Consider the following 71265-nt stretch of genomic DNA (forward strand, 5'->3'; position numbering starts at 1 on the left):
AAATAAGGACCCAGTGTGGAAAACTACTAGTCAGGACGAGGGCAGCTGGTGATTCATGGACTGAGTGTCTTGCTTAGCTCGAAGGTTATCCTGTGGGACTTGTTTGAAGCTAGGAGCCTCTAAGTTTAAAATGAACAGACGTACTCTTGAGTTCATTAGGAGGTGGAAAATAATCAGCCAGGAGATGATACCTACTAAAAAGATGAATACCCCCAACATTTATTGACACATTACCAGACAAAAAAGATTTTAAAGGTAGCCTTAATCCTGTGCTTGACCAAAGGAGCCCTGCTGGCAGAGTTGGTTACTTGTTGGACTGCTAACCACCAGGTCAGGAGTTCAAACCTACCAACCAGTCTGCAGGAGAAAGTTGAGGTTATCTAAGCCAGTGAGGATTTCCAGTCTCAGAAACCCAAAGGGGCGGTTCTAGTCTATTCTATAGGGTCAGTGAGTTGTGGCTGACTCAATGGCAGTGAGTGACAGTGCCCTTGACCTGTACTGCTGGAGAAATAGATGCTTAGAGAGCTTATGTGACTTATCAGAAGTCCTACAAGTCAGTGGTGGCAGAGCTGAGATTCCATTTGGTGTCTCTTGGTTCCAACTGTGTGTGTGTGTGTGTGTGCGCGCGCGCGCGTGCACGTGCACGTGTGTGTGCACATGATTCCGCTCTCTGAGGAACAATAATATAATTCTCTTTCTCCTTCACCACACCTGACCTTACATGGCATCTCTTTAAGGCTCAGATTAGCATAGGCTATCTCCAAATTTGGTAAGTTAAAAAATGAAGTCCTCCAGCCTGGTGGGGCACTGGTTCAGCTCTTAGGTGCTGGCTGCAAGGCTTGCTCGGTGGGAGAAAGGCCTGGAGCTCTGCTTCCATAAAGACTACAGCCTGGAAGACCCTACGGGGCAGTTCTACTCTGTGACACACCGGGTCACCATGAGCTGCAGCTGCCTCGATGACACCTGCCCACAGCAGCAGGAAGCAGGCTGCTCCCTAGGAAATCACGCAGACAGGCAGGGCTGGGGAGGGGGCTCAGTCCGTCCCCTGTGGAGAGAAAGAAGGCTGCTGAGCCGCTGTCTGTGAAGCAAGCAGTTTATTTGACATTCCTCGAAGAATTTACAGCTCCGCCACTTCATGATAAGAAGGAAAGTAGAAAGAATCCAGTGTAAGCTGGGCGCACGCAAAGCCTCGGGCAGGAAACGAGCCCCTGGGAAGTGCTGGCAACATGTACAGAAGCCTTCCACAGGACGGGGAGCGTCTGGGGGCAGTCCGTGTGGGCTTCACGCCACTTGCACTGCACGCAGCCATGTAAGGGAGGCCCTGGTGACCACGGCTGGGCAGTCCTTCAGCACGTTCGGACTCGGTGGGCTGAGATGGAGCCACGGCTGGGTCATCATATGCTTTGGAAATACCATTTCTGGGTAAAAAAAAAAGAGTAAGGATTTGGAGTCCTTGGCTTATGGGTTTTCTTTCGCAAAACAGGAGAGTGCATTTTTTAGGGGGTTGTTTTTTCTGGCTTTTAAACATGGCAGGTCATGCCCAGGAGATTAGTTTTGGGAAAAAATGGTGTCAAGTTTTCCTTATGATTTTTTTGGTGATAACCCCCATCACAGCAAGGACATTTAAGGAGCGGCAAGCACAGGTCTCTTTGCTCTCTTGCCATCTTGGAGTCTGGGTAGACACCGACGCAAGATCATTGGGTTCCTTCTAATGGGCTGAGTGTCACAGCCGGCTTGACAGGTGTGGCAGGAGGCCCGCTCTGGTAAAGAGAGCTAACCATTCTGCAGCCACTTCTCCAGGCTGTAACGAGTCTCTTCTTTTCCACCTTAACACTTTAAACAGCTAGGACAAATCCTTCTCTCTTTACCTCCTCTGCCCTTCCCCGTGTCGTCATCATCTTTAAATAACCACACAGGAGCCAATAGATGACAAAGGATTCAAGCCACACAGGCCAGTTGGTGAAATTTGTAAGTGTTTTGAATCCAAAAATAAACACATCTGAGGTCAGACCCTCAAGTGAGGACGCAGCCAGCACTCTCTCAGATCCTCAGAACAACCCACTGAAGGGAAAAAGAGTGAACCTCTTCTCCCTTGGTGGGGACTATCATTTCCCTTATAAGAATTCACTGACCAAGAAAAAATCTACCTGGGCCTCACACCTGTGCTAATAACAATCAGTTTTGGGGGTGGGGAGATACTAGAATAGGAAAGATGGAGGGGAAATGAAAAACTTGACCAGGGAGTTTTCCTGCAGTCTAGGGAAATACCTTCTTTGAGAGGAGCAAGGATGTAGAACACCGTGGCTGTTAGCTGCTATTGCGTCGGTTTTGCAACTCATAGTCACACTGAGGACAACACGGTTCCCGTCATGTGCCGTCCTCCCAACTGTGATTACGGGTGAGCTTATTGTTGCAGCCACGGTGTCAGGCCATTTCCTGAGGGTCTTTCTATTTTTCGCTGCCCTTCTACTTTACCAAACATGATGTCCTTCTCTAGGGACTGGTCTTTCCGGATAACATGTCAAAGGATATGAATAGAACTAAAACCGTTGGGCCCATTCCTAACTACTTTTACCAATGGAATTCTTTGGCATCGCAGACTTGGGAGAAGAGTCTGCACTGCTCTAGGATTGGAGGTGGGTGGGTGGGTGGGGATACAGTATGGTGATTGGAGATGTGGGTGAAAAGAGAGGTCAAGGCCAAGGCTTTGCCTGGATGACCCCATCCTCTGCTGGCCAGACTTCAAGAGTTCGTTAATGTTCTGCTAGTTGGTGGCCTGCTTTCCTGTTTCAGGGCTTTCAACTTGCCAGGCATCTTACCACCTTTCATGGAGAGAGGTTCGCTGACTGTTTCTGCTGAGTAAAGGCGTAACGAAGAAAGGAAAGTATACTCTATAGTGTAGCTTCCAGGGAGTGGATTCGTGACATCAGTATCTAGCCAGTAGCTAGATAGCCTTTGAATATTTAACCTTTCTCTTCAAGTAACAAATTCCCTGTCATCATCTAAGAAGATGTACTTAAGTAGGATGTTCCCCCTTAACTTACATGCCAAACTGAGGCAAAACAACGCAAATGCGGAAAGGTCCAACTTCCAATGCCTTTTTAACAGGACTTTCAGGCAGAAATTAAGTTGGCACTGATGGGCCCAGGTTATGTTATGACTTGCCTCTCAATAGGTACGCTTCATCCCGTGCTGGAGAAAGATCAACTGCATGGACACTGTGCATGGCGCCTTGAGCTGGGGGCAAGACACAGAGCTGAAGGTAAGACAGGCTCTTCTTTATTGGCATATAGTTTTCTAGAGCAAAGAAGCCAGCTAAACCACAACTTGGAAACAGAAAAACCCACCCTGTACCTTTCTGTGTTCCAAATAATCGACTGTAGAAGTTATAAATGGGCTTGCTCAACTGGGATGAAGGGTCGAAAGGGGGTTTCTGGTTTGGAAGAGACACTAGAGTTTGGGGAGGTCCCAGACCTTTTGCAGGAGTCAAGGTGGAGCAGCTTCACTTCAAGGATGGCACAGGTAAGTCTACTCCCTAAATGGACCAGCCATAATGGGTCGTCCAACGTGGGGAGGGGTGAGTGCTTAGTGGGCCACAAAGTGCCCTGCTGCTAATTTCTTGTTTGCTTTTCTTATGGGCCCGAGTGTATTCCTTCATGTCCCCGTGTGCTCAAGGACATGGGATTGCATGAGAGAGTGAAGTTCGAGAGTCCTGGTCCAGTCGTTCCACACAAAGATCTCTTCCCAGCGCCCAGCCCACCTTGCAGCCAGAGGCCCTTTATTTCCCAGGCCAGGACCACCTTCCCCACAAGGACAAGGAAGAAACCCAGGCCACGCGGAGGCAATTCTGTGTGTCTCCATGGAAAAGGATACCCACTGGCACAAAAATGTTTGAGTAAAAACCCTTTAATAACAAAATAACATTCACAATGTAGCTACTTCAGTTGTCTGGAAAACTCCGCTTACACTTGATTCAACATATCACTTTCCACAAATTAAAAAAAATGACATAAAATGGCAATAACAAAATATACCTCGAATTTCAGAATGCAAGTCTTCTTGGCAAATCTAGTGAGCTAGACCCATGCATTGCTTGTAAAGAACAGGGCTGGGCACGGGCATGGTTCAGACACTCGTCTGAGTTCTTTGGATTGAAAATGCATTTGAACTTCGTAGACATCACAATATCAGCATCAAGAGGAACGTTTTGTGGATTTGTGAGTGTGAGCAGAACTTTCCTGAAACAAATAATCGATGCGGTTTATTGCGGAAGAACATATAAAGCTTTCTGGAAGATTAAACAAGATTACAATCATTAACTGTCTTACAAAAGCCGACTGAAACCTCTTGTCTCCATTCCCATCTTTGGCAGATAAATAAGGGGGCAGGAAAAAGGGGGACACAATGGCTATATTACAAAACGTTTTGGATCACAGTCTACTGTTAAGGCCTAAACAAAAAATATATTTCTTTGTGTTATTACTGAAAGCACATTCCCGGATATGCTCACGGACTGGTGGCACAGGTGTTCTGTGTTGGCGAATGTCACTGTTTCGCCCAGCAGACTGCTTGCTGCTTTTCCACCACGGTCCTAAGCTGCACTCTCCTATGCAAACCGAGTGCTTTGGCAGTTGCTTTGGCTTTATGTCATGCGCATTGGCTTGGGGACTAGGTATGTCACTTGAGAGTGGGTCTCAAGAACCCAAATAGAAGAAAAAACAAAGTTTGTCAAATCCACTAGAACTGAAAAAGATTGGGGAGGGGGGCGATCTAGAGGCCTCATCAGGGGTGTAGCAAGGATAAGGGGTGCCTGGGGTGAGTTCTAAGTGGCTCCCCTCAATTTCAAGATAAATAGATGTTGATAGCCAGATTTCAGCAGCAAGGCCTCCCCACCCCCACCCCCCCTTGTCTAGCTAATTTGTCTGGGCCTTTTCTACTGGAAGTGTCTCTGGATGGTGGGCACCCCCTTGGATTTCCACTCAAGAACAAGTGCTCACCTCGGCCCCTTTCATGCCCAGTCTCTGTGTCTACCGTGTTTGATAAAGATCAGTGGGCTGTACCAGATAAACAGAAATTGGCCAGGGGCACCCCTCACACCTGCCACACCTTAGATATACCTCTGGGCTTTAGGTTATTGGGGAGTTTAAATCAAGATGGTTTCCTGAAACTGAGTTTCAAATATCACCATCGCCTCCACCCCCTACAGGTCAGATGTTACATTTTGGGTGGGAAAGAGGATATTCAGAGTCATCCCTGACTCCGGAGGAAGAAGCCAGACACAGTTGCTTGTAAAGCTTGGGAGGATCGGCGGCCATGTGTTTTCACCCGGGTCACTGAGGCAGTTGGTGGGGTTGTCCAGAGGAATGGACAAGCAAGTCAGCGAGTCCCTGACCTTGGTGTCATGTTCTTTTCTCCTGGGAACGGAACCAACCACATAAGACAAGAAGAAACCATGCCTAGAGAGAATGGCCAACCCCCAAGAAAAACTCCAGGGGTGAAATCATCTCCATCCATCCAACCATGCCGATCTGAGTTCATGAACATAAAGCCAAAGGAATGCCTTCGCATGGACATTTAGAATGACCAGTTGAGTCATTTCCCAATGCTCACTTTCAACCCCCACCCCCACCCCGATGACAGAGACACACCTGGGTGATGACCCCAATTTGTGGAATGCAAGGTGGCTAACTCAAAAGCTGGAATGGGCTTCCTCGGAATAAAATTTGAACCCAATTTCCACCTGACTCGTGTTTGAAATCCCAACAAATATCAAGGTATCTTCGAGGTGAGACATCTCCCAATGAAACCAATATTCCCGCTGTCTGAGGCTGAACTGTGTGCATTTTCACAGTTTAATGTACACACAACCGTTTCACAACTGCTAACAAACAATAGGCACCCATGCATAAAAAAAGCCCATTAAAACCAAAGGGGGTGGGGGAGGAGATCTAGTACGAAAGGAAAAAAAATGCTGCTATTAAGAACCACAATGCATCACACTGCTAAATCGTTAGCCTCATGCATAAAATTATAGCACTGATTGGCAGTTGCTAATTATAATACTACACTGTTAACACAGAACAATTAATTGTTCAGACCAAGTAGCACAAATGTAGAAAATAATAGTTTCTTTTCCTTTTCCAACAGAGCAAATGAACACAGATTGTTTCTTCAGCAAAGTATGAAACTGTAAACGTTGGGTTCATTCTGCAACTTTCCCCAACTTTCCCCAGAATAAATAAAATCCAAAGGTGGGGGGGGGACAAACATACAGATTTTAAGCGCACCTTTTTTTCCTTTTTTTTTCTATTACAAAAGCACAACCTAAAACGTATAAAGCTTTTTTTTCCTTTTTTTTCTTTTTTTAAATCACAGTTACCAAAAGAAACGGTGAATAATTTATTACATACGCTATAATAACATTACTCTAAACACTATTATCTATGAGGTATATCTGAGAAAATTCGGTAAGGAATTGCGCGGCCTGCGTTGCCAACATGCCCAGGTTCGTGTTAAAGCTTTGGAACCGTGGAGAAGTAGAAAAGGGAGAGGAAGGAGCAGGGAGGCAGGAGGGAGACTTCGAGAAAGAACCTTTGGTATATCAGTACAAATCTTGTTCTTTGCAGGGTTGCGTTGCAAAGCACCACAGTACAATCAGCCCACCAAGTTACTGTTTGGAGGCCCAGTTGAAGCTGAGGTATTCACAGGAAGGATTAAGAAAAAGCACAGAGAAGTCCAGACTGGCTAAATCGTTGCTTTGGTTCAAGCAAGGCACTCGTCCCGTGGTTACGTCACACTTTGCAAGTGAAGCATGAGGCAGAGGGGAGGGAGGGATGGGGTGGGGTGGGAGGGGGAGGGCTGCTGAGGAAGGGGCCTGCCAATCGGGGGGTGTTTTCTGTGTTCAATCATCACCACTCTTGCCAGGCCCCCCCTTGGAGGGGCTTGGTGGTAGAAAGCCTGGGTGAAGGTGGTATCTGCTTACTGGGGCGCACTCATTGCTAACGCCTTGGGCCAACTGGGTCATAGCTCCCAGGCCTGGTGAGAATTCCATTTCCAGTGGGAATTTGGGGAAGAAATCCAAAGGTATTAAACTTCCCTAGGGGGCAGGGGAGGTCATTGGTCTCTTCCTTTCTGAGCAACTTTGTCTAAGGGTCCCTTGAAACATTAAAAAATATCTCAATCATGCGAAAGACAAACTTGTCGTACTTGGTAAAGGGCCACCCAGACTAGAGGTGGATTTCTGCCGGTCTAGCAAAGCTGGGAATGACTCATTCCTTGGCTGTGAAACCACTTTGATGAATGGATCTAAAAGGTGGCTTCATCAGGTCACGGTAACCAAAGAAGACCCTTCAAGAAGTTCAGTTCGCCTCATAAAGCTTTTAAAAAAGAAGAAGAATGTTGGATCCTCCACGGACACACTCCCTTTTCTGTCATCTGGGTGTCATTCTTCCTTTAGGAGCATGAAAACCTTCCGCATCCACTCTTAGGCTGAAACTTCTCTCCTAACAGGCCTGCCTAGTACTGCAATGAAAGTGCCTACAAGCAAAAAGGAAAAGTGGAGGGGCTTCAAGCCCCCGTATGAGTAAGTGGTCATTAAATTCCCTCACCCTGGCCAATGTTCACCTCGAAAATATGCGTTGAAAGTTAGGCTCCACGGGGCAAGAATTAACTCTCTCCTCTCCCTGAATGAAGAGCTTATTTATACCACACTTTGTAGGGCAGAGGCTCAAAGTGATGGCATGGTTTGGATCAATGGTATGCTCCAGGACCAAAAAACCCTTCATGAGCCCTAATTGTTCAAGGCTGGACACCTTGATGAAGCAACTAGACTATGGATCTTTGCGTTGATACGAACTAGACAGATTCCAAAAGCTGCCTGCAGCCACTTTGCAGGGTGAAGATGTTCAGTGGCAACCCCCAGTCCAGGCTCATTGCTAAAGACCCTTCCTATTGCCCACGGTGCGGCCTGTCTGGAGCAGAGGTAGCGCTAGGCGGTGAGTGTGATACCATGGCAGGGACTTTGCTTACCTAGAAAGTTTCCTGACTTTGAGGACTCTTACTGCTCCAGGCTTTGGGGCGTTAGACTCCCTGATGCTACAGTTTCTTCCAGGTCTACAAGTCAATGGGTAAGAGCTTCTGCCTTCCAGCCATTGGACATCTACCACGTGAACCCCAAAGCAGGGACCAGAGGTCAAGACTATACGAGACCACTCCCACCAATTTGGAATTGGAACATAAGGAATTGAATTACAGCAGCATCTGATCTTGCATCCTGAACGTGGGGGAGCGATGATAGCAGACACAGGGCAGAAACACAGAAAAGATCCCCTTCCGCTTAGCAGGCACCTTCCCCTAGATGGTAATTTCCTTGGGGTGTCTGACGGGGGCTGTATATACCATACGCCAGAGCGAGGAGTTCCAATCGGAAAAGAGCATGAGGAAAATGCAGACCGCACAGAGAAAGAAATCTTTGGTATCTTTGGTATCATCAACACGATTAAAATTACAAATGGAAAAAGTCAGTGAGGTAGCCTTCTTTGGTTCTCACTAGAAATAGAAAGTTTTTCCTTTTTTCTGCTTTTTTTCCCCTTTCCTTTTTTTATTTTTGGTGTGTTTTTTGTTTGCTTTTGGTTCTGTTGGGTTTTGTTTGTTTGTTTCGTCGGTTCACACACACAGAGTTCATTCTTGGAAGCAGTTAGTGTAAGGGTTTCCCTCTTTTGGCTCGTCGGTCTGTCTCCAGCCTGTGTACAGAGACCCCGAAGTCCAGGCTGGTCAGACGGGATCCTGGCTTGCATGATGTGGGTGCACGGTTGCAGGTTGAAAAGTCCTTGCCTGTCCACCCGATTTCTGCTCTGTGGTTCGGACGGCAAACAAACTGTACTGCTCTCTGTTTTCATACACACACACACACACACACACACACACACACACACACACACACTAAAGGGTGCACCTCCCACAGGTGCAGAATAAGTTAAATAAATAAGTTACCATCGCGGAAGGCTCTCAGGACCCCCAGGCATGGAGAGGGGACAGTCGCCTGGTACCAAGTGAGGCTGTGAACTTAAATTAAATAATTTAACAACTGTCATTTAAATGACCTAAAAAGTTCATCAGAGAAGGAAAAACACATCTCAAACTCTTCTTTTACATTTTTGTAACCAGCATCTCTCCCCTGTCTGTAACAGAATGCGTCCACTTTATAAAGCAAGCCACCCTTCACGAGTATCCTAAAAGGGACTAATTGTGCATCTTGGATGCGCCATGGGGTGGGGGTAGGGGGAAGGGGTGGGCAAAGGGAGGTTGTCTTGATTTTGATAAATAAGGTCAAAGAGTACAATCAAACTAAGGGAAGATCATTAAATAATTCCCCAACTCCTATCCATGTGTGCCCTAGAAGCTAATTTAAATAAATTAATTACATTAATGGTACTTAGCTTCTTGGGTCATAACCCAAGAAGACAAAAAAAAAAAAACTCTTCTGAGTGAGTGTCAGGGGTGTTCTCACCCTTTTTGGACTGGCAAAGTGGACGACCTCTTTCAATTGCCTGAATGGAAACACAGAAGGGAGTCATAACCTGTGAAACCTTCTCAAGTTCAAGACTACTGGGATGGGGCCAGCACGGGGTGGAGGGGTGGGGGGAACAAACCACCACTCTCAGCACCATTCCCACAATGCACATCACCACTGTCTTAACCCTTTAGAAACCATAGCCCACATCCCCATTGGTTTGCGATTTATTTAGCAATTTCTTTCTTTTTTTTTCTATTTTTTTTCTTGGTTCCTTTTCAGGTCTTTGGATTTAGCTCTAGTTACAAGAGATCCAGAATAAAGCTATTAAACCGAACTCATTAAGCGCTCTGTTTTATTCTTTGCACAAATGATTAAACAATATCCCAGGTTCTTTGAAAGCTGAGTTTATCTTGGATGTGCCCCAATGAAAGGAATTCCAAGTGTATGCAGGGAAGATGCTGGGATACTTGTATTTTTCCTTTGCTGTACTTTGGACTTTCAATGACAATTAATAATGAAAACAATATGCTCTGTAGAAGGACCACATATGTGTGACATGATCATTTAGAACGCATCTATTGTAACAGGTTACAGTTCATATCTATCGGGCATGTCTGTCCATACTTGTATGTACACAGTCAAGACAGACACATTTAGGTGGTGTTGGTTGCTGTGGGGACATCTATAAGAATGCACGTCTAAATATGTATCTGAATCTGTATACATCTAAGTCGACAGACTGTCTATGCTTTAGGAAAATGTATCTACCAGGTTTACAGGGACGGATGTGAGATGTCTCATGCGAAGGATGGAGTTGAATGGAAGACTTTCATGGAATGTACAAACCTCTGGCCTGTTTGTTTTCAACACATTTTCTCCACTCAAAATGATTATTTGGTTAATTTCAATCACCCCAACACAAAAGGCTATAAGGAAAGTTTGCGTTCAAGATTGAACTTGCCTCTGACTTTCAAAAGTAGTATTGCTCTCTGAGAACAAGGAGCATTTAAGATCTCTATAGGATTCATAAAATAGACCCATCAGCCTCAAGTGGATGCCATCTACCTAGGCAACGTCATTTATTACTTTAATCTTCATCCTGGTATTGTATAAGCATCCTAAATGTCCAGGTTCTGGAACATTCTGAATCAGATCCATTTGAAAAGTCGCATTTCCCTTCCTCCCCAGATGGGAGAGAGACCAATCACTGATGGAAAATAGGATGGAGACTCCATGTTTAAAGTAGGCGTTATTAACTTATGAGAATTATGCAACAAACTGGGATACCCCTTCCTCCACCAATAAGGGCTCAGTTGCCTTATTTTTCCACTAGAATTTCCTGCTGTTTCAGGGATGGCTTGGTCTACCTGAAGGGTACACAAAGATTAACCTAGCCAGTCTTGCTGATAAATATCAGAAAGTTCTAGACATACCAGTTCAATCTTTGCTAGTCTACCAACTCCCAACCACTCTTCCAGGGAGGCTAACGAGTCGCAATCACACAGCAGTAGCAGCAACAACCACAAAGAGGCCACTCTGACCTGTTAGAAATCTTAGGGGCGATGTTCAAACCTCAAGCCCGTGTCTGGGGCTTTGCCACATGCTATCATCTCTTTCCCTTAACCTTTGAATGTGCCCTCTGATCTCCAACAGCACTGGGACCCTGCCTGTGCTTATATTCAAAACAAGCAAACAAACAAACAACAATGAAATGATACAGCCCTTTGACGATCCACATCACCACAAGGTTTGCTCTTGTACCACTCTGCTAATGGTAACCACCAGACAAGCCTAGAAATCCACCGATGTTTTAGTCAATGGGAGTATTCCCTGCCGCTGTACTCAGGTGAAGGTTACCTGTTTTAAATCTGTTCAACTTAAGTAACTTTCCTAATTTTGATTTTGTTGTACTTTGAAACAAAAAAATGAGTTTCAATTTCCCAAGCCGACAGTGGCCAAGAGCTGGAAGGACAAGATGAGCGGCAGATAGGCTCCTATCCGATCCCTGTCAGAGCAAGCCAGCATCACTCCCTGTCCTCTATGGCTCCGTCTTGTCTGCACTTTTGCATGGGACAACTAGGACATTCTGTTGTCTTCTGGAAAGGCCTTTAAATGTTAGTGTTGTTTTCATGGCTGCTATTTTACTTAAAAAAACAAATGTATTGGTTCTATTTTATTTGTGGATTTCTGGGATGAAAGAATTGCATTCCCAGTACAAAAATCATATTGAAAACAAGCCTATTTACCTAAGGGAGTAAAGGGGAGAAGAAGAGCCTTCATTTAACAGCTGACAAGCATGTGAGGTTCGGTTCCCTCCAGAATATGAAATTTGGTAGTGACTTGTCCCTTCACATCATCCCTTTCCTCGTTGATGGTGGAGGTATGCCTAGCGTTTTTCTTGGATTAAAAAAACAAAAGGATCTTAAACACTAGCCAAGTCTATGCAGTCATTTTCTCTGAATTCTGATGCTAAACTAAAATGAAAAGGCTTGAGCAAACCCACTGGATCAAATTCCACGATCTTTCACTCTGGCAAATTTTTTCTTTCAATTTTTAAAAGTTTATTTTAATTTTGCTAGGCTTAAGAAGTCTGATCCCTGCTTATATAGATACATACATGTATTTATATATGTATGTAGATCCTTTTTTAAAAACAAAAACAAAGCCAAGCAAGCACTTTTCTTTGGCATGACATTATCTGGTAGGAGAGGGGTCTCCTTTACATCCGACCAGCTCTCTCTGGACCTCAGGAGTAAGGAGGGTGTGCATCACTGTACCTGCTTGGGCCAAGGTTGAAATGCCAGGTCACAAAGGCAGCCTCTTTGGGCTGAGTGATCTTCAGAGGATGTCAGAGACCCACATGCTGAGATGAGCGTGTCCGTCCGAGAATCACAAACGGAGCTCAGCGGGCTCGCTTTTTCAATCCAACCCGAGAAGCACCATCCTTTCCATTGGCCTCGAGCCATAAAGACACCTAAGAAATGCCCACTGGGAACTGACAGTGGGGGGGGGAGGGTCACTTCCCTGATTAGAAATGCTCTTGCTTAGGTTTGGGGACACAGGTTACCTAGACCTAAGCTCAAGCAAGGGAGAAGGGGCACAAAGGAAAAGTCCAGGAATGACAAAGAGATGGAAATCCACATCCCCTTATTGGGCCACAAGCTCCTCAAAGGGAGACCCACGTGGTGGGAGTGAGGAGGAGGTACAACAGCCAGACAACGGGGCTCTCTAGGAAGGGGTGCTCAGGAGCTCCAACACTCTCCCTAAACCCTGCGTGGCGTTTTCTCCCCAGTGGCACCAGCTGTGGTGTAAGATATGGTAAGTGCCACCCTGAGGAAACCTGATCGACCCATTGCAACCGGAGCTGGACTTCCCCTTTGTGGATTGACTCACCGAGGGGTGGGATCTGGACCACACTGGTGGGACAGACTATGAACTCGCCTCAACTCCAGTAGGTGGTAGGAAGCCAGTGGGACTGCTGAGCCTCCCCAGCAGTTGCTGGAGATGACTCCCTCACTGCCAGGGATCCAACTCTGGGTTGGGTCAAAGGGACAGAGGACTCCAAATACAAATACAACTCCTTTGATCCATGGGTCCATTTATCAGCAAGTAAGATGTTGACATGTCTGAACTTGACTTTCGACCTTTCCCAGTCATTTGCACAGAGAAGTGAACGCTCCAAATCCTTCCCAGCGGTGAAGTGATCCCGGAATGAGATGGGGAGTGAGCAGAAACACTTGACAAAAACATGGCATGGGCCTGGACAGCAATCGTTTGGAGTTATTACCAATGTCAAGATGAATCTCTATAGGTACTCATATATTATATCTCTCTCTTTCTTTAGAAATGCGACTTTACAGCGGAATTTTAAAAAGCGAATAGAAAAGTAGAAATGGGTGATGGTTTTTTACATGTCTTCCCCCCCTCCCTAAATGAAGCCCTATTAGGGTGTAGAAATCACATGATGATGAGGCTGTAAATTCCTCTACAAATTCTTTGGTTCGGTGGCTAGGGGAGGATGGGCCACTAAGACCCCCTACCCCAGACCTTCACTCCCCTTCCCTCTCCTGATGGTAAGACTCTGAACATAGAAGGAACCAAGTCTAAGGGTTAGGCAAAACAAAACCAACAACACTCAAGTGGCAATATTATTCCCACACTCGGCTGAGCAGCGGGAAGACAATTATTCCGTATCCTGACATCTCCAACTTGGAGCCCATGGATCTTGGAGAGAGATTCCACGTGGGGCGGAAAGCCATAACACAGAATTAAAGGGAAACAATACAATCAAATAAATGACCCTTTTCCTTGTGTGGCTCAGGGAAACAAAATTGATTACCTTCACACAGATCAATGGCCCTATTAGTATGTTAGCCAGGCAAGAGGCGATCATGAACTTGAACAAAAGGAAGGAGTGAGAAATCCTCATCTTTGGTATTGTAGCTGTTGAGGTTTCCGTTGCTCTGTTCCGTGTTCTTTTGAGAAAACAGCATAGGCACAAATTAAAAACCATCTTCAATTTTCAGAGTACCGCATGAGTTGTCAGGCGAAGGAACAGCCACGAGGCTTTCCCTAATCTTGTCTCAACCCTTTTCTCTCTTTAAAATCTGCTTCCAAAAAATGTCCCAAGAGGCCTGTTTGAACACAGCGCGGCGCGTCTCACGGGTTTGGTTTTTGTTTTCTTCGCTGGATTATTATTTATGTTGCTTTGTTTTGTGTCTCCGGCGTGCTTCCGTCTTGGTGGTGATGTTCCGGTTTTCCTTATCATTTCTTTCTTTCATTTGCATGGGACAGTTTGGTTTGTTGCAGAAGTAGGTGCAGAAAAAGTTTCTTTGGTTTCAATTAAGTAATTCATAAAAAAGAGTCAGTCTCAAGTGTCTGTAAAGCAACATTGCAGCTTTTTGGCTTGCTTAGAACACCCCCCCGGGGGGGGGGGGTCTGCCTGGGGCCGTTCACTGGTAAATATGCACATCGGGACCGTTGTGATCTCCCAGCGTCCTGTGGGTTCTTCCATTCACTGGGGGGAGTGGGGAGGAGGAAGCCAGGAACCAGAGCTGGCGGCAAGGCCCCTCTCTGGCTGACAATGGCGAACTTCCGGCAGGCCTCCGGCGAGCCAAATGCAAGGGCTGGATGCCTTTTGGAGTTGCCGAGTTTTGGGTTTTGTTTCTGATTTCTAAAAGTAATCACAGTATTTTTTAGGCTAGAAAATGGCAAGTAAGAAGTGTCTTTGGTAGGCAGGAAGTATCCTGCGTCTTTGGTGTGCTGTGTTTTCTCCGGGTTGACTCTGCACTGCCACCAGGATGCCTCCACTGGGGACAGGATTGAGGACGAGGTGGCCGGTCGTCACACGTACGGTGAGTAACACGTACGGTGGCTTTTTTGATAATTTTTTTTCTGGCTACAAAACACTGAAAACATCCCTAGCTATTGGATGGAGGAGCGACCACCCAGATGGTTAGAAGGGTGAAGATGCCCCATAAGGTGGGGGGGCTCATGCACAGGAGGAAGAATCAGACGAAGATGATGATGATGATGAGTAACTGAGAAGGGTATAGAAGGATCTAAAAAAATCTAGATCTTTGACAATGCTGCACTGGCTCCGTGTACCGTAGCAGCTGAGTCGGCCTCCTGAGTTGTGCGTCTGCATGATGTACAAACACGGGATTTGTAGCAAGCTGCAAAAAAATGTGCTTGAAGCCATATTCCCCACGATTCCCTATATGACTTCGCAATCCGGCAGCGGCACCCTGGAAATGCAGGTGTGGGGACCCCAGAGCCGTTGTCGCTTCTCTTTGTCTTCCTTGTGCTTGATACATTACGCTCAAGTGAACTGATCCGGTGGTTTTTGTTGTGTTTTGTTTAATTTTTTTTTTTTTTTTGGTGGCAGATCCAAGACCACATGAGATATCCAGGAGGTAAGGAAAAGGACGTTGTAAGCTGGATCAACCGAAAAGCTCTCCAAACAATTCAATGAAAAGATGCCTGAGTTGGAAGAACGGGTCCTTGGGTTTGGGGTAAGGGTGCATGTGTGTGTGTAGGGGGGGTGGTTCTTTTCAGCTTCCATTTAAAAAATTTTGTGCTCAGTAATTATCATTTGATAGTTGTGTGTGGTGATGGCTGTGGGCGTTGGTGGGTTGGAGTATGATGGTGCTAAGCACTGGGAAAGCAAATGAAGCCGTCCTTGTTGCCAGAGTCTTCTCTACCGTACAGCATCTCGGGGGCCTCCAACTCAGAATCCATACACGGGCCAAGTCTTCACTGTCACTCCTGGGAATTCTCATGGCAAGAGGTTGACCAGACTCAGACTGGGACTGCTGACCTGGTAAGCAATCCTGAGTTTGGCTGACACCAGACTGGATGTAGCTCCTTACAAGAAAGGCCCCATTTGGCTTTCTAGAATGCTCAGCATGCTCCGAGGACAGTGTCTGGTTCAGAGGTTACTTTTCAGCCTGCACTTGGACTCCATGGCCATGGAAACCAACAACCAAGGAAGAACACCTGGCCTATGATTACAGATCGAAGAGAAGTTTCTTGGTAAGAGAATTGTGCTTTCAAATCACCAGTGAAGGGCCCCAGCTAAGAATCCGGTGTTGTGGTTTCCTCTTGGTATCTGTTGTCCTCACTCGGAGGTGGCTTGTGCCCGACGAGAGTCCTCCCATCATGCTTTGGTACAAGTGCTGGAGGTGGCCGAGGAGCCGCCTGTGCTCAGGTCATCTTGCCACTTCTCCAGGCTGCGGCGCCGGGCGTTCATGAAGAAGTTGCTGACGGTGGTGAGCTCCAGGCCTAGCTGCTGGGAAATGGTGATCTGCATCTCTTTGGACGGGCGCTTGTTCTCCTTGAAGATGGCAAAGAGGGTTCGGCGCTGGAGGTCGGTGAAGACCAGGCGGGATTTCTTCTGGGAATTGTTCCGGTCTTTGTTTGGTTCTTGCTCTTTGCGTTTGCATGCTTGAAGGGAGAGAGAAGAAAGAAGTGTCAGTGTCGAGGGTGAGAACCGACACCCGAGACAGGGACCCATGGGCAACATTGACAGAGGCATCCCAGGGGAAGGAGACCGTTAGGCTTTATGGTGCAAATTGGCCAGGTGTCAATACCTGGCAACTCCCCAGTGCGTCTCTTGGTGATGGAGGGCATCTGATGGTGCAGGGAGGGAGGGAGGGGGGAAGGGGCCTGTTGGACAGCATCTGCTTGTGAACCACTACAGTTGTCAAGATTCTTTGTCTCTGAAATAAGGTGCTGTGAAGGGAAACGGGACCCCAGGTGCCCAAGGAGACATCTGGTTAGGCACCTCCTCTTTCCAGTCATCCTCTAGAATTGTTTACCGTTGAGCTGAAATGAGACCAGTTTGCGTAAACCAAACTGGAGGACAGAGTAGAGTCAGAGTAGAGTCACCTTAAAAGGTTTTCAAAGCTGTCATCTTTCAGGAAGCAGACTGCCTCCTCTGTCTTCTGTGGAGCAGCTGGTGGGTTCAAACTGCCCACCTGTGGGTTAGCAGCTAAGTGCTTAACTGACTGGGCCACACAGGCTTCTTTTGAAAGAACCTACTTTTTCAAAATCAAAGCTTCTACCCATGTGACCCTCACAAAAGGGACCCGCCAACAGAATGAAACTTGAAGTAAGTGACAGAGTGATGGTGTCATCTGAACCCAAACCTTCCTCTTGGGGTAGGGGAAAGGGGTGGGGGTGGGGGGAGAGAAAAACTATGAAAGGGATGCTTGAAACCCGTTGCCCTTGAGTGGACGCCAACTCATAGTGACCCGATAAGAGAGTAGAACTGGCCCATGGGGTTCCCACGGCTGCACATCTACTGCCATGTCTTTCTCCCATGGAGTGGCTGGAGGGGGAGGGGGTTCAAACTGCTGGCGTTTCAGCTCCCAACCCAGTGCTTAATGCATTGCCCCATCAGGGTTCAGATCACTCTGGAGCCTCTCTTCCATCATGTTGTGTTTGTGAACCCACACACCCATACAAAGGTTCTTTGCCGTAGGGCCAGTTCATCTCCGCAACCCTACGGGACAGAGCTAGCTGCCCCCCAGAGTTTCTCAGGCTGTGACCTTTAGGGAAGGAGCGTGGCATCCCTTGCTCCCATGGACTGACTGTTGGGTGGGAGTGGCTGACCTTTCTGTTTGCAGCTGAGCACCTGAACCATGGTACCAACAGGGCTCCTCCTACCTAGATTGGTGGGGGGGGGGGGCGAAGGGGGGCTTCCAAAGAAAGGCCCATGACCCATTTCCATGATCTTTTCAATCAATTTCTTCATAAGCCTTTTAGAACCCCCCTCCCCCAACCCCCTACGTCCGCTGCATGGAGAGGATGCTGACTCGTTGGCAGAGCAGAACCGCTCCCCGCAGAAGCGTCCCCCAGCCTGTCAATCTGCGCACAAGCCTCTTCCATCGTCTTTCTCCTCAGGGAGTGATGGTGGGTTCAGACTGCCCACCTTTCTGTGAGCAGCTCCGTGCTCAATCCCCTGTGCTGCCAAGCATCTTCCTATACGCACCTGCCCACATAGCTACAGGGAAAATGATACAGGGGAAATGAAAGACAACGTAACACTCACCCATCTGCAGGGAGGAGTGGGCCAGTGCATCTGCCTTCCCGATATCTTGCCAAAGCGACCCATGCCATTCCGGCAATGAAGGTGGCGAATATATGGCAAGGCCCCAAACCCATAAAGCAGGGCAGCAGCTACGTAACCTGCCCATGTGCGCCATGCTTCCTCAGCGACCTGGAGCTGAGGAAGACAAGAGCCAGGGGAGAGCTTTGACACGTGCCCAAACAATGTTCTAGAAACTGGCACATGGCTGTGAACATCGCCATTTCCCAGGCCACAAACGGTGCGAATGGGGGTGGTGTGGCTACAGCATTGCACTTGACCCCTTTAAATCACTTGTAGAAGCAGCACGCATTTGCTTTCGAAGGCTCGGGACACAGAGGAGCACTCTCACGGAGGCCGCTGGGCGGCTGTGTTTCGTTTCGGTGCAGTGGGAGATTCGCTCTCAACATTTGGCCACCAAGGTTCAGGTTCACGCGGGGGTGGGCTTATTCCGAACAGAATGCCTGTCCACGTGTCTGTGATCGGTGACGGCTCGAGGTAAGTGTGCTCAGTCATACTCTTGACTCAGTCTTGCCAGAGGGTCTTCCATTAAAATAAAAAGGTGGGGGCATATTCTTTGTAATCACGGGAAAACACTATTTGGGGGTCAGGGCTAGTATGACATTTTCAGCAAGACTCAAGTGGCCCTCTTCCCAAAGCGCCGAAGCTCTGCACTAGGTCTCCAGCAGGAACGCCGCCCCGCGTGGCAGGGGGCTTCTCAGCTGGCTCACGCATTTCCAGGAAGCTGGAGAAGACCTCAGAGATGAGGCCACGGTGAAGCAGGGGGCTCAGAAGGTTTCAGGGATTTTATATAGTGACTGGGTTTTGTTCTTCCGAAGGGATCCTCTTGGTAGATTATCTCAAAGGACGCAGGACAATCTGGGGGGGGGGGGGGCGTTATTAGAAAGCAGTTTCCAGGAAACCCTGTTGCTGAGGAAAAGGCTGGGCAAGTTGGGCAAAGGGATCTTTCTTTCCCCCATCATGACACAGCACCTGCCCGGTCCTCCAGGTGAGCAGGGCCTGTGCTCTGAGAAGTTCACTGGGAGACCTTCCCCCATCCTCCCCCCAACCAGACCTTGGCCTGTCAGATTCCTTTTTGTTCTCTAAACTCAAAGGACATGGAAAGGGCCCATGAGATGTGCCCCCAAAGCTGCCCCTCTGATGTGGTGCCCATCAGGGAGGGCAGAATTCGGGCGGGGTGGGTGGGTGGGGGAGTGGCTTAGAGAAGGTATAGACCTCCCTGAAGAACAGGTTGAGAAGCGTTAGGCTCACGTGGCGGTCTTTCTGTTTTATAAAGGTTTCTATGATTTTGCAGCAGGACCTTTGGACCCGCCTTGGGATGCATCCATCTCTGGGAAAATGCTGAGTTGCAGGAGTGTGGCGGTGATGTGACAGCCCCATGCTGGCGGCCTCTGTGGCCCCTCAGAGTCTGCTCAGACTCTCTGAGATCACTTGGCTCGGTCCCTTTGCCTCCTTCCTCTGTGAGGAAAGCAGGGAGGTGGGGGTGGTGTGGTGTTGATGGTGGTTTTGTTGTTGGTGGTGGTGGTGGTGGTGTGGTGCTGATGGTGATGGTGGTGGTGGCTGGTGGGGGTGGTGGTGGTGGTTGGTGATGGTGGTGGTTGATGGTGGTGGTAGCTGGTGGTGGTGGTTGATGGTGGTGCGGTGGTGTTGTGTGGTGGTTAGGTGGGGTGTATGGGTCGACAGCCCTCATGGTCTTTCTTGACCACCCTTCCTCTCATGGAGGCCTGGGGGCAACCTGGTCTGAGAGCTCAGTTCTATCTCAAAGGTCATAAACAAACCATACGGTGACCCACAATGGGATGGCCCGGGCTCCAGTGCCCCGTGCTTTCTCCGCCATCTCCCCCCTTTCTTTTTGGTAGGAATAAGCTGACCCAGGTGAGTGTTGGCTCTCCCCTATGGACTAAGGCCTGAGGCTAGCAGATACGCAAAGACACAGGGGGTTGTGATGAATAATACAGGTGGCAATCAATTACTGCCCGAGAAATGGAGGTTTCCCTGGGGACATGTGTTTCAAACCCCTGGGCTCCGCAGATGAACTGACATCAGGGAAGCTCTGGTCCAAGCCCAGGTCCCCTCTGAGGTCCTGTGGGCTGACTTGTCTTTGCTCCACTCCTGCATGTTTCACCCTCAAAGGGTCAGACTCGGGACAGGGAAATGCATCAGTCCATCTAAGATGAAGCTGGATGGAGTCGAGCAAGGCAGTATGAGGATGGCTCAGGGCGGGGCAATGTTTTACATGGTTGTATGTATGGGTGCGGCGATTCAGGGTCAGTTTGGTTCATCGGCTGCCTACCTACCTACTTTCCTACCTATTTACTGACTTAACTCCTATCTATCTACCTATCAATCATTCTATTATCTACCTACCTACCTACCTACCTACCTACCTACCTACAGACCTATCTATCATTCTATCGATTCTATTTATCATTCTATCTATATATCAATCATTGTATCAATCATTGAATCTATCATGCTATCTATCATCTATGTATCTATCTCATTCTATATATCCATCGCTCACCTATCTATCTACCCCTGGTGGCACAATATGGAAGTACTCATTTGCTAAGGGAAAAGTTGGCAATTTGAAGCCACTCAGATGCTCTTCTGGAAGGGGAAAAACTCAGAAAGAAAAACAAAAAAACCCCCCCAAAAAACTCATTGCCATTGAGTCTATTCCAACTCATAGCAACCCTGAAGGCAAAGTAGAACTGCCCCTGTGGGTTTCTGACCCTGCGGCCTTCACGAGAGCAGACAACCTCACCTTTCTCCCACAGTGTGGCGGGCCAGTGCAAACGGTGGGCCTGGTACTCAGCAGCTCTATGCACAGCCCACACCGTGCCGCCAGGAGGAGACTGGGCTGTAGGTTCCTGTATAAATGACCAGCCGGAAATCCCCACAGGACAGTTCTACTTTGTCACATAGGATCAGATGATTTGAAATTGAACCACTGGCACCTAACAACAACATCCACCCACCCACTCACCCATCCACCCACCCATCCATCCATCCACCCACCTATCTACCATCTATCCACCCATCCATCCATTCATCCACCCATCCATCCATCCACCCACCTATCTACCATCTATCCACCCATCCATCCATCACCCACCTATCTCCCATCTATCCATCCATTCACCCATCCATCCATCCACCCACCTATCTACCATCTATCTACTCATCCATCCACTCACTCATCCATCCACCCACCCACCTATCTACCATCTATCCAGTTAGACAGCTGTCTAGCTTTTGAGGAGTGACCTCTCAGTCATTGATTGTCCCTAACCAGGAGAAGAATATTCTCCACATTTGATCCTCTCTCCATGCCTCCTCAGACTCGAGGTTTCTTTATAAAAACCAACGCCAAGCCTACTGTCATCATGTCAATTCTGACACATAGTGACCTGATATAGGCCCTTTATGGGTGCACACAGCCTCTTCTCGGCCAAGGAGTTGCTGGTGGTTGAACTATCAACCTTGCTATCAGAAGCCCGATGCCTAACCCATGGCACCAGTAAGCTCCTTGCCCTCTAGTCAAGAAAGTCTAATTTGCCTGAGAAGTTCATCAGCCACAACCTTTGCCCCTGGGGAAGCTTCCAGGAGCATCTGTGTCCTCAGACGGCTGACTCCTGGGCTAGGGCTCTGTCCAGCATGATGACACGGGCGTGTGGTCAGAGTCTCTCTGCACCTGCTCTGCAGATCTCTGGCTGGGACGTGGAGACGTTGGAGGCAAAGTTTATAAGGCTAGTGGTGATTCATTAGTCAAGGCGAGGTGAGAAAGGGGGCAGCACAGAGTAACAGACAGGGTACCAGAGATCAGAGAGAAAAAGGAGGAGGCCACGACAGCTGCAGCAGGTTACTCGACAGAGAGGTCTGGCCTTACCCCCACCAATTCCCCTTCTAGAGTCAAGCCTTCTCATGTTTGCATGCATCTGAGCCAGTGGAGAGACGAGCCAGAGAGAGGGTGGCAGGTCCAGAGAGTACCTCCTGCCAGCAGCTGGCCCTTTGCGCTGCCCGGGGAGGCCACAACTGGACCGGGGCTGGAGGGACCTCATGTGTGTGTTGTTTGCTGTGAGTGGTTCAGTCTAGCAGGGGACTGAGTGTCCTTGCAGCGTGATGAAAAAAACATCAAGACACCGTCAGCATCATCAGCAGGCTCAGGGTGTGAGGGTGTGGGGAGCAGGCCTTCCAGGGGTCTCAGAAGCCGCACCAAGATGGGTCTTTTTCTGCTTACATGGAAGAGTGGTCCTTCCTGAGGATTTCCTCTGCCCACACAGAGCATCTCTGGCTGGCATTGTGTTTGCTGTGGAGCCAGGAGTCCAGGGACGTGGCCTGCCACCTTCTCACGGGCCCTAGGGCTGGCCTTGGGACTTGTTTTGGCCCTCTGCCAAAGGGCCTCTCTAGACCCACAGGCTTGTGGTTTGGGAGAAGGGTTGAAAAGAAAGCCGGATCCAGGTGGCAGGGCTCCACGAGGTGCAGATGGCTGGGGGCGGCGTGGAGAGTGCAGGGACAGCAGGTAGGAGTGCGGGAAGGAGAAGGAGTGGAAAGGGCAGATAGGTTTCGGGAAGACAGGGCTGGGCCAGCAAGCTCATGAAAAAGAAATAGCCAGTGAGAGTTGAGAGGACACGGAGATGGAGATGGGAGTTTGGTTCATGCGTGAGAGGCACTGGGGCAGCAGCTGGCAGCAGCCACCGCTCCCGTGCCAGAGGGTGAACTCCAGGGCTCCTGTGGGGTGTCTTTAACCTCGGACTCCTCCCTGTTGCCTCATGGCCCTGGGGCGGGGGGCAGGCTCGGACTTTCGGTGTGGAAGAAGACAGCTTGGACAGCAAGCCCACAGGTGGTCTGACTGAGGCTACCGGCCTCCTTTCCTCTGTCCTCCTCAGGATCTTCCAGACTCAGACTGGAAGAGAGGTCTGAAAATCCACTTTCCAAGCCCAGCCAGTGTGACACCTGCGGTCTGATCGACCCTGATCATGAAGGTGGCACCGGGCTGGCCAGCATGTGTGGGGGCCACCAGGATGGCCAGTAACAACCACATGTGCCCCTCCACCTCTAGGGGAGACCCGAAAAAAGCCAAACTCACTGCCATCGAGTCGATGCCCACGTGTAGGCACCCTATAGCACAGGGGAGAGCTGCTTCTTGGTATTTCTGAGACTGTCACTCTTTACAGGAGTCGAAAGCCTCGCCTTGCTCCCGTGGAGCTGCTGGTGGTTTCAAACTGTCGACATTGTGGATCATAGCCCAACATGTAAGGACTAAGCCATCAAGGCTCCTCTTCCTAGGGGAAGGGCCCCACTTCGTAGGATGAGAAAGGGGCTCCTCACAGGCACAGAGGAAGGAAGGAATGAGAGAACTGAAGCTTCTGAGGTGCAGGTGCCCCCAAAGGAATAAGCCAGCCCCCCAGAGATGGGCAGACGGCTGCAGAAGTGGCTCCTCTGATCCCCTCCCCAACGCCCCCTTCCTGCCACGTGACTCCACAGCTCCCCACAGCAAGAGGTGCCAATTCACCTGCTGGGGTCTAGGCTAGCCTTGGGGCTCAAGTAATAATATGAGGGTGCTGAACCCAGGCCTCAAGAAGCTTCGAGGTGCCCTCCCCAGTGCCTTGTGCAGTCCAGGCTGGACTATGGGAGGACGTGGTCCATCCCGACTCCAGCCAGCTCAGAGCTGGCTGCAAATGCACTTGAGAGCCCGGGCGAGATCCGCCGAACTCAGCCTGGGTCAGCAGAACTGCCCAGCCAGCCCACAGACTCCTAAGCAAAAATAAATGGATACTGTTTTAGGCCCCTGGTTTTGTGGTTCTTCGTTATGCAATATCCTTGTGGTGATAAATCATTAACTGGCCGAGAAGCCAAGAATGGTTTTCCTGTCCCTGCCTAGAGGGCGGGGGAATTTAGGGAAGGAAGCAGGAGTTGGCAATTGTATCGACCTGGCTTCAAAGTCCACCAGAACCACGTACAAGCTGCGCGGCCTTGAGCCTCCGTTTTCTCATCTGTAAAATGGGGATACAAATGCCCACCATCCCAGGGTGTCCAGAGGCTAACCGGGCCATTGGGCGCATAGTAAGCCCTCCGTAGGAGCCCTGGTGACATCCTGGGTTACATGTTGGGCTTTGATTCTCAAGATCAGCAGTTTGAAACCACCAGCTGCTCCTTGGGAGGAAGATGAGGCTTCCTACTCCCATAAAGAGTTACAGGACAGGTCTACTCTGTCTTTTAGGGTTGCTCTGAGTGGGAATTGACTCGATGGCAGTGAGTTTGGTCTGGGCTTGCGAGGACCCCCATGGATGTGAATATCCATTCCTCGCTCAGGAGAAAAGGATTCCTAACTAGGAAGGGCTTTCCAAGCCTCCCAACGCAGCTGCACATGAACTCGCACAGAGTGCTGACGGCAAATAAGAGGTTAAAGATTTTGGCTTTCCTTGTCCAGTGGTCTTGTGGTCAATTCCCAGCCTCGTGGAGGAGGGAACGCTGTGCCGTGCTTTTACATATGTGTCAGAGTTCCTAATAGGTTTGGGACCACCGGCGTTTTCAAGCATCACTAATTTATGTCCGAATACATCCTACATATGATGGGTATTGTTAGCCCGTCATAAATAATGCAGGGGCGCTCTCTCCTCCTGGCCTGCAGTAAATACTTTCCCTGAATAGTTCAATGTGATCTTGCCAGGGCATCGGGCGGGGGTGGGGCAGGGCATCTTCCAAGGCGAGCATTTGTCAGGACAAACACTTAACCTCCAAGTGGATGGTTGGAAACAGCAGCGGCTTCATTTTTCAGCTGCAGGGGCCAGAGCTGCCCATCTGACAAGGGCTCCCACAAGCCGGGGAGAGGGGGCAAGTGACCCTCGCCAGCAAGGAGGAGGAGGAGGACACAGCGGCTGGGGTTGTGTTGAGAAAGTCAACACAGGCAGAGTCAGTGCATATTGAGACCCTTCTCCTTGTTCCCTGAGAAGCAAATGGAGTTTCTGAGCTATGGGAAGGGAAATGAATCGAACACATGGTGTCAGCTTTGGTGCAGATAGGAGACTTGGTGGCGTAGCGGTTACAACTTGGGCTGTGATCTGAAAGGTTATAAACTATCTGCTCCTCTGCAGAAAGATGGGCCTTACAGTCTTGGAGGAAACTATGGGGTCTCCCCTCTAGGGTTGCTATGAGCAGGCATCGGCTCCATAGCAGTGAGCGAGTCGGGTGCTGATGGAGTCAGGTGCCAATGGGAGGAGACTGAGTCTCCCGGCAGCATCAACAATTTTGCGCTCAGCTGTGAACTGGAAGGTTGCAGGTTTGAATCCATTCAATGGAGCCTCGAAAGGAAAGCTGGCAATCTGCTCCTGAAGGAGCAGTCTCTGGAAGCCCCCTGCAGCCAAGTTCTGCTTTGGTCACATGGAGTCAGCATGAGCGGCATTGACCCGACTGCTGGGGTTGGGTTTGCAAGGGGAGATGAGGTTCAGGGCAGCACCCCTTCTCTGGGACCAGTTTGGCTATTCACGGGCCTTAGACTAAGATCCCTACGGTGTGGTGTAGTGGGTTACATACTGGGCTGCTAAGCACAAGAATCCTATGACCCCTTGAACTCTGTCAACCAGTTCTTGCTGGTCAGTGGTGGCCAGGTAGGCTTCCCAGGCCAGCAGGGGGTCAAGCACTCACCACTGCTAGAGGAGGCAGGGGCCCGACATGCAAGGCATGGGGCTTCAACTCTGAGCATTTCTATTGGCCACTGAGGGCACAGACCCCTCACCTGGGAGGAAGGTGGGCTTGATGGTGGACAAGAGGCTCCAAGGGGCACAGTCTTGCCAACTCACCCACGGACTAGGTCCTGCACCATAAGCTGCAGTCAATCACAGTTCTGTGCTGCCCGTGTGTCTGACCTTACCATGGAGGACCCGATGACCTCAGAGCCAGGGCCATGGATGGCCCCGAAGCCTCATGGGCCTTCGTTTCTCCTGCCACCCCTGGCCTGAGCTCGGCAGGAAACCGAATAGTGTCATCTCAAGGGGGAGGGCTGGCTGGCTGTCCTAGGAAGCTCTGTCATCGTGAACCGGGCGCCAACCACTCAGCAGATGGCCCGGGACACCAGACCAACATCCATTTGAGAGGCCAAGGGCAGAGACGGGGAGGACGCGCCTTGCAAATGGATTTGGAGCCATTCCTGGTCCTGGCTCCCCCCCACCCCTACCCACCTCCCTTCTAACTGTGAGCACAGCCACAGCGTTGGCAAGATAAACCTCCAAACCATTTGGCAATTGATCCTGGTCAGTCAGGGCACTTGGAGGTGAGCAAGTCTGAGCGCCGTTGCTGGCTGATTAGAGAAAGCCCTGTGGGGTGTGTGTGTGTGTGTGTGTGTGTGTGTGTGTGTGTGTGAAGGGGTTGCAGGGAAGCCCCCCATGTGAGTACCACCTGTGCCTGCTTATCAAGTCCGTCTGTCATGCTCCCTGAGCTTGCAGTCTGTCCCTGAACAGTGCTCCCCACGTCTCTGAGCTTATCACGGAGGGCCACGCTGTGATCACAGGGCACTCCCGGGAGCTGGGGCTAAGTGATGCCAGGACCCCAGGAGGCTCAGGGCTACCCTTGTTGGCAGAGCCTCACAGGTATGCAACTCCCGCTTAGCCCTGGCCTTCACCTCTGGCGCTGGGCATCTGTCTGAGCATGTTGCTGGCACCTCTAGGACCCTCCTCCTCTCCTCTGGTCTGGCTCGCTCATGGGCATTGAAAGGCGGAGAGGCAAGTTGGCCGCGGAAAATGTCACAAGTCCCCACAGTGTCCAACGAGAGAGGCAGACAACAGACACTAGCCATTCTCCGTTCCTGTGCCTCCAAGATTTTTCCCTGAAGAAAGCAACGTGTGTTTCCCATGTCTATCGCTTTACTTTCAGTGCAGCATTGCTGAGGGTGGCTCAGGGAATGGAGCCCATTGGGTGACCGGTGACTTGCTTATGCAGCCAGGGCCAGGGCGCTTGCCGGCCCCCAACTTAGGCTCCAGCCACTCTTCCCCTGGCAGTCTGTTCTGCTCCCTCAGCTCCGCCTTCACCAGGGACCCCCCCAAAACAGTTTATCCTGGCAAGTGCTCCAGGCCAACTAGGAAAAGGCTGGAGGCGCAGCATGGCGGGATGAGCCTGCCCACTGTTCAATGCTTTGTTTCAGACACAAGGGGGCAGAAGCTCCGGAGGTGGCACGAGTTACCTCATCAGGGTGAGGCCAGTGACAGAATTCTGAGAAGTCTCCGCCCCCACTTCTAATCCATGGACTTGTTTCCTCCCTCCCAGTTTCCCATAAGAACAAGTCTTTGACATCACTGCTTCTGGTCAGCGCTTCGGCTGCTGAAGGAGCCTGGCAAACAGGGGTCCCTAGCTCTCCGGAGGGTACAAATGTGTAAGCTGAAAGGTTGGTGGTTTGAACTCACCCAGCAGTGCCTAGGAAGAAAGGCCTGGCGATATGCTTCCAAAAAAATTACAACCTTGAAACCCATATGGTGTGGGAGGGGGTAGGGAGGAGGGGTCGCGGGGGCAGGAGTTGGACCCCACTCGCCGGCAACTCACAGGACTGCGAGAGCTCTGCTGGGTTGCTCCAGTCCTCACAGAGCCCAGGAAGCCAGGTAAGGCCAAGGCAGACCTGGGTAGAAACGCTAGGTTTGACCGTGACTAGGAAAGTCCAGGGCGGCTCTTCCTAACTTCCCATAGAACGACTGCCGGAGCATAAAAGGTTAAAAACTCCCCCCTTTAAAAGCGAGAACTGCAGCCAACCCACTGGGGCGCTAGTGAGATGGTTGCACCTGCAGGGAAGGTCCTGGACCTCCACTGGGAGACTAACTCCCCCAGGTCCCCGGCTGCTCAAGCATTCGTATTCAGCAGCTCCGGATAACCTGGGAGATGGATGCTGCCTATCCAAATGGGCAGAATGCTGACACCCCCCCCCCCACTATCTACCAGTGGAGACATGCTGTTCTCAGAAAACAACTGGGCAGGGACGCAGGGGGTGCAGGGGGAAAGGCCTGGGGGCACATGGTATGGGGGAGGGGGGTGAGCAGTGCCTGGTTGATGGAGCGTGAGAGGGAGCGCAGGGACTGGAGGAGGCCTTGCACGCAGCACCCTTGGATGGTGGGTTTCACATCCTCCATCCGCTCCGCTGGTCTGGTTGGGGTTCCCGTTGCCATTGAGTTGGTGATGACTCATGGGAATCCACAGGACAGAGGAGGACTGTCCCCCGGGGGTTCTCAGGCTCTAACCTATATGGAAGAAGCCAGAGTGGTGCCACAGGTCGAGGTTCAGCTACCTGATTAAACGTTGGCAGCCTGAACCCACCAGCTGCTCCGAGGGTGGGAGTGGGGAGGCAAGCTTCCATAAGATTTATAGTTGTAGGAAGCCTACGGGGCAGTTCTCGCTGGTCCTGTGAGGTCATGGTGAGTCCACAAGGACTCAGCAGCAGTGGGGTTGAACTCTGGAAGGTAGCAGGCTGCGCCATCTCCAGTGGAGCAGCCAACGGGGACAGGAAGCACCAACTTTGGGCAGCTAGGAATGCTTCCCTTGTGTGCCCCAGGGGTCCTTCAGGAGTGGGCGCAGGAGAGAAACATGTGACCCCTCAGGACCAAGTCACCAGGAGGAAGCTGACCAGACATCAGGCCTGGGTGAGGTGGACCACCAGGCAGTGTAGTGCAGGTCTGAGAGGGAGAGGACCCCCGCAGCAAGAAAGTAGGTCAAGGACAAAGCACGGGTCCATCCTACTGACTGCATCACGGTCGGCAGGTCTCTTTTCATTTGAGAATGGAGACTCGGGAGAAAAAGAGCCCCCCCTGGAAATGAGACTGTAGAGCAGGGAGACACCCCCAACAAAAAAAAAGCAATACCCAATAGCCAGAGAAAATTAATCTGAAAAGGACACCTTATGGACACTGCAAGGCCATGGTAGTGCCTTTATGTGGCATCTCAGTGTGGTACCCAAAGAGACGGCTCTGATGAAGCAGAAGCTGCTCGGGAAGGAAGCAGATGGAAACGCACCCACACTCACACGTAATGCTGAAAGCAGATGGTAAGACACAACGTGCAGGGAGAAGAGACATGCGGTCGCAGGGCTGAAGCCATGAAACAAAACTGACCCTTCGGTTCTTCACGATAGGATTTTATGCAATTTTCAGAGAGGGGGGCTTTTCTCTGTAGGAGGGCGTTCTCAGTTAAAGAGTCAAAAAGATGATATTCCTAGATCCTCTACGAAAAGTAAAGTAGAATGGAAAGCAGATGAGTATTCCGGTCCACTCGGAGTTGGGGAAAAACTAGAGACCTCAGAGTGTGACGTCTGAAAAACCAGCGGGTCCATAGTTCTCGTGGCTATGCCTATAACCCTGAGCCCATCAGCCACACACGTTCCCAAAAGAACTGGTGCTCGGACAAATGACACCTCTTTGGAAAGGCTACACTAGGGAAGAGAGGGCAAAGGGTGGATGCTTCCGCTTTAGAACACCCTCTCAATGATGCTTAAAGGCAAGCAATTTCAATATTGAAATTCCCCATTGCTCTTATTGATTGAGTCATGTCCCCCAAATGGGTGTGTGGCAAGCGAGAAGCTCTGTGGGGGAGGTTCTAGGATCCCTTTGGGGAATGAGTGGTTTCGTTATGGGAGTGCGGCAAGATCAGCAGAGGGTGTAGCGGAGTCCATCGCTCTGTCCAGCTGTACAAGAGATTAAATTGGGAGAACAGAGCAGGAGGCGGGGAAAGAGACATGAGGGGATTTCAATGAAAGACATGAAACAAAATGTGTATGCATTGTTGATTCGCTCTGTAAACCTTCACCCAATTCACATTTAAAATTTTTAAATAAAATAAATACAAATTAATATACATCTTTACCTAGAAAACCCAGAAGCTTTAAGAAACAGACAAACAAGCAAAAAAAAAACAACAAACCAAAACCCACATCAGCCCTTCTGCCCTCCAGTTCAGCCTAATTCATAGTGGCACCATGGGGGGAAATTAGAACCGCCCATATGGTTTCCCAGGATGCAAATCTTTGGAGAAGTACAGTGCTTTAACCACTGTGCCACCAAGAATCCTTCCAAGATCCTCAAGTGACCAATTATGAGAACTAATGAGAAAGTTCAGCCAGATGGCCAGCTACAAGATGAATACAACATTTACTATTGATTTGTGTACTTAGATAATCCAAGAGACTATACTGATAAACTATTAGAATTAATATTAGGATTTAGCAAGGTTCTTAGACTGTTCAGCAGGATGGCCAGCAACAAGATGAACATACAACATTTAATATTGATTTGTGTACTTAGAAAATCCAAGAGACTATAACAGATAAACTATTAGAATTCACATTAGGGTTCAGGCAGATTCGCAGACTAAAAATCAGTAAACAAAAATCAATTGTCTTTCTATACACCAGCAACAAACAAAACTGAATATATATGCACACATGCTTATAAGTAAATCTAATAATAGGTATGGAAGATTTCGATGGAGAAAATTATAAAACTTTATTGGAGAAATTAAAGAATGCCTGAATGAATTGATTGGGAGACTCAATATTATGAAGAATTTAATTCTCCCTATATCGATCTATCAGCCCAATGCAATCAATCCCCAATCAAAATCCCAGCAGGGTTTTCCCTCCGCCCTTCCCTCCTTCTTTGTTTCATTTCGGTGTTTGGAATTTGACAAGCGGATTCAAAAACCGATATAGGAATGCGAAAGTCAGAGACTAGCCAGTTATCCTTGGGGAAGCAGAGCAAGGCTGAAGGGCTTGCTGCATCAAGCACGAAGTCCTCGATGAAGGCTAACGTAGAGTGGCACAAGACAAGGGTGCCCTCAGGGTGATGGGTTGACGTAGTGGCTGCAAAAATGGGCTCCAAGATCACCGCAACCATGAGGTTGGCCCAGGCCGGGCGGTGTCTCGTTCTGCTGCACATGGGGTGGCTATGTGTTGGAACAGATCTAACCTGACAACCACCCCCACAGTATGGCTCCAACAATGCGGAAACATCTCTAGACCCCTGGAAGAAGCAGAAGCCCAGACACAGATCTATATGCATGTAGACGCCTGATTTAATAACCAGAAAGGCACTTCAGAATTCGAGGAAGGCATGTTCTTCCCAGAAGTAGAGATGGGACAACTGGACAGGCACCAGGGAGGGGCTGGTGCTTGGCCCCTGCTTCACGCGTTGGAGGCAAATTAATGAATTCTGTGTGAAGCACAGGTCTCAAGGTGAACTGCAAAGCCACGACACTTTGAGGAGAGGGCATAGGGCTATAGCTTTAGGATCACAGGAGCGGTTTCTCAAACAAGACTCAACAAGTCCTTCACAAACGGAAATGAGGTCTCTCTTAGGCCACATTCCAATGAAGAGCTCCCCTTGTTCAAGGCACCAATACGAGAGGGTAAAAGAGACAGGAGATCTGCATCACGGATGACTGAGAGCGAGGTTACAGCCAGGACACAGACAACCTCTTGGAACGCAAGCATGAGAAAAAGTCAGACATCCCAATAGGAAAGCAGACCGTCTAAACCCAAACCAAAGCAGACCGTCTAAACCCAAACCCATTGAGGCAATGCCCACTCAGCGATCCAGAGTTTCCCAGACTGCAACTCTTTATAGGAGTAGAAACGCGTCTTTCTCCCGAGGATGGCCCGTGGTTTCAAACTGCTGGCCTTGTGGTCAGCAGCCCCACGCACAGCCACCACGCCACCAGGGCTCCATAACAGGCACGTTACAAAAGAAGGAATCTAAGTGGCCAATACATTTATAAAAGATGCTCAACGCTAACAACCTGGGCCTTGCAACTCAAAAACACCATCAAGATGGGTTAAAGGGCAAACTGCCTAGATTCCAAGTGATGAAGTGAGAATGATTGGGGCAGGGAATGTATGGATGTGCTTTTTACAATTGATGTATGTATATGTATGGATTGTGATAAGAGTTGTATGAGCCCCTAATAAAATCTAAAAAAAGAAAAGAGAGAGAGAGAAAAAAAGAAAACGATTAGGGCAAAGAATGTACAGATGTGCTTTATACAATTGATGTATGTATATGTATGGACTGTGATAAGAGTTGTATGAGCCCCTAATAAAATGTTAAAAAAAAAAAAAAGATACGGGAACATGGGAACTCACCTGTGCTGCCAGTGAGCGGATCCACTGGCACAACCACTTTGGAAAATGATGGTTAAGTATTCTCAGGCCTTCCGACTCAGAAATCCCACCCTTCAATAGAGTCCCTTTAGCAGAGGCCATCATGTTCTCACACACCACTCCTCTGACCTTTGTCATGCATGGCAGCCCAACTTCCACCTGCAACTCTGTGGGTGCTTTCTGCCCAACCCTGCTCTGCCCTCCTGCAGTGGCAGGTCAGAAGGGCTGGAGAATGAATGCCATCACCTCCGCCACCACCACCACCATCTCCACCATCACCTCCACCACCATCACCACCACCATCTCCACCATCTCCACCATCACCACCATCACCACCACCACCACCTCCACCACCACCACCTCCACCAAGCTCTAGTTACACAAGTACCTGATAGAGCCCCTTGGCTTGGCTTTCTTTCTTTCTCCACTGCTCCGCTAGGATTTGCTGGGATGGCCTTTCAAGTGTCCTACCTGGTCTTGAGTTCTCATTTCAGGGTCTGTTCTGGGGGAAACCCAAACTAAGAAAACGCTACTGAAATATCTGCTTCTGTACCCAGCGATATGTGTGCAAGACTGCCCAGAGCAGTTGCATTGGTAATAAATCTGGAAACAAGTGCCCGTCAATAGGAGAATGGATGCATTCTAGCATAGGAGTATTATGGAATATGAGGCAACAGTGAAAAAGGGAATACCTTTTGCAATGAAATACACTAGACTTATAAGAAATGAAATACGTGCATAAATGCATCAGAAGCAGCTGGATTGGCACTGATCATCATGGCCAGGACAGAGCCTGCCATAAACAGAAGTCCGGGCTTCAAGGTGGTAGCAAAGGAGGCTTCCCTTGGTCTTAACACTGTAGGGAGAATGTTCAATGCATAACTTACGTTAATAAGAAACTCAAACTCACTGCTATCGAGTCACTGCTGACTCCTAGAGACCCTATAGGGCAGGGCAGCACTGCCCTGTGGATTTCCGAGACTGTCACTATTTCTAGTAACTCAAAGCTTTGCCTTTTTCCCTCGGAGCAGGTGGTGGTTTCAAACTGCTGACCTTGGCAGTTCTCAGCCCAACCACTATACCACCAGGGCTCCGATATTACTAGGAGCCAGCTGTTGATTGTGGCTGTCTATGAATGTCAGAACAGTTTTTTTTCCTGTCGTTTATATTTTGCCCATATTTAACAAGCAATGAAACATTTCACTAGAGATGAAAAAATCAAATCAAACCTTAACCCAGAAGAACTGGATCTGAGAGATCTGAGCGAGCACCAGGGACCTCAGCGCCTGGCCACAAATGGGGTGGGGTGGGGTGAAGAGGAGTCGATTTCCACACTCTCTCCCGCCCATTCATTCTCTTGGCACAATTACACTCTCCTTACCCCAGGCTCTACCATCGTCCATTGTCATGGAGTCCACAGCCAGCTCATGGTGACCAACTGTGTTTGGTGGGGTTTTCAATGGCTTGATTACAGATGTAGATTATCAGAGCTTTCCCCTCTCCAAGGCACCTCTAGGCAGACTGGAATCATCAGCCTTTGGGTTGGCAGCAGAGAGCCCTAACAGCTTGCATCCCATCCCCCCACCTCACATCCCCCTAGGAAGCACCCTTTTCCTTCGCTTTCTCCTCCAGGGCACTCCCTCTCCTAAGCTACCTTGGCCTCTTTCCTGACCAGTCCCCACTGTTGGCACTGCCCCCACCCCACCCCCCTGCATCCCAAGGGCTGGGGTGAGGGTGCAGCTGTAACCAGCCCCCCCCCCCCCCCCCGTGGGAGCTGCCAAGAAGCGCCTGTGGATCAGGGCTAATGGCATTAGGCCATCACTCAGGGAACAGACCTGCGATTACCCCTTGGAGGCGGTCTACAGAGATGATCACATGCAGCACAGCAAGAGGGGAGAGGCATGAATCACAAAGCGAATTAACTGGAAGCTGCTCTAATTAGCGTTATAATTTTTCATGAAACACTAATGAATATGAAATAATGTGGCCATGAAACCACTAGGACAATTAATGCTTTGGAGTCAGTTGAGGTCGTGAAAGGAGACCAGAGACTGTTTAAATAGACCTGCATGGTTCGAATGAAGAGGCCCAGGACTTCAAAATGTTAGGAAGCAAATGGCCATCTCAGGAAGCAAGACCGCTGGCTTGTCTGTGGGTTGTTGATTTTGTTTTCTCTTTCTTGCTGAGGTGCCTGCACTTGGGGTTCAGGAGGGCGGTGGGACCCCAAACAGGAGGTGCTCGGGGAGTCAGATGAAATCCTCAGTCCATGCACAGTAAATGAACTTGGCAGGAGCAATAGAGAACAGAGTCCACGAGGAACTACAAAGCTGTTCAAGAAGGAGCCGACCTCCCGAGCTCCTTCTGCCCCACAGCCACCTGCCTGTCTAAGAAGGACACAGGTGAGTCAAGCCTGTGGGTACAGCTGTCATTCTCACACCTAAAACCTGCTCCTTCTAGAGCTTTTTTGCTCAACAAGAATCACACTTGCCAAATGGTCTTTATCTCAATGTGAGTTATTAAGGATACAGTTAGGACTGACTGTGTGCACACACACATCTATGTTTTCCGTGGGAGCTTAGCAAAATGTCCATAATTAATAAGGTAGTATGAAAAGAGCACTCTGAGGCAGTGTGGCTTAATAGCAGCCCTGGTAGAATCCGTGCGTTCCGTACACAAACCCGGGTTCGAATCCTAGCCATGGCAGTTCATGTGCTGTCATCACCTGTCTGTTTGTGGAGGGGTGTGTGTGTTGCTATAATGCTGAGACAGATTGCAACAGAGCTTCCAGACGAAGATGGACTAGGAAGAAAGGCCTTAAGATCTGCTTCCAAACACCAGCCAACGAGAACCCTCTGACTGCAATGACCCTGGAGATGGCTCAGGACCCTGGAGGTGGCACTGGACCCTGCGGCACTTTGTCCTGGCATGCATGGGATGGCCATGAGCCAGCCAACAACAGCAAAAGGACACTGAGGGTGGGGAGGGGAGCGTGGAGTGAAGAACACCACTGCCCATCTGCCCAGTGTGCAGAGCACAGGCAGGGAGGAGAGCAAAGTCTGGTGATCATCAGCCGTGCACCTGTGAAAATGACATGCAAATGATGCTGAAAATAACCCCCCCGCCCCCCGCCGTATCTAACAGAGTGTCCTCTGTCCTGTCAAGGAAATGAGAAGAACATATACCCGGTGTGGTGCTGAGCGCTTTCGGTTACCTCCCTTCATCTTCCTATGCGCCAACCTTACCCCCATCTGCGGACACTCAAACTGAGGGCCTCCGGGTTAATACTTGGCCTGGGTCGCATCGCTAAGTGTGTAGCAGGGACACCCAGGCATGGGGGGTGGTGTGTTTGTGAGGGGCGGTTAGTTGAACTCCAGAGCTCCTGCTTTTGACTACAAAACCAAACAATACTCTTTGGAGCTAAAAAACCATGCGCGAGTCAGTGACTCAGGCCATATCTCCCACTGAAATACAGGGAAGGTACTCAATATAATAGCAATCAGCCAATCAGAATAAATACAGTCACAGGAGCTAAAGGCTGAAGCACTCGCTATGTTCCAGTCATTCCTTCTTTTTAAGAGAAACTTCGATTTGGGTGAAAGTTTGCAGAGTAAATTAGTTTTCCATTCTACAATTGATACCCATTTTGTTTCAGAACATTAGTTGTAATTCCCTCAAGGTAGCAACACTCGTCCTGCTTCCTCTCTGGGTTCCCAGATTCATTCACCCTCTTTGGGGCTCCTTCCTGCCTTCTGAACGTTGTTCACGTGCAGATGCTGCCCTATTGGTCTCCTGTGGTGAGTGTTTGGAGGAACGCATGCCTGGCGAGTGTACTGAACACTTTCTAGGCCTGCCGGATGTTTGGCTGAAAGGGGATCCCTAGGGGCATGTTCAGTGACAGGTTTAAAGGCTGTCAAAGGGCCACAGTCTTGGGGACCCCACCCATGTCTGTCAGGCTAGTAGGTCGGGTCTGTTTTAGGATTTTGTTTTACGTCTTTCTCCATCTTGTGTGGGACCTTCTGTGGTCCTGATCAGAGCTGTGGACAACGGTCACTGGGCACCATCTAGGTTTTCTGGTCTGAGGGTAGTGGTGGCTGTGGTTCACAGGGTCCACTCCTCCTTTGGGCCGAATGTTTCCCAGAGTCTGATTTTCTTCACTCTTCTTTACCCAGAGAGAAAGACTCCAAAAGCTGTATCTCTTCGAGGGCCACCACCAGCTTTTAAGACCCTCATCACTGCTCACCACTGGGGGATGCAGGACATTGATGCTGAGAACTACGTTATGTCAGTTGACCTAGAAGTCCCCATAGAGGGTGATCCCAGACCCTCGGGCCCAGTGATTCTTTCCCCCAAGGTGCTGGAGAGTGACTAAGAAGCTGTCAGAACGTTTCCCTGTTTGCTGTACTGTACACATTGTATTTGCAACATAAACAAATATGCACACCGAAATATCCTTGCCTGCTCCAGTTATATTAACTGTCTACATGCTCTAACTTACTTAATCATAAGGATCTTGAAGTCTACAGCCACTGAATATGCTAATGAATTTTGAAATGCTTTGAGGCTAGTTAAAATCATCTAAGAGGTAGTTTCTTGGTTTTGTTTTCATATGTAAGCTATTCCAATGGACTGGCCAACCCCCAATTACAGTCGCAGTATCAGGGGTTCCCTTTTCATAAACTACGAATAAGGGAATGTACAACAAAACTAAATGGAACCTGGTCCTGCCACACCCACGCAACAGTAGGTATGTGGAGCCCAATGTTTGCAGCCATCTCATTGAGGATTTTCCTCTTGTTCTGCTGTCCCTCCGCATGACCCAAGATGCTGTCTTTTTGCAGGGACTGGTCTCTCCTGACAAGATGTCCAAAGTATGTGAGACGAAGCCTCATCCTCCTCACTTGTCAGGAGCATTCTGGCTGCACTTCTCCCAAGACAGACTTCTGTGTCCTTTTGGCAGTCCACGTTCAGTACTCTTCACAAGTAGCACAATTCAAACACATCAGTTCATCTGTGGTCTTCCTTCTTCATGGTCCAAATTGCATATGCACGTGAGGCAGATCGCAATACCACAGCTTGGGTCAGGCAAATCCGAGTGCTCAGAGTGATCTCCCTCCTTATCCTTCAACACTTTAAAGAGGTCTCGTGCAGCAGATTTGCCCGATGCCATATGTCGTTAGGTAGGGAGCTCTGGTGGTGTAGTGATAAAGTGCTAACCAAACCCTCCGATTGCTCCATGGGAGAAAACACGGGACAGTCTACACCCAGAGCAAGTGATTACCGAGAAAACAAACGCCCTGCCACTTGACTCATACAGCCCCTATAGGGCAGGGTAGCAATCTATGCCCGTGGGTTTTGAGACTGAGAACCCTTATGGGAGCAGAAAGCCTCACCCTATGGGCCCAGTTCTGTTCCACCCTATGGGCTCATATGAGTCAGACCCACTAGACTCCACCTGTCAACATAACTGCTGACCCAGCCAGGGGTGTCATTTCTTCACATCCATGGGAAGTGTAAGCAACGTGTATCGATTCATAGGATGCTATTTCATATGTACGCAGAGCAAATCCAGCCAAACAAAGTTATCTGCCCAATAGAACTCAAAAATATTTCTCAATTTAATTTTAAACAGGCCTCGATGTGAAGGAAATTTAATTATATAAGTAATAGGGAACACAATGAAATGTCCGTCAAAATTGCTTCCAAAGGTTGAAAATGTTTTTCCTTCTGAGACAATGTTGTTAGAGCAGCTTAGACAGCTACGCTGGGACATCTCTGGAAAAGCAGGGCCCGGAAATCAATGGGATCGCCTCTCTGAATTAAGTATGCACAAATGGAAGCCTCCGAGACCCAGCTAAATCAGCTCGTGTAGCTCTGGGTGTACCAGACCATGAGGTAGCAGGGAGATGCAAATAAACACATTATCCCGGCAGACACATTAATGGCAGGCTAGCCCTCACAGACACATTCAGTGTCAAGCCCAAGCCGTGGAGTATTTGTCACCCTGCTATGACTTAAAAACAAAATGCAACAAAGAGCATGACCCAGACACAGAGCAGTGACAACAGAGAAAGAACAACAAGCAAACCCTAGGCCCTAGGTCTCACTAGAGTCACAAATGAGTCTCCACTTTGATTTCTCCTTTGGCATCACTTCCAAAAGGCTTCTGGATTCCTTGTCAAAGCCAAGTACTCCCTCAACACAAGAACACATTGTTCTAACAATTCGTCAATCTGAGATGCTCACCTGCCTGGCATGATCACCGATGACAATGGGTACACAAGCAAATGTGGTGAAGAAAGCTGATGGTGCCCAGCTACCAAAAGATATAGCACCTGAAGTCTCTGAAGACAATGGGTGCACAAGCAAATGTGGTGAAGAAAGCTGATAGTGCTCAGCTACCAAAAGATATAGCACCTGAAGTCTCTGAAGACAATGGGTGCACAAGCAAATGTGGTGAAGAAAGCTGATAGTGCCCAGCTACCAAAAGATATAGCACCTGAAGTCTTAAAGAACTGAAGATAAACAAGCAGCCATCTAGCTGAGAGACAACAAGACCTACATGGAAGAAGCACTCCAGCCTGTCCTGACTAGATCACTGAGGACAAAGTGGGTGCATAAGCAAAAGTTGTGAAGAAAGCTGATGGTGCCTGGCTATCAAATGATATAGCATTTGGGATCTTAAAGGCTTGAAGACAATCAGGCAGCCATCTAGCTAAGAAACAACAAAGCCCACATGGAAGAAGCACATCAGCCTACCCCAACAGGAACGCTGAAGACAAAGCGGGTACATAGGCAAATGCGAGGAAGAAAGCTGATGGTGCCCAGTTGTCAAAATATATAGAATCTGGGGTCCCATAGGCTGGAAGGTAAACAAGGGGCCATCTAACTGAGAAACAACTAAGCCCACATGGAAAAGGCACACCAGCCTGTGAGATGACAAGGCGTCGAAGGTATCAGGCATCAAAGACCAAAAATAAAAAATTATTGCATTGTGAATGAGGGAGAGTGCAGAGTGGGGACCCAGGGCCCATCTGGGGGAAATTGGACATCCCCTTGCAGAAGGGCTGTGGGGAGGTGACGAGCCAGGCAGAGTGTAGTGTAGCAATGATGAAGTATACAATTTTCCTCTAGTTCTCAAATGCTTCCTCACCCCCACTATCATGATCCCAATTCTACCTTACATATCCGGCTGGACAGGAGGATGTACACTGGCACAGATGGGAACCGGAAATACAGGGAATCCAGGACAGATGAGCCCCTTGGGATCAGTGGTGAGAGTGGCGATATCAGGAGGGTGGAGGGAGGATGAGGGAGATATGGGAAACAGATGACAAGGTCTACATGTAACCTCCTCCCTGGAGGACGGACAGCGGAGAACTGGGTGAGGGAAATGTCGGATGGTGTAAGATATGATAAAAGAATCATTATTTATTAATTATCAAGGGAGAAAGGGGAGGGGGATGAAGGAGGGAGGGGGGAAACGAGGAGCTGATACCAAGGGTCATGTGGAAAGCAGGTGTTTTGAGAATGATGATGGCAACATACGTACGAATGTGCTGGACACAAATGATGTATATATGGATTGTGAAAAGAGATTTAAGAGCCCCTAATAAAATGAGTATATATTAAAAAAAAGCTGAAGTGAGGTGATTGCACTGCTTGGTATTGGAGGCACAGAGCAGTTGGATTGGAATTGGCTAGCTACTCTAGGCAGCACACTAAGACTTGTGCTCAGTCTGGTGGTAATTTCAAGATTGTTAAAAATGAAATTGTTTCGAAATGCATGTCAACTACATGCAATCATCTGGGACTGGAGCTCCCAGAGACTGTTTGTGCCTCCTTTTAGGACCCAGGAGCTGGTGGGCACAATTAGGCAGGACTCAGCTTCGAACTGGGAGGCTGGTGTCAAACTCACCCAACACCCCAAAGGAGGAAGACCTGGAGATCTTCAGTCAAGATAAGAAACATTGCTTCTGAGCTGATTCTGACTCCCAATACCTTACAGGCCAGAGGAGACCTGCCCACGAGGCCTTCCCCAGGCTGCAATTGTTTGCACATCTTTACAGAAGCAGACTCTTGTGTCTTTGTCCTGTAGAGTGGCTGGTGGTTTCGAACCGCTGACCTTTGAGTTAGCAGTGGAACACTTAACCATTACATTCTGTCCTAAAGGTCACTCTGAACCCAGCAGTAGGTGGTCCCTAATGACAACAGCATTAGTTGAGTGCCAACCGGATGGTCCCCATCCGTCAGAACTGCCTCAAGGGCAGCTATGGTCATCACTGGTCTCCATGTGCTGTGCTTTGTACTTTGCCGGGCTCAAGGGAAAATCAGGGGGGTCCCTGCCGGCTATGATCCAGGAGAGGAGGTGTGCTCTCTGCCAGGGGCAGTCTGTGACTGTGCTCAGAGGGAGAGCTGGTCAGAGAGGGCAGCGCCCAGCAGTATGGACTCCTCCTGGCCCCACCTGATACCTTTGGGAGAATGGCAGAGGAGGAGGCAGCCCCAAAGAGACTTGGAGAAAAACTAGAAGAACTTGTGGTCTCTGATACCAGCCATGCCCAGCCTAGGGACTCCAGCGAGAGCGAGGAAACCCTCAGTAGGAGGTGGGCAGGGGAGGCAGTTGCAGATTGAAGGTCCCTCAGAGGTTTCACAGCTGGGCTACTTCCAGTTCTGCCCAACCCTCCTGTCTTAGTCTCAGCATCAAAGGAAACTGGCTCTCCAGGGCGTACATATGACATTCCTACTGCTTGAGCTAACAATGAAGATGCAGCTTATAGAAATGGAATTTAGTGTTGAGGTGGAACATACAGGACTCTTTTTTAAAAGGCAGATGCCTTTCATGGGAGGCATCTCTGTGGTGCATGATCATTAGGCATGCACTTGGATACTATGGATATAATGAATGGTGAAGGAGGAGGCAGACACCAGATCTTTAAAAAGCCGGTCAAATCCATGGGAGAAAACAACTGGGCAACATTTTCTCCACCCGTAAGAACTTTTTTCAGTACTATGTAGGGGAATTGTGTACATTTCCTAAACAGAAAAAGAAAATGAACCACCGAAGGTCAAAGATCTCAAGTTGGTTTGGTTTATTCACATTTTTATGAGAAAGGGGAACAAGGACAAATGAATGAATATGAAAATGCTCGTAGGCAGCTCTTTACAAGTAAATTTCAATCAATAGCAATCTCAGAATTTGCAGTATATCAAGTAGTGGCTATTTAAATGTAAATCTCCGGTTATTGATAATTAAAACCTCTTAAGGAGTGGGGAAGGGGCAGTCCCTCGGATTGGCTGGTGGGATGACTCAGGCTCAATTGTTTTGGGTGGAAGCACAGTTCCAGCTTTGAAGGGAAGCAAAAGGACCTTCCTTGTTGATGACCCCAGTGCGAGCAGGGCTGTCATCGTCTGCGGGTTCTATATCCTGGCAGGTTAACACAGACATCCATTTATCATTATGCAAGCAGAGACTTCTGTCGACTGCCAAAACCTTTATACAAAATAAAAGGCCCTGTGGATGTGGCAGCCCAGTCAGGACAACGTTACAAGACCAAAGGAGCCACTGAGAAGGAAACACATTCAATCCCAACTCTTGCAGCGTGTGGCCTTGTTTTATTAAGACTTCTCCCTGCCTGACTCATCGGGACCCTGCAGGACAGGGCAGAACTGTCTGTGGGTTTCTAAGATGAACTCTTTCAGGGAGTAGAAAGTCTCATCTTTCTCCCGAGGAGCGGCTGGTGGTTTCGAACTGCTGACAGTCCAACTCATCACCCACCACGGCACCGAAGCTGCAGCGATGGTTATAACATGGGCTTCATACATGTGTGTCAAAGGCTATGCTTACTGTCAAATCTGGGTCTGGTGGGGGAGGAGGGTTTTGATTGGGTAACCCAACTACCAAACCATGCCTGTCCGCAGGATTGAGGAAACTGCTGGCTTCGAAGCATGTCGGGTTAATTCTAAACAAGTTCACAGACCCGATTCAGGCATCTTCCTGCTCAGTTTTTAGAGCGACGGGTTGGGTGGCGTTGAGATACCAGAAAAATGACTGTTTTTATCCCCCCAACATGGAGTGCAAATTGCTTTGGATCTCCCCATTGTTCACACAAGAGCCACTTGGAATTGTCCAGGGCTGAAAGCCTTCCCGATCATACCCCTGACTTCCCTTTAATGGGGACTTGCTTGTCTGTTCCGAGGCCCCACCTATCTGAGAACCACACCAGCCCTGTATCAGGCCTAACCTAAAGTTCCTTGGGTGGGGGTAGGGGGCTGGGGGGTGGGGTGGGGGTGGTGGCAATGTTCTACATTTTAATTAGCTTTGGGAAGTCAAGAGTCATCTCAGTCGAAACCCCAAGAGCTGTGCATTTCCCCTTCGCACGCACCAAAAAGGCCCCACCTGGCCCTTTCCTGGGGAATAAAAAAGCCAATGAAGCAGCACAGCCTGATTGAAAAAGGCCCGAGTCAGGGGTCAGCGCCTCGTGTCAGCTCTTATCCCGGTCAGGCCAGATGACTCCATTGTGTGGCCTGAAGGACCTTTGTAGGGAGGCCTGTTCCCTGGGTGCATCCTATCACCGAGGATGCTCAGAAAGCAAACCCCGCTTCCAAACTTAGGGCCATGGTGAGCATCCCAGGAGTGAGGCCTCCCTGTGACCTAGCTGCCGGTGGAATGTGAGAGTGCTGGTTAGCTGCCCTGTTCTCCAACCCCGAGAGTGTGCAGGTGGGAAAACAAAGGGTCCATTTATGTGTCCACGATCAACCTTGACAGGAAATCCTAAATCTGAATTTGCAGTGGGTCCCTGCAGCAGGCAGCAGCGGGGAGAATGAGTGCCCTCTCCCTGCCCTGGGCAGGGCCAGTGCCTTTCCTCTCGGAAGGACCGTTTCTTCTTCTTTTATGACTATCTCTGCCTTCACATAGCAAACCCAGAGGTCACTGGCGCGAAAGGAACCTCTTGGGCCCTGTGTGATCTGCGGTGCCAAGGCGCTGGGAATCCGCGTCCACTGAGAGGTTGAACCCCAACAGAAAGGTTTTTTTCTTTTTTGTGCCCAGGAAGAAGCCGGTGGGAAGGCTGCGCTGGCGGCGCTCCGTGGCGCTGTTCGTGGTGCTGAACCGCACGCGTTGGCCCGGAGGCAGCAGCAGGCCATTCTGCCGGCGCTCAGGCAGCCAAGGCGTTTCGGGCTGGGATCGACGCCGCCCCGCGCTGCACTGCTCCAGCTCCGTCCACAGCTTGACTCCCAGCTGGCAGGCTGACTCCCTTCTTTGCCATTGCAAAACGGCTACTTTTGGCTTTTTCTCTTCCTGTGGGGTGGGCAGGTGAGGAGTTGCAGGTTGGGCCTATCTCTTTGGAGACAAGCTTTCCCAGTGATGATCATTCTCCCCACTATCCCCTCCATCCTCTATACCATTGTTTACCTTACTGCCCCCTCCGCCGAGCCATCTCTCTGGCGGGAATGGTTATATTTCTCTGAGCTCTTGCGGACGGATACTGGGCTTTCCTCTAACCCTCCATCCCCAAGCACTTTCCTTTCAGCGGAATGCCAGCACTTCGCTGTGTGCTGGGCAGACCGGGTGAGCTCTCCTTTGCAAGAAATCGGAAGAGGCAGAAGCTAGAGCCTCAAACTACTGGGAGTGGGTACCTTATGCGATGTATAGGATGATAACGTTTGCATCAGGCAATGGTTCAAAAGGTGGAGATGGTGACACAGATAATAAGCAGTAGGTGTGGGTCTTATGGGAGGTGCTGGGCTGACTACAGATGGAAGACTCCCAGCAGGTGGCACCCTTGCTCCAGGTGGCAACCTCAACTGCCCTCTTCAACTCTGCCTCCAAGCGTCCTTCCACCAAACTAACCCCAACCTCCTTTGCAGGCCCGTCCTCCTCCAGATCCCAGCCTGTATTCCCCCTCAAAGTACCCTTTGCACAATTCTATTCACTGAAATGTTAGAAAAGGAATCTAAATTGAAAAAAAAAGGCACGTCCCTGGGAAGACTTTCTTTCTGGTTGTGATTGATGGCACTCAGATCAAAATTGTTTAATCATCAATAACATGATTCAGCAGTTGGGAAATGTAAACAACTTGTGCAACTGTGCGCTTTGGTCAAAGCCCTCTGGGAGTGGGGGGTGGTTGCCGGACTCTGGGCTGGACCAAGCCTAGGGAGGGCAGGGCCACTGGGATGTCCCCTCCCCTCCCACCAGGGCAGAGCTGGCTGCGCTTCCAGCCTGACTGGCGTGACCTTTGGTTTGTGCAGCACACACGCAGTTGGGTTGGGGTTAATGGCACTTTGCAGGGAGCTCCAATTGAGTAAACAAAAATGAAAAAAAAAAAAAAAAGCCTTGCCCTGTTCTAATGGAGCACATTCTTCTGAGGCCTACGCCTTGGTTCAGTCCCCTGCAGCTGGGCTGTAGGTCCATGTCACCACTAAAGCAATCAGCCAATGAGAAAAGCCTTCTTCCCCCAGGGGCGACTCGAGGATTTTGTTGCTGTTTCTCTCCTAGGCTTTGGGATTTTGTTTTAAATTGGCAATCCAACTTGATCTGAACCTCTTGCATCAGACTCCAGGATGAGCTTGGAGAAATGGCGTGTTTGCTGAGTGTGAGATTTTAAGGGGCCTGGTCCCTTGTTCAGCCCAGCTTGGAGAGCATGCTGCTTCCTGTTCAATTAGCCTGAACCATCGCTGAACTGTGCCCTTTGAACTCGCTGGGTAGATAAATACATTAGCTCACCTAAGGAATCGTTAATATTTTTCAATCACATAAAACAAACATAAATGTCCTAAAACAGCCCAAGAGATAGCCAATTAGAAATAGCTCATGTACCATGTTGGGGAAAAAAAAATCACAAGTGGTTATAAATAATATTATTGCTAGAGAGAAAAAAAAAGAGTGGGGAAGAAATGAAATGGATTTCACCAACAGTTCTGGAGTCAAAGAGAACTTGCACTTTCTATCTGCAGCAAGAGGGATGTCATTGCTACTAGATGCCAACCAGTCAGTTGGCTCATTGTGACCTGATGCACAATGGATCAGAACCCTGCCTAGTCCTGTGCCACCTTCAAATTTGTTGCTACATTTAAGCCCATTGTTTCAACCAGTGTCAATTCATCTCATCCAGTATTTTCTTTTTTGTTCTACTTTACCAAGCATGATGTCCTTCTCCAGGGAATGGTGCATCCTGATAGCATGTCCAAAGGACATGGCATCAAGTCTTACCATCTTCGATTTAAAGGAGTGTTCTGACTGTACTTCTTCCAAGACAAATCTGTTCTAGGCGGTCCACGGTACTTTCGATCTTCTTTGAAAAAACAAAGCAAACACCTCCCTGCCGTCGAGTGGATGCCAACTCATGGAGACCATAGAGGGCAGCGTAGAACTAGAACTGCCCCCTATGAGTTTCTGAGACTGTAACTATGTATGGGAGTAGAAAGCCCTGCCTTTCTCTCCTGGAAAGGCTGATGGTTTCTAACTGTTGACCTTGTGGATTGTAGCCCAACGTGGAACCACCCGGGCTCCTCTCAACATTCATAGAGAACACTGTAATTCAACGGCACCAATTCTCCTTCGTTAGATCTTCCTACTCATTGCCCAACTTTCCCATATATACGGGGCAATCAAAAATACGATAGCTTGGATCCTGAGTCCTCAAAGTGACTTTTTGCTGTTGTGGTGGTGGTGGTGGTGGTGATGGTGGTTTGAACACGTTAAAGAGGTCTTGTGCAGTAGATTTGCCTAATGTAAGCTGTCATTTGACTCTTTGATTCTTGCTTCCTTTGGCACTGCTTGCAGATCCAAGTAAAATGATGTCATTGACAATTTCAATCATTCCATCATTGATGATGATGTTGCCGGTTGGTCTAGTTGTCAGGATTTTGGTGTCCTGAAGGCTGTCGTCCTTGATCTCCATTAGTAGGTGCTTCACGGCTTTTTTTGATTTCTGCAAGGTGAGGCTGGATCATCAGCATATTACAGGTTATTAATGTCCCTTCCTCCAATCTTGATACCAAATTTGTCTTCCTGTCGCGCAGTTTCCCGGACTATCTGGTCATCATAAAGACTGGATAAGGATGGTAAAAGAATACAGCCCTGATACCTATAATCCCTGCTTTTGAACTACCGAGAACCCCCCTCTTATATTGGAATGGCTGCCTCTTGGTCCAAGTACAGGTTCTGCATGATCACAATTACATGTTCAGAACATCCCATTCATCGCAAAGTTATCTGTTAGATGCCCACAGTGGAGTGCCTTCACATAGACAGTGAAGCTCACATGGTTGTCTTCTGGTATTCTCTGCTTCCAACCCACTTCTATCTCACATCAGTAATCTACCCCTTGTTCCACAACCTTGTCTGCATCCAGCTTGCCTTTCTGGCAGTTACCTGCCGAGGTACTGATGTGGCCATTAAAAAAAATATTTTCAGCAAAGCTTTACTTCTATGTAATATGAATGATATTGTTTGAAAATGTCTTCAATCTGTTGGGTCTCCTTTCCTAGGCACAGGAACAAATGTAGAGCTCTCTTCCAGTTGGTTGGTCAGGTAACTGTCCTGAAATTTCATGACATAAATGAGTGAGCACTTCCAGCACTGAAATTAGTGTTCCACCAGTTCCTGGAGTCTAGTGTTTTGCCAATGGACTTTTTCCTTCAATATGGTCCTGGGTAATATGCTTCTCCCTGAAATGGCTGGATACCGACCAATTCTTTTTGGTACAGGGATTGTGTGTTCCATCTGGCTCCTCTTGTTCCTGGGTCAGTCAATATTTTTCCACAGAAACTTTCATAATAGTAGCCCCAAAGTTGACTTTTCTTCAGTTCCTTCAGCTCCAGGTTTGCTGACCACGTCCTTCTCTTTTGGCTTTGTAACTCCAGCTCAAGTCATTCTTTGCAGTCTTACATTCTGCTCCGCTCTTTTTCATCACCGTTTCTTCCACGTGCTTTAGCTATTCTATGCTCAGAACCAAGTTTCAGAGTCTTTTCTGTTATTCACTTTGATCTGTTCTTCCATTCTTTTCTTGTTATATGTTGTCCCCGATGCCATTGCTTAACTTGCCAGGTTTCTCCAGTCATTACTGCTCCAGGCACCGAATCTATTGTTGTGGTGGTCTCTAAATTCAGAGTCAGGTGGGACAGACTCAAGATTGCACGGTGGTTGTTGCGGATTTATTTTCATTTTCTTCAGCTTCAACTTGAATGTGCGTATGAGCAATTGATCGGCGTTTCATAGTTGGTCCCTGGACTTGTGCTGATGGACAACATTGAGCTACAGGAAGCTGAACAATGTTTAACAATTTCTATTCCATCTACACTGCCCTATAAGAAAAGTTATACCTTACTCTTCGGCTAGTTTCCACCCACTTCCATTAGAAGCCCTCTCCCTTCTGGAGCAACCTTGGTGTCCAAGCTGTGGTACAGCATCCCAAACATACCATCCCTGGGGAGCATTCTATCCCTGGTCTGCTACAAATAATCCAAAATAATTATTGGCGAAGTATCACTGGTTTTAAGTGAGCTTGCCTAAATGGACCAAGCTAATGGCCCGATTGAAGTCATTTTGCAGGAGAAAAATTATGTTCCTAAGACACTGGGATGGTGCACATATAAACAGATTTTCTTTTGCGGTTGGGGAGAGGGAAGGAAATACTAAATGCATCTATTCTGCCTTTACCTCTGCGTGTCACCTTAGGAGAATGAGAGAATCATCCCCTGCCCCGTCATTTCCTATTTCAATTTGATTTCATTTCACTTCCCACAATTCTGCCTCCTGACCCCTCCCCTCCCACTCCCTTTTCATTTTTGTTTGGGTTGGAGTGTGGGCTTAATGCCCAGCTATCCTAGATGAGAACACTTAAAGGAACATCACAAGCGCGAAGGGTAAATCTATTGAACGAGGGTCTTTAACTATGTGGTTTCCTTAAAGGGAAAGGTTGGATCAATAGGATCGATATGAAAGGTTTCCCTGGCCCTGCATAAAAGGGTAAGGGCTTCTCATTTCACTGGTTTAACTTGACTCTCTGACAAATGCAAATCAATGGATCTGTGTCTACAACAGATTCCCTAACAGACTCAATTTAGGCAAAGCCCAGTGCCTCACCCTGAGGGCGGGGCAGCCAAGCTTGTCCCAGGGGCTGCTCCAGGGCCCAGCTTTACGCTCAAGGTCCTAGGATGGGGGTGGGAGATGGGCTTGGAGCAGCGAGGGGCAGGCTAGCCAGGATCACCAATCAGCCTAAATGAAGGGGTTTGCTGACCACCTTCAGAGGAGAGCCTGCTGCCCAGGGCGTCTCCAAAGAGGGTGGAAAACAATGCAATGCCAGAGAGGATCTTCCAAAGATGTCGCTGCCACATGAAAAAGAAGCCCGCATGCCTGGGATCTGGTCAGCCAGCGCCCCGGGCTTCCCGGCCAGCCGTATAGATCTGGAGGGCTGACAGGACTGAAGAAGCCGCAGTGAAATATTGACCACTGGAGCAGCTCGATGCTTGAGCTCTAGGAATGTGCTTTCTGCCCTTTCTTTGGTGGTAACTGGTTCGTCTTTACAATGACAAGGTAAACCACCAACACCGTGGGTTCTTTCCCTTTCATTTTACCTTTCCCTTTAAAAATGTGATGCTTTCCAGAGATTACATGACTTCGAGTCAATACCAGTTACAGAGAAATTATTTTTCTTCCTGCAGGAGAAAGTATATGTATATTTGATTACGCAAGCCAAAGTCCAATGCTGATTAAATTACGGTGGAGGTGTGCTTCCAACCCAAACAAAGTCTGCTTTCTCCAGGAGAGTAATGGGTCCTCAAACGGTGAGCGAGGCGCCGACATGGAATGCAGATTCTTCTTCCCTCTGGGATGGTGGGGTGGGGGTGGGGATTTATTTTTCCATAACAAATGCTCACTGCTTCTAGGCAACCTGCTCCCCAGATGGGCGGTCTACATCCACATGGCCCACAGCCTGCCCCAAGCTCTACAACACCAGGCATCAGAGGAGTTGGGTTACCTGCTCTTTAACACTAACCTGTGCCCATTTCCCAGGCTCGGCCTTGAACTGGAAGCGTGGACAACAAAAAGCAGCCTTTCCCAAAGGCACTGCAGTCCCCTGGAAGAAAAGACTAACTCTCCTGAGAAAATAAGCTGCTCTGAGCAGGCTCAGCACCCTGAGACCGGCCACCTGACATCATTAATGGTCTCCTGGGGTTCTTCATAATGGACTCTTCCACTAAGAAAAGGAAAGGTATCCCCAGGGGTCAGGAAAAATGGGGGCACCTAAGAAGTCCCTGGAGGTGCAATGGTTAAGCCTGTCCTTCCGTGGCTGCTAGCTGAAAGGTCAACGGCTCCAGCAACCAGTGGGTCTGTGGGAGGAAGGGCCTGGTGATCTGGTCTCATAGAGACTGTAGCCTAGGAAACCTGCTAGGTGTCAGGAGCCACTTGAGGGCACATGGCATGTCGCACAAGAGTGTGTTAAACTACGATTTGACAGGTTTGCCGGTTTGACCCCTCGGAGTAGCCTCGGAAGAAAGGCTGGAGCTCTGCTCCCAAAAGGTGACACACAGCCTCAAAAGCCCCATGATGCACAGTCCTGCTCTGAGCAGATGGGGTCGCCGTGGGTCAGAATCAAGGTGAAGGTCACGGGTCGCCGTGGGTCAGAATCAAGGTGAAGGTCACGGGTTGGGTTCTTATTGTGGTGGTCATTATTACTGTGGGAGGAGGGTTGGGAAGTCCCTGGGTGGTGCCAGCAGTTAATGTGTTCTGCTGCTCAATGAAACACTGGTAGTCCATAGCTTTCCAGAGGGTACCTCAGAAGAAAGGACTGGTGATCTACGCGCCCCCCCCCCAATCAGTTTACTCCAGTTCTACTCTGACGCATACGAGATCACCACCAATCAGAATCCACTCAAGGCCAACCGGTTGGTTAGCTGATTAAAGAGGTCAGAAGTCAGCTTGGCCCAGAGAGTCTGAGGATGAGGGTGGAGACTCTAAATTCTCACCCCCTCTGAGATTCCTTTACCTACTATTCCCACCTGCCTTCCTTTTTTGGGAAGAACCCAGAAATGAACCCTGCTCCTCTTCGGAGCTTTTTATTTCTCCAAGGCTGACAACCCCTGCCCCTCTTCAGGATTCCACTTTGTGAGAAGGCAGCCCCTGCCCCTCCCAGGGAGAGCCTGGCTGGACACTGGACTGACCAGTGCGTCCTTCAGGAGGATACCTCACAGCCTGCTCCTCCTTTCTCAGCTCCCCCACCCCACCCCTCACCTCTTGATGGGCTTCCTGTCGAAGCAGGTGTGTAAAGGTAAGCAAACCTGGCCGGCAATCACATGCAGGTGACCTGAAATGGGGCCTTGCTTAGTTAAGCTCTCAGCACTTCCAGGGGCCTACACTAGGAAACTGAGGCCCTTGCAGAGACCATGGCTCGGGGCAAGGAGGGGATGGTGCTTCCCCAAGAGAATGGGACATCTGCTCCCAGCCTTGGAGAACCCTAGAGAAGCTGGGGGCTTGGTTTACCTCCTACCCCCGTGCTCATCGTTCACCAGGCATGCCCTCCCCTTGGGATTCTAAAATGGGAGCAGGGGTGGACAGTCTAAGATCCCAACCTCCAAAGGCCCAGGCGCCCATGGGGGGAGGGGGCCAGCTGTCTTCCAGATCAGAAGGAAACCACCCACTCTCCCTCTCTCCTTAACTGGAGCCCTATCACATGACCAATCGGATGGTTTTAGGAGGGGGGTGAGGGGCAAGCTTCCACTGGGAGTCCAGGCAGGGTCAATGCGCCTTCTTTCCAGGGGTTTGGGGGGGGGGTCACTGGTAGGGCGATGAAGGTCCATCTTTGGGGGCAGAAATCCCCCCACACACACACACCCTCCCCGCGCGCCACAGCTCAAGGCCGAAGGCGCTCTCAAAGAAAACCTCTTCCTGCTAAACGCAGTCCTTCTCTTCAAGGAGAAGCTTAACTTTCTCCAACCGCTGGGTTTCTAAGTTCGAAACACCAGCGTGATTTAGTTCCCAACGCCCCCCACCCGGACCCCCGGGCCCCGCTGCCGCTAGACTCTGCCGTAGCTCTCGGTTTCCCAGCAAAATGCATCCCGGCATTCCTTCCATAAGCAACGAGTCACCATTTTGGGGAACGGGGTAGGCGTCCCCCAGATAAATACTTATAAGTTCAACAGCGACTTCCCAGAGAGTAGCCTCAATCCAGGGGCTGGCTCGGAGATGCCTGGGGCTGAGCGAGCGGAGGGGGAGGTGGACGGGGCGCAATGCTCCCCAGGCCTTCCCTGCGCCTCCGCCTCCTCCTCCTCGCCAGCCGCCCCTCCGTCCTTCCCTGGTGGGGCCGGCGCGTGGGCCCAGAGCAAATTCCTGCCACTGCCACGCCTAGAGAGCCGCAGCCCAGACGCCCCCGCCCGCCCCTTACCCCTACCCCTAGCAGCGTTCAATTGTCCTGCAGACGCACCTGCGCATTAGTTCTTCCAGGGAGACTTACTGAAAGTCCTGAGGCGCTGCGCTCCTAGCCATCGGTTTCAGCGCAGTCATTTCTCAACTCGAGTTGGTCGGTTAACTCCGTACGGGAAGGAGACTGGATTTCGAACCCATGGGGCTTCCCTGAGTAGGTGGAAAGGAGGAGAGACTCCGCCCCCCTCAACACCCCTTGGGTCTGATGTACCACGTGCAGTCGAGGGTCGGAACGAGCGCAGGGGTTGTGTTGCGACTGTGAGATGCCTGAGCAGGCTGCACATCCCGAGGCCGGCTGGCGAGGAGCGGGAAGCAAGGTTAAGGTGCCGGGACGGACCATTAGCTGGGCGCCCGCTCTGGAGAGGACCCGGAGGCCGCTCGGGTTTGGGCCTGCCCTGGAGAAGCTACCCGGGACTTCGGCTCTGGTCTGGGCTGGGGCGTGGAGGGAGCGCTGCTGGGAAGAGCGAGCCGTCGGGCTTACTGGAAACACGCCGGATCAGGTTCCAGATCAATGAAATCTGGGTCCGCACGTTTACGTTATTGTTGCCAGCATTAATGCTCTTTTAATCTTCCAAACATTATCAGCATCGATCTCCCTCCATATACACATTTGTTTGAGAAAGTGACATAACCACACGGTGGACAGCTAGGAATAAAAATAAAGGCGCAGCCTCGCGCGTCCCAGGCGCCTGGCGGCCTGAGCTCAGGCTCCCGCCCAGCTCCGGCTCCTGCGCCGCCCGCTCACGCCCACCTGACGGCGTGCCCGGGAGGGACTCTGGAGGCTCCTGAGGCTCCAGGAACCCAGGGCAGCCGCAAGCTTTTCCCTTATTGATCTAAGCAGCTATCCAGCAAACACATCGCCCCCGTTCAGTCCTGGCAAGGGTTGCATTCGGCCTCCCTCCCAGGCTCGGATCCCCCACTAAGCAGCCAGGGACCAGTGGGGCTGGTTAAGGTGCCCCAGGCCCGCACAGCGGAGAAAGGATGGATGGGGAGGCTGGGCTGCGCAGGAGGACCAGGTACCCACCCTTCCGAGGTGCTCGCCGACCCCAGGTCAGGCAGAGGACGTCCCCTGAACTAAAAAAGACCCATGGCCAGCCGTGCTGGCCGTGTCCCACTGTCCCACTGTGTCCCCACACTGGGTGGCCCCACACTAGCGACAGCTCCTGCAGGGACAGGCGGGACTCAGTCTCCTCAGACTCCTAGGGGCCTGAGGCTTGGAGGGGCTCCGCTCTGCCTTCACGGCTTGGAGAACACCTGGCCACCCAGACTTCCGTTTTCCTTCGTGGGCAGGTGGGGGGGAATGGGGGTGTCCTTGAGATTATCTCAGCTCCCTCTAGTGCTTCCTTCAGAGACCTTTGGGGCTCAAACTCCGGGAATGTCTGTGCTTGAAACCGCAGTTGTCTTCACCGCCTCTTACTGGACAATTGTCCTTCCAGGGCAGGCCCGCAGGACACCACTTCCTAACCTGGCCACCCTTCACATACAAGTCCAGCACAGTTGTATGGTCTCCCCTCTGAAGCCTCCCCTCAGGCTGGAGACACGCCTACCAACCTCTGGCAAACAATACAGGGTGGCCAGTTGGAAAGGGCTTATTTCTTGGGGCAGGTCTGGGACGCGTTTTCAGGAAGGAAGGTGTGTGATGCTTAGGTGCTTCTTGTGCCCCTGACTGACTGGGCCTCTGGAAGCACCCAGAGAGGCCACCCGAAGACCAAAAAGGGAAGTTCAAAGAGGACCAGTCTGGCAGGATGGAGGCACAGCCTGGGCCTTGGAAGCCAGAAGCAGTAGTCCCAGGATCCCAGGCTGGTTGAACCCCTAGGGCCCAACTGCAATAGGGCCCAGAGTGCAGCCCAGTCTGGCGGGGATTCTGATCAATCAATACTCCTGGCAGGGAAGGCCTCCCTTTTCTTCTCCATTTGCTCCCATTCCCTAGCGATCAGAGCACATAATACCTACTTACCAGGCCCAGCTTCTGCGCCAGTGTCTGAAGAGACTGATCTACTGACCCTGAACTGAAAAGCCTCCTATGTAATAATAACCACTCAACACACTTGTAGTTGCTGATAGAATGGTCAGATAAAAAGGCTAAAGCTCTTGTCCCTTTTCAATAGGGGGTAATAAAACAGACACACATTTGAATGCTTGAGCAAAGCAGTGTGTGGGTGTGTGTGGTGGGGGTCGGCAGGAATTTCCCACTCCCTGGAGGAGACCTTGGAGTGGCTGGCGCAGTGGTTCTAAGCGCTCACCTGCTCCAGGAGAAAGATGTGACAGTCTTCTCTAGTAGAGATGTACAGCCTTGGAACCCCTGTGGGTTCTCTTCTGTCCTATAGGGTTGCTGGGAACCAGAACCAACTGCAGGACAGTGGGGTGGGAGACTTGGGCATCCCCTCCACCCCCAACAATTTCAGTGCCTGTCTCAGAAACATAGCTTGGGCAGCCCTGGGCCCCCTCCTCTTCTCCATAAGGTTTCCATGATTTAGGCTCATAGCAACCCTACCGGGGCAGATTAGAACCACTCCTTAGGGTTTCCAGACTGTAAATCTTCACCAGAGCATCCAACCGTTCTTGCTCTAGTGGGACAGAGGGTGGGTTTGAACCGCCCACCTCATGGTTAGCAGTCCAAAGCTTAACCCTCTAGCCACAGGATGCCTGCAGTAATACTTGAGGCCCTTGCAAAAAGGTCCACTGCTCTAAAAAGCAACGCAGCACTTTCTCCACCTCAGTTGGAAACCTACACAGGCTGAAGAAGGCATGTGCTTTTAAAGCTCTGTTCTTTGCGCTGCTGGCGGGAGGGGGCGGCAGCGCTCTGAGATGAGCCCACGTAGAAGAGCTGTCATCCTCTCTTCCACCAAACCCCCCACCCACTCAAAGACCAGAGACCAAGTTCTCTCTGCCCCCGCCGCCCCTCCCCCACCGGGTGCCCAGGAAGGAAACTAGTGCTATAGCTCACCCAAGGGGGCTGGGGATTTTTCTGGGGGCCTAACACAAAGGGTACCCATTGTTCAGAATCACCAGTGAGTAGGCCCTCCGTTTCTTTTTCACTGCTCCCTCCATTAACTGCTTAACGTTTGCCAAAAACTAAGAGGAAATGGCGATAGAGCGGAAGAAAGACAGTTCGCACACCCACACGCACTGCATGGTGAAGAGCTGCTCGCTGGTTTGGGGGAAGCGCTCTGGGGAGAGCTGTTTTGTTTTGTTTTGTTTTTACCTTCTGAGATCAAGACCGCGGGCCATTGGGGTCTAGGAACGAACAGCGGGCAAAGGGGTAGGTGAGGAGGTCGGAGCGGAAACGGCCCCCTTGGCAGTCCTAGTCCTAGCCTCAGCTATCCCCGGCGTACTAGCGTGCACCCAATGAGCCAAGCTCTAGCAAAGCCACGGAGGACGCCAGCGGGAACTTGACTTTAGCCCTGGGGAGGAGCGCCTTGTGAGGTTGACTAGGAAGGCGCCCCCCCAAGATCTACACCTATGCAAATCACTGTCAACACGAATTGTCCCCCGGACCACCTACCGACCCCAGAGATATCGCCCCAGCCCCACCAAAGCAAGCCTTCCTGGCTTGTAGACCCGTATTGTGTGAGTGGGGGACGGGCGGGGGAGGGGCTGGATACTTCGCTCCCCAGAGCAGGCAGTGGGATCTTGGGAGCAGCTCGGCCACGACTCCCAAGCAGGATGTGTGCGCACAAAAGCAGGCAAATGCGTGCCAGCCGCAGCCAGGGCTCTGTCTCCCTATTTCTCCAGCGCCCGCAGCCCACACAGGAGGCTTCTGTGCTCCAAGAACAATAGAGGGCTGTACCTCGCGGCTCGGCCGCTAGAGGAGGCACAAAGAGCCCAGCCGGCTTCTGAACAATGTACCCGGCGCGTCCACCCGTCCCCTCCCGCGGGCCGCCGGCCCTCCCCGCCGCCGCGCAACGCGCACAATCAGCGCCCCGCTTAATGCAAAGGCGGGGCTTGCAGCCCGCGGCGGAGATGCATTAAGTAACCTGCATCTTAATTTCTCGGCATCTCTCCCGTCAGCGCCTGGTCTCTCCCGGAGCCCCAGCCAAACGCTGGGAGCCGGGCGAAGGCGGCTGACGAAGGAGACTGGGCACTTTTCGCTCGTCTCTCTTCCTTGGTGTCCCCAAAGCCAGTGAAGGTGGCAGTCCCAATCGGCTTCTGGGCACCCTTCCCTAGGCGTGGCAGGAGCACCTGAGCTTGCCGGAGCCCGCGCTTTCAGTCCTGCCCGGGGCGGAAAGTCCCCGCGCCAATGCCAAGGCCGGTGCTGGGCTCCGAGAGCATGGGGTGACCTAACCTCCCATCCCCTAGCGGGGGCACGGGTAGAGCTCCCGCTTTTGACTGAACAAGTTTGCCCGGTGTGGTGGCTAAGAGAGTGGGAGGTAGGTTTTTTCCTTCTAAAAGAGAAAAAAAAAAACCAAAAAACCCTGGAGTGTCTTCATATAGGGAGAGAAGAAAGAAGCCTGGAAAGCGAAAATGTATTGTCTACCCAAAGGGTTCAAGTGCACAGGTTTAGAATAAAGGCAGTCCCCGACTCCCTGAGTCCTGGAAAGAGGGCTCCTAGCGGACTACTCGACCCCCGCACCCCCCTCCCACTACCGAGCATTGTCGGAAGGAGGTAAGGGGAGTGCTGGCCCTTTGGAGGAAGGCCAAGTGAAATGAGTAGAGGTCGGTCAGTGAAGGCTCGGGGAAGAGAGAGGTTGAAGAGAAGGGGGGGGGGGGAGAGAGAGAGAGAGAGAGAGAGAGAGAGAGAGAGAGAGAGAGAGAGAGAGAGAGAGAGAGAGAGAGAGAGAGAGAGAGAGAGAGAGAGAGAGAGAGAGAGAGAGAGAGAGAGAGAGAGAGAGAGAGAGAGAGAACAGTAAAGGAAGAGAAAATGGTAAAAGGAAAGAAGGTAGGAAGAGTATGAGGGAAGAGATGGACAGCGAGCGAACCGAGAGAAGGGGTGAGTGCCCTGACCCAGGCAACATCGCCAGGAGCCCTCTCCCCAGCAGCCTGGCCCGGGGACTGCCGGGCTTACCTGCCAGGCGTAAGGCGGACATGCGCTGGAACTCAGGCTCCTGTAGCCACTTCCACATCCTGCGGAAGGTCTCCCTGCCAGATTTGAGTTTACTCCACGGTTTGGGGTTCCGGAGCAGGTCGGAGAGAGTCCCCTGAGAGCGACACAGCACCCTCTGCGCGAAGATGGCCTGCGGGATGCTGTAGCGCTTCAGCTCGGCGGTGATGCGCTGGGCTACCTCCTTGGTGTTGATCTCTTCCAGCTGGCCCGACGTGGCCACCTGCGAGCCCGACGAAGACGAGGGCGGCCGCTCGCGACTGGGCGCCAGCACCGGCCCGTGGGATTGAGCGTGGCCCGGGTGGTGCAGGCCGTTGAGGTGCGACATCATGGCCGCGGGCGGGGTGCCCAGGCCGCGAGACAGGTGCTGCTCTCCGCGGGTCAGCATGGCAGTGTGATGCGCCTCGAAGTTGGGGCTGAGCATCTTGTCGTGGCCCGGCGGCCCATAGTTGGGCAGGCTCTGCTGCGCGTTGTGCAGGCCGCCCAGCCCGTTGCCCAGCGGCGTGGCAGCCAGCGGGGACAGGCTCTGGCCCATGCCCGGCATCTCCTTGTAGGGGCTGTAGAGGTTGTTCATGGCCGGGAGCCCGCGCTCGTCGCGCATCAGGGTGAAGCTGCCGCTGACGTTGCCCGACAGGCGCTGGTGGTGGTGGTGGTGGTGGTGGTGGGGATGGTGGTGCGGGTGCGGGTGATGGAACTTGTCCGACACGGTGGAGATGGGCGGCAGCGGCTGGAGCGGCGTCAGCGTGGTGTAGGTGTTACTCATGCCCATGCCGGGCGGGGACGAGTCGCAGGACATGCTCATGGCGTGGTGTAGCGGGATAGAGAGCTCAGGTCGGTAGTCGCCGCCGTCCAGGATCGAGGCCATGCTGGTGACCATGGCCGAGCGCGACGCCGCCGCCGCCGCCGCCGCTGCCGCCGCGGTGCCCAGCTCCTGGTGCGCCGTTGGCGGCGGCGGCGGGCCCCGCAGCGAGCCGGCGGCGCCGCGGCCCGCGTGGTGGGGGCTGGGGCTGGCCAGCAGGTCCTGCTCATGGCCCGGTCCCCCGCCGCCGCCCCCGCCGCCCCCGCCGCCGCCCCCGCCGCTGCCGCCGCCGGCCGGCCCGTGCAAAGTGCCCAGACTTTCCATTGTCAGCTCCGGGTTCATGGCGCAGCCTTCTAGGTCTTTGGTGAGGCATCGATAGGCGGTGTAGGCAGCCTTCATTCAGTCCATCGGGGCCCGGGGGCGGCGGGGGCGGCGGGGACGGCCGGCAGGCTGGCGAGGCGCGCGTGGCGGGCTCCGCCGCGGGGCCAGAGGCGCGAGTGCGGGAGTGTGTGTGCAGGGGCGCGTGCGTGCGGTGTGCGCCCCGGGCTGCGGGCGGGCGGCGCGCCCGGGTGGGGGTGGGGAGGGGACCGGCGGGGTGTGCGTGCGGGTGAGGGGCGGGGGCGGGAGGAGGGTGGGATCACCGGGCCCCGCCGCTCGGGCCGGCGCGCTGCCTCGCCATGTCCGAGCCCGCTCCGGAGCCGACGTCTTCTGTTTGGGTGAGCGGGAGCTGTCCAGAAGGGCTCTGCCGCTCGCCGGGGCAGCCAACCTACCCTCCCGGGCCCTGGGCGGGGCGCGTCCGATGGGCGCTGCCGGCAGCCACTCCGCGGCCGTGCCTGCTTCGGGGGGCGGACCTACAGAGCGCGCTGTCCAATAGTTGCCTAGAGGGCGGAGCCGCGCAGTTCATGTTTGGCTGACGGCTCTTTGCCTCTTTTTCCTCCTTTGCTACAGGAATCAAACGTCAAGGAGAGGGCGGGAGGAGGAGGGCGGGAGAGCAGGGGAGTGAAGGAGGGAGAGGCGAGAGTGCGAGCCGGGGAGGGAGATTATGTTCTAGATGCCGCGTTGTTCCTCCCGGGCAGCTGCGATCTGGGGCCAGTAGTATAGCTTCGGTGCCCTTCGCCTCACTCCCCAGCTTCTCCGCAGGCTTGGAAACTGGGAGGCCGAGATTCCGCTGGGTGACCCGTGAAAACAAACCCACGGCTCCTAGCGAGCCATGTCCCAAGCGTCCCCAGCCGGGAGCGAGTAGTTTGGCCTTTTAAACACGTAGGCGCTAATGTATTCTAATCCAGGGTAAATTCCCGGGACTGGAGCGCGCTCGGTCTACGGGCGAACGGAGCCCTGGCGCCCGCGCTTCGGGCTAGCGCGGCCGGCAGAAGCCCACCAGCCGCCGCGTACATGCAAAGTTATCCCAATAACATCATTTAATTACGCGGCCAGCCCATAAATCTCCGAGTTAGGCGTCTTCAGAAGGACCCTGCTAGATTGTCGAGCAAAACTGGAACTCCGGTAGCCGCCTATGCGAGGTGATCAAGTGCTTGCCCCAGCAGCTACTTGGGAAAAGCCGGGAGAGTGTGGAACAGGGTGGGGATGTGGGGTGAAGGGCGACGGGAAAGCAAACTTCAGTTTGGGGCTGGAAGGGCGACACCCGGGGATCTTTCTCCTAAAACGTGCACGCGCGCGCGCGCGCACACACACACACTCACACCCGCTTCCCTCCAACAGCCAGAGTAGAAGGCCCGGGGGTTACAGCTGCGGATGGGTGATACCCGCCTAGGCCGACATCTACATATCCAATCCTGTTTAATGAAATGACCAGCTCCCGCGGACCTGAAAAGGGTTCTTTAATAGGCGCACCTCCATGCTCCCAGATTTTCCCTTGTTTGCCAAACCCGGGTCGGGAGGTAGGAGTGGAGTGGGCAGGCGGAGATTTCGGTGGCTGAAGCAGGGGAACAAGGGCGGGTGATTGAGCACGGCCAGAGAGGCTAACACCCGGCATTGAAAGCCCTTGAAAGTAGCAGATTCTTCCAAAGCCGGTTGCAGGAGTGTTTGCTTCGGAAGATTCAGACTAGCTGAGGTTGCGCAGATGTTACCTTTGTTAAGAGACAGTAATTAAGGACAGGGTAGACATAAGTTTGAGAAGCGTGACCTATTTTCTTTTGATCAGCTGTCAAAAGAAGAGCAGGGGGTCTTCTTAAGACAGCACCCCCCCCAACCACTTCCAGCTGTTAGAGAAAACTTGATAAGGAGGCAAGAACGCAGACCCAGATACTGTAGTGCCTTCTGAGTGCTGGGAAAAAAAAAAAAGGTTCAATGCGTTTAGAAAACAGGTTGTATTCTCACTAACCCTTTCCAGCTGCCCTCCTCTCTTTTCCAGTAACTCATCCCACCCACCGCACCCCACCCCCATCCTGTCGCTTGGAAATACGGGGACATTATTCATAGATCAACTTTATTGAGCTCTGGCCAATACACTGCCCATTAGTCTTTCAAATAGCTTCTCTGTTATCAAAGCCGTGGGCCCAGAAAGCCACTGACCCTCCAGGTTTTCTGGTTACTACCAGTTTGCTGGAGACTCACACAGACAGGTGCATTTACTCAGTTCCCTTGCTTTTCTGCCGTTTTCCCCCACGTCTCTTATGTCTGCCGGCCCTCCTGTCCCCACTGTCTCCTCCTTCGCCACTCTTGGCCTAATCCATGAAGACTGGACACTTGGGGTAATTGGAACCAGTTAATGTTTGAAACACACACTGAGTAGATCCAAAGTTCTGCAGAGTGCAACCTCCCACTAGTCCAGGAATGCTCAGAGAGGGAAATGCCTCCCGAGAGGACCGGGGCTGGCGGGAGATGTCCCCAGATGCGCCTGGGTGCTGAATGCAGCCTGCAGAGCGCGGGGCTCGCTCGGGCTCCAGCAGCGGCCGGTAACTCCCGTCTGGAACAAGGGCCAGGCAACCACCTCCAGACAGACGCCTATGTGTATGAATTGTCGTTTAAATAATTTTTCAATATGATAAACTCACTTAGCAGGCCACCGAGATAAATCTGCTCCTGGGAATTGCGTTTCGGTGTGCCCGGGAGCAGTCACGTGCCTGGGAGTTGAAAGGTGAGTTGCATATTCTCGCCCGCTTCCCAGCCTCGCTCTCTCGCTCCTCTCACTGTCCCTCCCCCCACTTCCCCTCGATCAATATTGGCGATCTCAGGGAAATCATGAAATCGTATTGGCTTCTTTGTGTATAATTTCATTGGCCTAGATTAAAGCAGATTCTTCGCGTTATCATCATTATTTTTAATGGCAGTTCCAGGTTTTTATGTTTCGACCCAAAATCCATTGAAAAGGAAAAGGGACGCCCTGGTCTCTTGCAGTCCCTTCATTTCTACACAAATTGGCTGGGATGCCCTTTCACCTTTCTTTCTCAAAAGGAAAACAAAATAATATTTACTTCCGTCTTCCAGCTAATGTGAAGAATATCAATACTAATAAGATGTTCAAAACGGCTCTGAAAAGGCCTTGCTCCTTCTTTCCCTGACATTCTTTAAGCGAACAAAAAACGAGGCCCGCTCTCTAACTGCTTCTCCGCTAACCTTCAGAAGTTCTAGGACTCAGAATTATTTTCTGTTAATTTGAAGTACACTCGGGCTGCCGCCACCACCTGCCCCCCTTTGCGTTTTTTTTTTTTTAATTCACAAGCAGACTGTTGGAGGCGTCAGGAGCCCTATTTCACGAGCATTAGGATCTGAACAAACACTTGCACCAAACATTAGGTCAGAAGCAGGCTATCCAGGTCTTTGCCCATCACACCCCCTGGGCTGATTTTCTTCAAGACCCAGCGTTTAAGGCTTCGATATAAAATGCAGCTTCCAATGCTGAACTAAATAGAAGTCTGCTGAACTAAATAGGTGTTGCATGGTCAAAGGCAAACAAACAACATAACAAAACAAGGCGTGACATCCGGAGTGTGAGTTACCAACTGCAGGAGAAGACTGAAAATATTTACCAGGAAGGTTACAAACCTATATTCACATAAAAAGATGTTTCCGGTGCTGAAGAAGGGGGTGGGCGAGGTGTACATTCAATTAAAAGAGACCCTATAAATTATTCACGATGAAAAAATAAACAAACAGACCTCAACTACACCCAATCTGGTTAAGGGCAAAACGCATTGCTTTTACTAAACAGTTGTCCCAGCCCGAAACCAAGCAAACCTCTCCTCTCTGGAGTGAACCAGGGCAGTCGGGGGTGGGGGGAGCTGCTCCTGTCTATGCAAGTACTCAAAAATCCCTTCCGTTTTTTTGTGTGGGACAGAATATGTTTGTGCTTGCAACTAGCTTGATCTGAGCAATACAAAAAGACATAATGGTGGGTTGATTTGGACTATTTTATTTTTGTCCTTCCCCAAACCATCTGGCGTGTGAGTGTAGGGTATTGATCAGGCTCTGCGAGTCGCAGACCCCATGCCAATCCATAGCGTTTCTGGCAATCAGCGTCGCCCATGAATTGCAGCTGTCCGTACAGAGCCCGAACAGAAATCTACACATATGCACACACAATCTCCCCCCACCCCTTTATCAAACACATCATCCATTCCTGGGTAAGTCAATATCATTTCTTTGTCATTCTTGAGCAAGGATTATGTCAGAGAAAGTTTTTGTTGTCAGTTAGCTGCTGCTGTGTCTCCCTCACCCCTTCCCACCTTTTTTTTTTTTAAAGGAAAGAGCAATTTTCTAGCCATTGAATGGTAATGGTTTTCCGGAAAGGCCTCAAACGTTTGTGTGAATCGGGCCACAAATGGGTTTCAATATTGTGGGAGAATTTTGAGAGGAGGGGCACATTCTTATGTTGCTCGCACACATAATAGTAGCGATCAGAGTTTTCTTTGAACGAGGAGAATTTTCTTTGTACCGCTTGGAGCCCCTGGTGATAAGGTTCTCGCTGGGCGTTGAATTCACACGTAGATGGACGTGGGTGCTTCTGTGGAAAAGGAGCCTTCGGAAGTGGGGGCCCTCTTTGATATCTCCATTAACTCCGATGATTTTCTCTTCTGAAGCCTGGAACAGGGTGAGGCCAGGGCAGCGGAATCCGAACGCAGACACCCAGCGTCGCCAACTCCATCCGCTGCTTCTCATAAATTTACTGGCGCGGCTCAGATTCAGTGGATCTCGGAAAGTTTAAAAAGAAGGGACAGAAAGAAAAGTTTTCTGGGTGGTGAGGCTGATGCCGTCCTATCCATCTTGCGGGCTATCATAAGATTGCCAAATGGAAAATTTTGGCGCAGAGCTGGCAGAGGGGCTCCTGTGAACTTTTCCTGTGGGGTGTGTTCGTGCGCCTGTGCGCGACCCCTCTGGGGAAAAGAACAATGAAGCTGCAGGGGCCCTGCCACTAGTAGCCCCAAGCCCCCCAGAGTGGGGCAGCTGGACCCAAACCTCCAATTTCCTCTATTGAGGTGTGGGGGTCTGAGCGGGCTTAGGGCAGGGACTGAGGAAGACTCACCTCTAAGGTCCTGGGCACCTGCTCCAGGGAAGGCCAGTCCTGAGGGGCAGTAGCAACTGGAACCCAGAACTTCCTGAAGCTCCCTTGCCGACCCATCCCCCTGCCTAGTTTTCCTGGAAGCCAGGGAGTAGGTGGGCCAACCCTTAGCGTCCTCTTCTGCTCCCCTTCCCAGGATGGGGCACTGTAGGAGTTTTGGGGTGCTTGGGGACTGCTAGGCTTTCTTTTCTCTCACTTGCACAAACACAAATGCACATTTCTTCCCTCCAGTCCTTGTAGCATTCTCCAAGTTCCCTGCCCATCCAAAGAGTTAGGAGCAGGAGGGGGTGCCCAGGCCTCTGACCCAGACTGGGGACAACTGTCCCAGGCTGGGTGCCTGCCCATACACTCCCCTGACCTCAAATTCAAGATTCCTCACAAATTCTCTCTGGGACACCCTGGACTTCTGGTAGTCTGCACGGCTGATTGCCTGTGGAAGAAAGTATTCTATTCCAGGGAAAATGTAATTCAAGAAAGTGGAGGGGAAGTTGAGATTGGGAAACTATGAAGGCCAGCTAGCCTTTTGTGTGTGTGTGTGTGTGTGTGTGTGTGCGCGCGCGCGCGCGCGATGGGGCAGGAGTGAGTGGGAGGTTTTTACAGTTTTTTATGGAAACATACACGCCCCCCCACACCCAAGAACATTGCACCATGTCTAAAAGCAACATGTTAGCTTAAGAACTCGTTTATTCCCGTTGATTTTCCATTATGATTACCATCCTCTCACTCTCCCCAGCCCAATAGCTTCGGTTTTGAGCGCAGAGATTCTGCAGGCTCATTCTCTCTTTCAAGTGAGTTTTCAAATGTAGACGCAAGTGTGCTTAAAATAAAGTGTTTCTCCTCCACTTGTCACTCCACAAAAGGAAAAGAAAAAACCGGCGTGAGGTCCCCTTTGTTCGGGTCAAGTTGTGCGTGAAATCTTTTTGTTGGCCTTTCCAAAGGAAGGCAAAAGTTGCAGTTGATTGAGAAGGGGACAAATTTAACTCCTTGAAAGTGCAGCTGTTTTCCAGTTACATAGAGACACAGCACTGGCGTCGATTTTTATTTATTATCCCCTTCAAACAATCATTTATTTGCTCTGGAAATAACCATTTTTGATGGAGGATTCGATGTTGTTTGAGCAGGAGGGCAAATCCCCAGCACTTCCCTTCTCAATGAAAACGAGAGAGTTTAAAAACCCTCCCAGATTGTCTTCCTCTCACGAAGAATAAGTTTAAATCACAAAACATTTTAAAGAGATCCGGTCAGATTTTTAACTCCACCAACACAGTTTCCGATTTCAAAAGGAAAAGATTTCCGTTGGAAAACTTAACCAAACCAACGGAGGGGTTTAAAATATGTATGCGAGGTAGAATTTTAAAAAATGATCCTAAGTATTTTTATTTTTAGATTCCTGGACTATCAGCTCCCAAAGTAATTTAAACACCCTCGTGAAGCTAAGCTGATTTTTTAAAAGACTAACAAGTAAAAAAAATAATAATGCATAGAACACCACCATATTATTTTAGGGCCAATTTTTGGGGAAAATCTTGATGCCCCTCTTAGACATTGTGAATTGTTTTTGCTCCCCAAACGCGTAAGCGCTGGAAAGCAAGACTGGCAAACCTCGGGGTTTGCGGGCGGCCATTTCTGCCGTGCCCGTGGCCGGGGTCGTGCGAGGAGCCAGGCGCTGTTCCCTGGAGCCAGCGCCTGGGTCCGCTTGTCTGACTGCCCACCAGGGACCCGAGCCCCGTCCGGGTCCGTTGCCGGCCGGCGAGCGAGGCCGGGAAGCTCCTAACTCTGGATCCACTTCCGAGACCTGTTGGCCCGGGCGCTGAGTGCTCCGCGGGGCGGCCGGGCGCAGGGCAGAGCCGGCGTCGAGGCTGCGGGCGCCGGCCGTTCCCTCTGGCCCGTACCTCGCTCTGCGCCCCACCGGCTCGCCGCGCCGCCGCTCGGGGCCCTCGGCCGGCCGATTCTCGCGGAGGGCGGCGCGGCTCCTGGCCCGGGAGGCGGAGGCAGCGAGCCAGGATTGATGTCTAAATCAATGCCGTTTCTAGGCGCTTCTCTAGGCTCCTCTCCATCTTCCTGGTCGCCTCCGGAGGGTGGGTTTCCTCTCTTCCAAAGCCCGTGCGGAGGCAGCGCGTGCCCCTGCGGAGCGGCCGCCCCAGGGGAGCTGGCCCGCTGAGAAGAGACTAGAACGGGTACCGAATGAGGGTTGTCGCCCACTTCTTCCCTCCACCTGACCGACTTTCTGCCCCCTCGCCCCTCTCCTCGCTCAGGACAGGCTTGTCCCCTCTCTGCTTTCCAGATCCAGGAGGGCCCCTCGACGTGAGGGGAGGCGTCCAGAGAGCCTCCCTCTCCCTCCCCCCACATTTCCGACGCCCACCCGGGCCCTGCCCAGGCAGCCCTGACCCGCTCTGATTTAATTATTCACTGATGAATTAGACAGCAGCAATTGTCCTGGAAAAAAAATATCCCCAAACACCCAGAGGACACTATTGATTGCAGGGGTAGGAGGGGTGGGGGGCGGGTGCGCAGGGTGGGTGGGGGTGGGGGTTTGAGGAGGGGGGTCTGCTCAGGCCATGGTTGGTTCTCAGGCACCCACGATCTGGCAACCTCACCAGGCCCCTGTCCATCGGCGGGCAGGCCGTCCCAGGGCCACCAGGTCCCTTGCCCAGTTCAGGACCAGCCTGACCTGGCTTCCAGATCTGCTCCGGACACCAGCCGGGCCTTTGAGGGGTCCCCCTGGGACAAGCTCAGGGCTTGTGACCTATGTGCTTCAGCCTCCCAGCTCTGGTCATAGCCCCTCCCCCCATTAGCCTTCCCTGCTCTCCTCCTCAGACCACCTTCCATGCTCTGACTCCCCCCACCCTCACCCCCACTCTCCACTTGGGCCAGGTTCCCACTGGGGTCTGCCCTCCAGCCCTGGCAGGAGGGAGAGAAAAAGCCACCTAGTTCGGTTCTGCCGCTGCCCTGGAAAGTGCCCTCTCTCCCGAGCAACAAGTCCTGGTGTCCCCCAGGTCAGGAGAGTCGCAAGGGCAGCAGGGTCCTGCTCCACCCTCTCGCTCTGTGGCCGACTTCCATCTCCTCAGGCTTGGTCCCCAGTGGGTCGGAATTCCTGGGTGTGCTCAGAGCGAGAAAGGACTCCAAGATGCCGGGTCAGAACCATGAAGGTTGATGTATTCAGACGGTGCAGGTCAACCCTACAGAGGTAAAGTCTGTCCGGAAAGCGCGGGAACCCGGAGACCTCAGAGTGAGAGGTTTATGGTCTTTGTATTGGTCATGTTCCAGGCAAGTGGCTTTTCATCACCACTTGAAATTGTGTCTCTGTCGCCTGCTTTAGGAACCGGAGAGTGAGCAAAAGCATGGAAAGCATCTATGTGTCCCTGGTGTTTCCTATTTATTTTCCATTTATAAAACCTAAGTATTTGCCATCTGCTTTGGCTGGCGAAGCTGCTGGTCAGCCTTGATTCTGGAAGGCGCTGAGCTCCAGTTCCCGGCGAGCAGAGGGGGTCAAAAAGGGACCTGGTGCTGCATGGACGGTCACTGCACACAAAATGGCCTTTCCGCTCCTGCTTTCTGAGATGCTTGCATGGATTTTGTAATGGTTTTCCAACTCTCGGGCTGGGGAAACCCAGTTTGGGGGTTCTGTGCTCCTGTAAGCCAAAAAGAATGTCCTGGATATCTTGTTTCTCCAAACACCACTGTCCAAGCATGGCCTTGTCACTGTGAACGTGGGAAGTACCCAAGAATTTCCCTTTAGTTGGTTCTGAAACTCTCTTAGAGTTGCTACCAAACTGCTCTCTGGTCCGGGTGCAGGGACTGTTGGGTCAGAGGGAACAGGCGGAAGCTTACAGCCACCTCTTTGCCTTGGCAGACGTGCCTGGACCACTTCCGGCCGCCCCCACCCTGCCAGGGCACCTGGTGAGTGTTAACAGCTGGGTCTTTTCCCTCTGCAGCCAACCCTCAGCTCTCACTTCACAACTTCAATCCCAAGTTCCTCTTTTGTCAGGTTTCTGTATTACTTAGATGATGCCCCTCAAGTGTCATTCTGACCACGATGAGATCATAAAGCACATTTTGGGAAATGATTCTGTCACACGCTGCCGAAAATTAGTCTAGTGAAAAAAGATTTTTTTGGAGGGGGTTACTCTTGCATTAATAAAGAAGGAAGTTGCCCTTCTTTATTAATATATTATGTTATATATCACAGCACAAGTTGGGTCAGTGACTGGGATTTTATAATCAAGTACCATAGCCAAGATATATATATATATATATATATATATATATATATATATATATATATGAAATATAATGTGAAGGTGCTTGGAAAGGAAGTGCTCTACAAGAGGATGGGAGACTAGGATGGTGATCAATTGAGTACTTACTTCAGTTGCTTATTTAAGGAAGAGTGGAGAGCCTACTATGGGCTCATTTAGAGTCACTGCTGGTAGGCAATGCAAGCTGCCCTAAGCTGATGGGAGCAGAAAATGCTTGTGTGGAAGGGAAGCAGATAGCTGGCAGAAGCAGTCCTTGGAAGACAGGAGAGCAGGAAAACAAGCAAGAACCAAGGAAAGTTGGGAGCAGGGGTGATAAGGGCATGTCATGGCACAGACTAGTTAGGTCACCTGACTGACACTGCTGCCTCAGTTGCTGCCACCCAAAGTGACTTCCACATGATCCCTGTGCTTTGAAGCCAATTGTGATGGTGTGACCTCTCTTAAGGCATATGCACCTGGAGTGAGGAACACGGTACTGCATTCGACCTACATTCGGCACAGCTGAGGGTGTCACCTCCTAATAGGAAGAGCATGCGGAAGTGGACGGCATAAAAGCAAACCATAAATAAACAAAAATACCCAGGCATACACTACGTACGACACAGGTGCTGGGGAGGGAGGTGTGAACAAGGCAGGCATGGTCTCTGTTCCGGTGGATTTTGTGAGATGATGGTGATGTCTATTTATTTATTTTGGCATCAAGGAGGAAAACCCCCAGCAACTTATTATTCAGAAATACCATCTTCAAGTTAACAGAGTAGGAGAGGTTAGAAACGACTGGGTTAATATGTTCTCAGAGAAAAAGTTGACGTTGTCAAGGATTTCCTTTTACGTGGATCCACAACCAGTATCCATGGAAGCAGTGGTCAAGAAACTAAACAACCTATTGCATTAGGTGTTGGTGAAGAATATTGAGTATACCATAGACTGTCAGAGGAATGCGAAAATCTGTCTCAGGAAAAGTAGAGCCAGAATACACCTTAGAAGCAAGCACAGAAGACGACCCTTGGTCTTACATACTTTGGCCATGTAAATAAGCAGGTCTGGTCCCCACAGAAGGACATTATGCTTGGCAAAGGGTCAGCTGAAAAGAGGAAGACCTTCAATGCGATGGACTGACACTGTGGCTGCAGCCGTCATGGTGCAGGACCAGGCAGTGCTTTGTTCTACGGATGTACGTGGGATTATTATGAATTGGAACCAACTCTAAGGTGCTGAACAACCTCAAAGTCAAGGGTAGAGTGGAAACAAGGGTGGAATAGAAAGGCGAGGGCTTGTAAACTAATCCCCAAGGAACTGTGTGCGACGGAGTCTGTCTCTTGCTGTTGTGCTTCTCTGAGTAGATGTCCTCCATGGTCTCTTCGACGTTTTGGGTTCAATTTGCTCCCTATGCTCCTCGATCAACACGGGGTGGGGAGTGTCTGTGTGATGACTGGATTGATTTCCTGTGGGATCTTTTTAAGGTATCGCAAATCTGAGTCCAAGCCTTTATTGAGGTTTATCAAGAAGAGTAGCTTGTAGTGTTTAAAGGCTATTTCCAATGAAAGGAATTTGAATGATTGACTTCAGAATCCAGAAAAAAACTTTCACTTTTATGAAAAATGAAATTTCTCTTCATTTCTTTCTAATTTTGAAGTGGGCTAGCTCAGAGAATAGGTCCATTACCTTCTATTTGAAATCACCTTCTGAGTTTTGGGCTCTTATCTCTAATTGATTTCAGACAAAGGAAGGCAGAAAGAACGGGAAACAGAAAAGTGGACCAGAATCATTTCCTAGAATAAGTCATGCCATTCGCGGGTATCGGCTACAGATTTTCGATTGAGGTTCTTTTCATGTGAAGGGGACTCCAGGTTGTCGTGGATGAGACGGAGGGAGAAGCCCTGACTTACACACTGTTTCTCCAAACAGGAGTCATAGTGACACTTAGCACACCATCACAGTATTCTGACTGGGAAAGAAGTGGGACAATTTCAAGGGTCATGTATACAGTTAGGTCTGTTACACAACACAAGCAAACAGCAGCAGCCCGGGGTTGCTTGTATCCCAGTGTGGGCAAAAAATTGTGTGTCAATCAGCTCAGAGCATATTAAAACCACAGTCACATGCATTGTGACTGAGCCTTCTGTCGGACTCATTTACCAAGTGAACGATCATTTAGAAAAGCCTGCAACAACACGAAAGATTATGTTTCTCTCCAAGAGGCCAGGCTTACCGGTGGGACAGAGGCTTGTGGCATCCCCAAGACGGTGGCCTTTAGTCACCCCTCAGGTCTGCAACCCAATTCCCCCCTCGTGGAATCATCAACCATTTGAGATCAAAGGGCAGCATTGACCTGAGGACAAAGTTCAGGGTGTTAGGGAAGGAGGAGGAACAGAGACAGGAGACACAGGGATGGATGGCATGACGAGTGGGCGGCAATGGAGGAGTTGGACTGTTGACTGTGACAGTGGTGCCCTTCAGCAGCAATGGGTACGAGAAGGAAGAAAATGCTGACAGGGAGGGTAAGGGGATCTTGGGAGTAAATAATGGAGGCAGGAGGTGGGGAGGGGGCACTAAACTGATTGTGATTGCGTAACTCCTTTTAAAGGCAATTTCACCATGGGGGAAGCCATGCTCTAAGCTTAATGTGGTGGTGATTCTACAATTTCCCTGGATATGATCGAACAATGGAACTATTCAATGGTAGGGTATGTAAATGAAATGCCAACAAAACTGTTGGGGAAAGAAAATCTAGGGACAGTATGAAGCGTATTGTCAAAATATATTATGACATGAAGAAGCAGATTATCAAACAATGCAGACAAAATAACAGAACAATCCCAAAGGTTATTTCTTTAATTTTACACATCTATAACAGTATATATATGTATGTATATACACAGGGCTAAACATTAAAGCATGAATAGTTTATGATGCTGGAAGCAGGGATTGTGGGCAAGATTTACTGGATATTTACTCTTCTTCTGGTGGCACAGTGACTTACTCATTGCATTACTAACCACAGATCAGTAGTTCAAATCCACCAGCTGCTTTGAGGAAGAAAAATGGGGCCTTTTACGCTCATAAAGAGTTACAGTCTCAGAAACTCACAGGGACAATTCTACCCTGTCCTGATGGGTCAGAAGTACCTATGAGTCAGAAGTGGCTCAGTCACAGTGAGTTAAAAACATTGTTCTATATACATTTAGCACCCCCTACATTACTATTGAAATAAAAAATACTTCTAATAATGTATTTACTAATTGAAATAAAAATCATGATTCCTAGTCATAAAGTAAGTAAATATTAAGCAAATATATAAGAATGAGTCAAAAAGTTTGGGTACTCAATCATTTTGTTATTGGTGTCTCTTAAGTTGGCTCCAACCCATAGCGACCATGTAGAACAGAAGGAAACACTGCTGGGTCCTGTACAGCTCCCTCCATTGTCATTATCTCGTAGTCCAGTGTGGCAGGTACTGTGACACTCCATCTCTTTGAGTGCCTTCCTCTTTGTGGGTGACACTCTACTAAGCCTCGTGTCCTTTTCCTCTTGCCTCTTCTGATAAGATGTTCTAAGTATGCAAGATGAAGTCTTGTTATTTTTGCTTTTAAGGAGCCTTCTGGCGGTGCCTCCTCCAAGACAGATGGGCATGTTCTCCCGGCAATCCCTGGTACACAGAAAGCTATTGAAAACACTGTGTGGCTTGGGTCAGATTACATCTTAGTCCTCAAAGTGGCAGATTTGCTTTTTAGCACTTGAAAGAGGTCTTGTGCAGCAGACTTGTCCAATGCAATCGGTCATTTGATTTCTTGACTACTGCTTCTATGAACATTGATTGTGGATCCAAATATTTTGCCCTCATAAACAAAACTATCAAACATATGAAGCTATTGTTTCTCAAAATCTCCTGCATCCAGATCTATGTACTTCTGAAAGCAGTGTTTCCATCGCTCTAATCCCTCCCCCAAAGAATTCTGTGTTTCTCAATTTAAACCA

At 50.4% G+C, this 71265-nt stretch overlaps 1 protein-coding gene across 1 annotated transcript; it reads right to left on the reverse strand.

The window, feature by feature from the left end:
- Positions 1-3938: 3938 nt before the first annotated feature.
- On the reverse strand, positions 3939-58227 carry ONECUT2 (one cut homeobox 2). The gene is made up of 2 exons (XM_075532724.1): positions 56676-58227; positions 3939-16459 (listed from the first exon to the last, which is right to left on the reverse strand). The coding sequence occupies exons 1-2, from the start codon at positions 57907-57909 to the stop codon at positions 16173-16175; spliced, it is 1521 nt and encodes a 506-aa protein (XP_075388839.1). The 5' UTR covers positions 57910-58227; the 3' UTR covers positions 3939-16172.
- Positions 58228-71265: the final 13038 nt, after the last annotated feature.

This window comes from Tenrec ecaudatus, chromosome 15 (genome assembly GCF_050624435.1).
Source record: "Tenrec ecaudatus isolate mTenEca1 chromosome 15, mTenEca1.hap1, whole genome shotgun sequence".
Classification (NCBI taxonomy): Eukaryota; Metazoa; Chordata; class Mammalia; order Afrosoricida; family Tenrecidae; genus Tenrec; species Tenrec ecaudatus.

Bases quoted from the DNA above. Each gene is read 5' to 3' on its own strand.
- ONECUT2 (XM_075532724.1), bottom strand. From the start codon at position 57,909: ATGAAGGCTGCCTACACCGCCTATCGATGCCTCACCAAAGACCTAGAA. The intron at 16,460-56,675 runs GTAAGCCCGGCA...TCTCCCTTCAAG, and splicing joins GTCCGCCTTACGCCTGGCAG to CATGCAAACGCAAAGAGCAA.